Source organism: Hippopotamus amphibius, chromosome 9 (genome assembly GCF_030028045.1).
Source record: "Hippopotamus amphibius kiboko isolate mHipAmp2 chromosome 9, mHipAmp2.hap2, whole genome shotgun sequence".
Classification (NCBI taxonomy): Eukaryota; Metazoa; Chordata; class Mammalia; order Artiodactyla; family Hippopotamidae; genus Hippopotamus; species Hippopotamus amphibius.
In genome coordinates this window covers 36878781-36950869 of record NC_080194.1, presented here as the reverse complement: position 1 = coordinate 36950869, position 72089 = coordinate 36878781, and the positions used below count along the sequence as shown (strand labels likewise).

Here is a 72089-nt window from a genome sequence, read left to right as displayed (position 1 = left end):
CGTAAAGAAAAACAAAAACAAAAAACCAGCTATCTTATGAAAAGATAGTTTTATCTTTGAAGACAGCTTTCAAATTTCAATACGGTAGAAAAAAGATTATCTGAATAAAGGGAGAAGCATGCTTCCACGTTCTTGGATGAGATGACTCAAATTCAATCTACCTCCAGTCAAATTTCTAGCTGGATTTTTTGAGGAACACAATATATTTTTTTCCTAAAATTTATAGGGAAGGAAAAGAAGTCCATAAAGACTTAAGTAAACCAAGCAGGAAGACTTGTTTTACTAGATATCGACATACCACCAAACTACAATAGTAAAATTAGAACAAACAGACCAGCAGAACAGAATTGAGAACTCAGAGCCTAAGCAGTGTACTTGTTTATATATGAAAACTTATTAAAAATAAAGATGGCATTAAAAATCAAAAAAGAAAGAATGAATTATTTGTACTAGATGGTGCTGTGAAACTGATTAACTATATGAGAAAAAATAAAGCTGGATTCCAACTTGATATCTTATACAATGGGAACACTAGATGGATTAAACACAAATGCTAAAGGGAAAGTCATAGAGTTAGTAAAAGAAAATGTTGGGATTGAAAATCATTTACCATTGTTAAATGAATCCAAGAGCCAGTTCTTTGGGGAGGGGAAATAGTAACAGTAAAACAGATCAATCCTTGCCTAGCTATAAAAGAAAATCAACAGGAGTAGGCACAAACAGAAAAAAGTTAGAAATGAGATTAGTGAAAAAGCAACAGATAAAAATGTAATTTAATGTTAGGTGGGCATGTTCCACAATTCTTAAAACATAAATCTTCTTTGTTGTACAGAGGAAACTGGTACAACACTGTAAAGCAACTATATTCCAATAAAGAGCTGAAGAAAAAAAAAGAACATAAATCTGAAAGATATGAATGGGAAATGTATTTTTTCCTAGAAAACCACTCAATATGGCCCCAAGAAAAGGGAAAAATCATGAATAGATCAGATATTTTGAAAGAAACTGGTCAAGTTATCAAAGGAATATGACCTTCACATTAACAACACAAAAGTTTCCTCAAATGAATTTTCAAATTTTCAAAGAAAAGATTATTCAATTCTATTAAATTATTCCAGGGCATATGAAAGAATTATCAAACATTTTAAGAAACTCAGGAAAACAATGAGACAGCAAAAGTGAGAAAAGTACAGATCTATATTACTAAGAATACTGACAAACTTCAGAAATAAAGTAAAATATAAGGCCAATAAAATGCAGCATCATCTGTATTTATAATCTACTGCCACACAACTAGTTACAGCAAAATTTAGTGGCTTAAAAAATAATTATTATCTTTCATGGTTTCTCTGGGTCAGAAATTCAGGGGTGGCTTGGCTGGCAGATCTGGCTTGGACCTCTCATGAGACTGTTGCTGAGTTGTCAAGCTAGTGCTGCAGTCATATAAAGGCTTGATTGGGCTGGAGGATTCACTCCCAGGGTGGCTCACTCACATGGCTAGCAGATTGGTTGTGACTGTTGATGGAAGGGCTCAATTTCTTTCTACTTGGTCTTTTCCTGTGGCCTAGGCTACCTCTCAACATGGTGCCAAGTTTCTTGAGAGAGACCAGCAAGCAAAAGCTGCATCCTATTAATGACTTAGCCTGGGAAGTCACATAGCATCATTTCTGCTGTACTCCACTGGCTGAGGCAACTCCCCGCCCCTCCAAGCCAGATTTGCGAGGAGGGGACACAGATCCCACCTTTTGGTGGGAAGAGTGAAAGTCACGTTGTAAGAAGAACATGAAGGATAGGATAAATTATAGGTATGGCCATCTTTGGAAAATGTAATCTGCTACAATACCAAAGTATATTATAGCATGAGGAAACGGTGGCTCATTCCAAAAGGCAAAGCAAGGTTCATAAGATAAAATCTATGAACTATAAGCCATCACAATAATGTCAAATAAAAAAAGCCATATAATTATTTTAATCAATGCCAAAAAGATCTCTTAAAATTCAACATTGATCCTTCATTTAAAACTAAAAACAAAGCAAATTAGCAAAATAAAAATACACACATAGTTCAAATCCAAAGGTAAAACATTAAAGACATTCCCATGAAAATTGGAAACAACAAGGATACTACAAATTCACTATTTTAAAACTGTTAATATAAAAACACTTGTCTGTGCAAGCACACAAAATTATCTGTAGAAGGTACAACTGTTTTTCTGGGAAACTCAAGAAAATCAACTGAAAATTATGAGCAATTAAAAGGAAGTTCAACACCCCAGAAATTCCACTACTAGGTTTGTACCCTAGAGAAACTTACAAATGTACACCAGAAGATATGTACAAGAGCATTTAGAGTATAACTGGTATAATAGCAAAAAGCGAAATAATTCAAAAGGCCCAACAACACTAGGTTGGATAAATAAGCTGTTTTTAATACTGTGAAATAGTACACAGCTGTGAAAATAATCCACAGCTATCTGAATCAACATGGCTGCACTGTAAAAATCTAACATTATGCTAAAGTAGCCATTCACAGAATATATACAGTGATCCCATTTATCTAACGTTAAAAAATAGGCAAAACTAAACAATTTTGTTTAAAGATGGAGACATTAGTTAAAACTACACACACACACACAAAACTAAGGAATGCCAGACACAACATTTAAGATATGTGAGTTGCCTCTCCAGGAAAAGGAGGAATGAAGTTGTGGGCTTATCAGGGAGATTTTAAAAGTATTTGCTGGTCTATACGGTGGGTATCCATGTTATTATTGTACTTTAAATTGTACATATATGTTTTCACATATTTTTTTGTATTTTTTCTCACACCAAAATAAATACCTGATAGTTTTAAGATTTAAACTTTTAAAATACTTGAAACTGTAAAAAATAATTGAGGAAAATGAAATTATGTATTAGATTTGGGGATGAAGAACTTTCAAAGCATAAAACTATACATATAAATACAAGTAAGATTCAGTTTATGCAAATTCAAGTTAAATAAACAAAGAAGTTCTTAAAAGTAAAAGGCAAATGATAACCTAGAGAAATACTTACGGCATATAACAAATGGCTTCTATAATTTATATACAAAGAGTACCTTTTATCAAATGGAAACAAAAAATTCAGAAGGAAAAAAGGCAATGTGCATTGAGTCAATTTATCAAAGAAGAATTACAAATGACCAAAAAATATATGTTTAAAATGGTCAACCTTAATAAAGACTTAAAGGATGCAATTCAAGGCTAAATTTTAAAAATAATATTCAATGCTGCTAAAGGTTCAGCAACACAGGATCTTTCATCAAATGGTTGTAGTAGTTAGTTCACACAGAACTTCTAAAAATGAACTTGTTTTTCAAAAGCCTAAAATATGTTTATATTCTTTGACTCTATTATCCTATTTCCCAGAGCATATCTTGAGGAAATAGAAATACACTTAATAAATTATGAATAAGAATATTTATTAGATGTTGCTTATAATAGCAACATATGGGGAAATACTTAAGTTTTCCCCAATAAAAGAAATTTTAAATAAAGCATGGTATACACCTGGAATGGAAGACTATATAGCCATTAAAACTCATGCTACCAAACATACTTGGAAAAATGTCTAATTCATATGTTAAATGAAAAAATTAAACATATAGCAGCCATTCATATATTCAACAAATATTCACTGAGTGCTTACTATATGCCACCATAGTTCTATGTACTGGGAACATTCCCTGCCCTCATGGAGCCTATCTGTCAGGATTCAAATTTTTTTTATATACACTAATCTCTATATATATGTATGTTAAATTTATGTTTGTATATTTGTACCTATGTGTATGTGTATGTATGCATACATACTAGTATTTGTATGGATTAGTGAGTATGTATGTATATTAAGTATTAGATAAAAGACTGTAAATATTGATAGATACATCAAAATGTCAATAATGGCTGTCTCTGGTTGATGTGCTGTGGACTCCTGAGTTGGTGCACAAGAGTAAGTAATCAGTTAAACATTAAGAGCCCTCCACAGTATAGCCTTACCTTATACATTCACACTTATGTCTCTATTGCAACTAGCCCAGTTTCCTTATTTGTCCTCTCATATTCTGCCTGAGACTAAATGATGGTCTTTCTGTCTGGAATTATATCTTCCAATTAATAGTAATTATTCAAATCTGAGTTCCTGTTCCTGCCTTTTACTTAAAAGAGCCACTCATTCCAGCACTGTTTAATGCATGATAACTATAGAAACTCTTATTAACCCCATGTGGTTTATTTCCCTATGGTTAAGGAAAGACATTCTTATATTTATTCATCCCAGGTCATCAAAAACAGTATGAATTACATGGTAGGCTTGAATAACTGGCTGACTGAATGTGTAAATATTGGGAAAAGATACTGGGCTGAAAGCAGCGCCTTGCTGCATTGGACAAATGAGGAACATGTTCTATCAGTCTGGTCCATCCATCCCTGTGGCCACTTCCACTACTCCTGCTATCTATGGAGAAGTCAGGGACATTTTATAAGTGAGAAAAAACAATCCTACTCACCCGGGATCAGACTGTGAGGAAAACAGTGACCATTCCCTCCTCCTCTGTGCTCCTTTTCTGGAGAAGGGTGGAGTGTTGAGAAGGCTGAGCTGAGGGAGAAGAAAAGAGGAATGAACGACTGGGCGTGACTTGAAATTTCCGAACTCACTACAATCCCCACGTACTAACTGAGTGTGACTCCCAAATCTCCCAGAAAGAAGTCAGAAAGAGCCCAAGAACATTTCTATTCCCTTTCAAGGACCAGAAAGGAGAGCTGTACAAATTGGCACTCAGGACCTTATTTCTGACGATTTAGAAAAGTACAATTTCTAGTTTGGACATGAAACACAGAATTTGATCTCACAGTTTAGTCTCTCCAGGAATGTAGATGCTTTCTATGTAATTTAATCTCTCTGAGCCTCAAAATTTTCCTAGTTTATTGTTAACAAGAACAGTAAAAACAATTGGAACAACAGCAGCATGCTTAAATAGCTTCTTAAAGTTTTTTTTTTTTAATTTTCTTCAACAGTTAACTAGAAAGATAAATACTATCACCCTCCCCTACTTCTTACAACATAAATACTGGATTTACTATTAGATCAAAGTACAGAGTCTTAGCAAAAGATTCTAGATCTAGGGCTCCCAGGACGTGATCATAGTCTCAACTCTGTCGCCAACTACTTGTAGAACTTTGAAAAAGATCAAACTTCTAGACCTCCTAAGGGCCTCACTTTCCTCACCTGTAAAATGGGGGCATGAGTCTTTGCCACCCTGGTCCTCCTTTGCTGATCACAGGTCCCTGGGGAAAATGATAAACAGTTAAGAGCCCTCTTTCCCTAGAGAGAAAACTGATTCATGGTGTCCCAGGTGCAGGACAGGTTTGGGCGACCCCTACGCACCAATGGCCGCCAGAGTTTGTACATCTGAAGCTCCGGGTTGAGACATACAGAAGGTTCTCGCGGAGCTGGATCGCGCGGCCTTTGCTCCTGCCGCGGAGACGCGTGCGGCCTCCGTTCTGCATCCAGACCTTCGGCCCAGCACCTCCCAGTCCCGAGCACCCCGGCCCCAAGGCCCAAGCTGCCGCTGCCTCCTCTCTCCTTCCCCTCCTTCAGTTTTAACATGGGGAGGGCGGCAGTGAAGAACCCACCTACACTGGTGTCCGAGATTTCTAAGCCGGAGCGGCTTCTCGGCCCCTGGCCCTCCCTCTTCTGCCTCTCTTCCTGCCACTGGTCTCTCCCCGCCCTTGTCCGCTCCTGGCTCCGTGTTCCCGAGAGTCCGCGTCTCTTACGGAGCCTCTGCAGATGGACGGGGACCGGCCCAAATACTCCATGTAAATAAACAATGGCCGCAGCCTCGCTTGACCCAAACCGAAGCCCCAGGCCTGCGAGTACACACTTGGAGCGTTCCCATGGAGACGGGGGGCGGGGCGGGAAAGGAAAGCGCCGGAGGACGTGGCTCCTGACTGGCCAGAAAGATTCGGGCGCGGCCTTAGCCTTAAACCGCACGCGTGCTGGGGCGGGAGGACCGTGTACTGCGGGATACAGCGCAGGATGGGGGACGGGGCTGGGGATTAGTGGAAACAGCCTGAGGGGCGAGGGGTGGTAACGCCTGCTGTCCCGCCCAGTCGGCGGAATGGGCACCCCACTAGCTCTGGCTGTAGCGTCGTCCCTAACTTCGAGTCACACAGCGGAGAAGAGGGTTTTTCAAGTTTCGTTTTAGGTTGTCCGGGACCCACTTCTCTTCTGCTAACTCGCCGGTCGACTGGGGCGTTCCTCCCTCCTCTTTTCCTGCCAAGTCCTAGGCTTCTCAGCTTACCATCATTTCCTCTCACGTGGATTATTGTAATAGCCGCCTAAATGGTCGCTCGCTTTTGCCATTGCCACTCCAATCCCCTTCATGAGGATCTTGGATGATTCTCTCAAAACATAATTGTGATTATTCGCTTTACTCAGAACCCTCACTTGGCTCCCTAGCTTGTGCCTAGTGAAAGCCAAAGTTCTCACAGTGACCTATATGGCCCTACATGATCTATCTCCTCTTACCTTTGTCATCTAATTCCCTACCTATCTGACTCCGTATTTCATTATTGTGCTCCCTCTTGCCCTATTAGCCATTCTTGCCTAATTGTTGTTCTTTCAACTTCTCATGTTTGTTTCCACATCAGTCCCTTCTTACATTCATGAGGTGTGGATGGACTCATCCATGTTCTAGGTGCTGGGGATACACAATGAACTAAATGGATAAAAATCTTTATCCACTATGGAGCCATTCTATTTGGTGGGGTGAAGAGGGATGGGGAGAGAGCATCAATAGTCAATGCACAAAATTATCTGTTGAGTGAGGAATTCAAGACGCAAAAAACCAGAATAATATAATTCAAATTGTGTAACTCAGTGTATGTGTGTTTGTGTATATTATTATGAGTATAATTATACAAGCATGGAGAAAAAATGCAAAAGGATACATTCCAGATAGTTGATGTACTTCATGTGGTTCATTTATTTGGAGACATCAATGTGAGTAAAGAGGGGAAGAAAATTGAAGGCCTATAAATCTCTAAAACTCTTCATTAAAAAGGAATTTCATGACTTTTATTTTACCTCTGTGCTTGTGGGAGATAAGGGAAATGACAAGCTTTCTTATTTGACAAATCTTCAAGCATTTTACCTTCTAGTCACACAGAGATGACATAATATTATTATCAGAACAAGAACTACAATCACTCAGAACTCTTGTTAGATGTTAAAGGTTACTTTCACAAGCCATTGCAATACTTTCAAAAGTCCAGGTATAAGAGTACTCTGTACAAATAATACTTTCAAGTATAAACAGAAATAGAACAAGACGGTAGCATTATGAATATTTATGCAGGTCTCCTTATTGGACAGCAAAACAAGATGGATATTTTATTACTGATTTCCACTTTTCACCTTGTTAGGTTTGTTTTATGAAGAAGAATGGTGTCTCTCCTCCGAGTTGCAAGGGCTTGTGGAGACATCTATAAACTTTTTCAGAGGTGCCTTCTCCCTAGTTGTTGTTAATTAAGAAGACTTGCATTTCAATTTTATTTAGCTTTTTAAGGAAAGAAGGCATGGTGCTCGCTTCTGCAGCACATATACTTAAAAACAAAAAAAGAAAGAAGGCATAGAAAGTTAAATTTTACCAAAAGTAATAGCAAAAAGGCAAAACAGAATTTTTTTTAATAATAATGCAATAAAGGGAAAACGTTCTTCACAGGGTTTTTTTTTTAAGTAGGAGAGCTAAATCAAAAAGAAGCAAAAAAAAGATTGCACTAAAATGCATGATATTATAAAACAAGCTTTTATGTAAACTAAAATGTTGTATGTAAATTAAATAAAAATGAAAATGTCTCATTCATTTTTACTAAGGTATAGTTCTGGAACCCTCAGTTTCTAAAACTGTTTCTTTAACAGTCTCCTCAGTTTTTAATTTTTTCATGAAATAAATGTGTTCTATTTCACGGTTTTATGAGCATGTTAAAATGGCTTCAGAATGAAAACCTCTAACATTCATAGGTTCTCTTAAGATGTATGGACTTGTGAATATAATATTTAGCACATTACTTGAAAAGCTATTATATAGCCAATCCACATAGTAGGCTGGAGCCAAACCAAGAGAATGTACCTTGTTTTCTCTCACCCTCACATGTTGATTACCCTTTTGAACTAGCTTTTATATGAATCTTTACAATCTAGGGCTCTGTTTTCTGAGTGATTGAGGTTGTTGGATCCATCTTGCCAACTAGCATGCCTGAGCCCTTATTATTGGTTGCCTAGAGTGTACATTTACTTAACGGCAATGAATGCTGGCTCCTACTTTGCCAATAAGGTTTAAAGCTCTCCATAAAGAGTTCAGCTGGAAAAATACTACCTTATGGACAGCTCTAGAATCTCCCAAATCTTGCTGCTATGTCAACAGGAAATGGGTAATCCTGAGAAAAAGGAAGCCATACTAAAGGCACACACGTTTGCCCATTTGATCTGAGGTCTCTCATCCAAGAGTTAGACAATTCTAATTCCTGAAGTTGCTGGATTTATTAGGGTCGAAGCCAACTTTGAGGGGCCAAGGCCATAAATTCACACAACAGCAGTTCTAGTCATGTGATATTTGGATGAAATTGAACCATACATTCATCAACACAGAGTCACGGTGACCACGATGCTTGATTTGACTCACGTGTTCCTCATTTCTATCAGGCAGGCTCTTGCCTGAGGGCCTCTGCACTTGCTATTTTCTCTCGCTGGGAATGCTCCATCTCCAGGATATCTGCATGGCTCACGCTCTTTCTGCAAATGTCTCCCTAGCAGAGTGTCCTCCCTTTCCACCCTGAGAGAAATAGAACCCACCCCCTACCCCCCACCTCCCAGCACTAGGTCCCTTACCCCACTGTTTTTCTCCTTAGCAAAGATCACCACCTGATATATTACAGTTCATTATCTCTACTCCTTCAATAGAATGTAAACTCCACGGAAGGTGTGGGGGTCGGGGGAGGGAGCAAAACTTTGGATGTTTTGTTCCTTTTTAGAGAAGGCCCAGAAAACTGTCAGGCACGAAATAGATGCTCAACAATTACAGGGATTATTGGGTGGATGAATAAAGGGACAAAGTTTATTAGGAGTCAGCCAGTCTGGGAAAGTCATCCGAAGCTAGGACCCAACTCCCAGACTCTCGTCCCCACATGTTACTGGTTATCTGGAAAGGAAAAAGGCTGTGTGCGCCAAGGTGTGCTGCGAACAGAAGATCCTGTAATGAACAATGTATCTTCTCCTAGGAACAGTGCGTGGTAGAGCTGGTCTGAGCCAGGCCGTGCGCGGGAGCGTGGGAGCAGCCCCTTGCTGGGGGAACCAATGGGAAGACAGACTCTCTGGGCAGGGCGGTGAGGGTCCAACCACCCGCGGCGGCCCACGCAGCCTTCCGAGCGCGTTTGCTCTGCTAGCTGCGCAGGAGGGAGTTTAGCGTAAAAGGTCAAAGAGTGAGTTCCCTTTTCGCATCAAACAGCAGGTACCTCTTGAGCCCTTCCATTCTCTTTTTCCTTTCCCTCTTGGGTTCCTGGCTTTCAGCGCTGGACTCGAACCTTCGCCAGCAAAGCCCACCGTGTGATCCAAGGTATGGAATGACCCTCCTCTGCTCTGCGCGTGTTTTGCCTGCTCTAAAATGCAAAGTTAGATCCCTTGAGGGTCTTGCCAGTGCCCGCATTCTGTGTGGAAGACAAGGAGGGGCAGGCAGACGCCAGCCCGAGGCCCCAGAGGAGAGCTGCCAGGACCCCCCCGGATGGAGAACGCAGCCGGCTGGAGGGAGCGGGCGATGACCGGGCGGGAGAGGCCACTTCCCGGGTTCCAGTCCGCAGCACCTGGGGAGGCGGGGAGCCCGGGACCGGGGTGCGCACGTGGGTAAGGAGTCCAGTTTCGGTGAAGACCTACTGTGGCCTTTAGCTCGTGTGAAATGCCCGTTTCTTAACTCTCCTGATGTCAGGTGGTATGATTATCCCCACTACCACGAGTCCTGATGAATTGAGGCACGCCTCTCTCCTCTCTACCCCCAGCAGGTGTTTATCCTTCACTCCCAGGATCCTCCCTCCACCTGTGCTCGCCCGTTATTCCTCCACCTTGTGCCGCCTCTGACCCCCTCGACCGGCTAAAGACAAAAACCGCCAGCCTAAAACTTTGCAGTCTCTGTGCTCCTCGCTACCAATTTCTCTCTCTCCTCCTTTAACAAAGTTCTAAAAAGAATAGCGCATATTTGCGCCCTGCATCAGTCACCCTCTACCCATAGAAATGAGGCTTTATCACTCCCACTCCTTCTCGCCGAGCAGAGACGTAAATTTGTTCTCTTCACAGAGATTTCCATTGAGTTCCCACCCTCCAGATTCAAGTACAGTAGGCAGGTAGTCATCCTCTCTTTGAGATTTAACATTGATATTGCCTCTCTCACCTTTTTATTTTTCCATTTATTTAAGTAATGTATTCTGATTGAAGAAAGTTGTTGCAAATTGTCCTAAATCCAAAACACAACCGCGGTTAATACTTTGGTATATTTCGTCCGTTTTTTATGCAGAGGTTTCAATTCCTTAGTTGTATTCTTATGCTCCTACCATTTGCCTTTAACCATGCACGTGTTGCATATTGCTGTGTGAAGAGATCATTTTAATGACTAAAAAATCAAGTTGCCATATTTTATGCGTTTATTTCATTAATCATCATTAAATTTTAACTTGTTGACAATTATTTACTTTTCTATTATGCACAAAAATTTCTGTATTTGCAGTACTTTCCCTTGGATAATTTCCCAGAGAGAGGTTACTGATTGAAAAGTTATGCATGTTTTTTAAAGTTCTCCAGAGTTGTGAAAACTGCAGCTTTCCAGGAGTGTAGCAAATTAACATTTACACTAACAATATCTGCTCCATTCCATTCTCACCATCATATGGTATTGCTTTTTAAAGCTTATTTTTGCCATTTTAATAAGTGTGGCGTGATATCACCTGGTTTGTATAAGCTTTGGTATATGCTTAAGTTTGAACATTTTCTGAAATACTTGTTAGCCATTTTTCCCCTGTCTGAAAAGGTTATTTACAATTTTATTTCAGTGCTTTTCTAATATATTTGTATTATGTCTTTCTGGTGATATGAACCTTAAAAAGTTTCGCATCTTAGAGGGGACTATAACTCATGTAGAAGACTGCATTAAATGTAAAAGTGCATCTTAGTGAATGATAACCCAGAGCACCCATGTAAACCATCACCAGGTCAAGGAATAGAGTATTACCACTACTGCACTACACTATACTGTTTATTACCATTACTATAGAGTGCCCACAAGCCCAGGGGAACCTTCTGATTACAAATCCCTCCCTCCCTGCAGAGGTAACACTAAACCGACTTTTATGGTCGTTACTTCCTTACCCCAGCCCACTTTTAAAATATAGCTTTAACACTTATACATACTTCCATAAATAGTATACCAGTTTAGTTTTCTATTTTTCAGTTTTGATATTTTTATAAATGGAATTATATGGTATATAATCTTTTGGGGTTTGACTTCTTTCACTGATTATGTTTGTGTGATTCATTCTAGTGGCATGTAGCTACAGATCATATATTTTCACTGCTGTATAGGATTTCATTCTATGAAGTTACTACAATTTATTTGTTGGTTCTACTATAGGTTTGCTCTTGGATCTTTTCCAGTGCTTAGGAATTACAAACAATGCTGCTATGGGTATTTTTGTATGTCTCTTGGTATATACCTGCACACATATTTCTGTTAGGTATATTCTGAGGACTGTAATATTGAGCACATAGGGTATGCATAAATCCAATTTAAAAATAACCATTTTATTTTAGAATAGTTTTAGATTTACAGAAAAAAAGAGTTCTCGGCACCCATCACCCAATTTCCCCTATTTTTAACACCTTGTTTCACTGTAGTATGTTTGTAACAACGAAAGCAAATAATTAAAACTAATAATTCACACTTAGTTCAGATTTCACTATTTTTTCCCTAGTACTCTTTCTGCTCTTGAATCCTTTCTGGGATACCGTATCACATTTAGGCATCTTGTGTACTTAGTCCCTTCTGGTCTGTGACAGTTTCTCATCAGTCTTTTCTTGCTTTTAATGACCTTGATAGTTTTGAGAGGTACTGGCCAGGTATTTTGTAGCACTTCACTTAAGTTTGTATAATATTTTCCTCATGGTTAGACTGGGATTATGGATTTAAGGGAAGAATATCACAGTAGTTATGTGCCATTCTCATCAAATCATATCAGTGGTACATACTGTCAACAGTGATTTATGGCTGATGATGTTAACCTTGATTACCAGGCTAGGGTTTGTCAGGTTTCTCTACTTAGCAAATCACTAAGCATGGTCCACAGTCCTGGGTGGGAGTGGGCTGGGGTTAAGATTGACCTCCTGGAGAAGGGAGTAGTTACATAAAGTATTTGGAATTCTTCTGTAAGTAAGATTTGTCTCTTCCCCCATTAATTTATTCACTGAGTGATTTATCTATATCAGTATGGCTGTATGTACATTTGCTTTATACTTTAGGTTATAATCCAGTACTACATTATTTACTTTTGCCATTGGGAGCTCTTTTGAATTTGTTCTTGTGTCTTTTTGACGTACCTCATCCTTTTCTTTTCCTTACTTTCTGGCATAACAAGAAGCTCTAGACTCAGCTTATATACTCCCAGCCCCAGCTCTAGAATCAGCAATTTCTCCAAGGAGCCCTCATTCCTCTTATTAGAGAATGATATTAGAAACCAAGATCTGGGTTCTGGGTGCGTATCTCCAGTTTTACTAGTTAATGCCAATAGGTCTAAAGTGGTTTTTACTAATTTACACTTCAACTCTTTGTCAAATTTCCTATACACATTTGCTGTTTCGGTTTACCTTTTGTGTTTGAATTCCTATGGACAAGACGTTTTCATTTCAACATCGTTCACAATATATCTCCTGATATTCATTCTGATTCTTGATCATTTCCCATATCGTGCCCAAGCTGGTAAGTTCCTCCCTTCCTAAGGTGTAATGAACATGCTCTGCTTTTTACCCCGTCTTGCTTGAAGTATTAACGATGTACCGATTTATGTATCTGAGATTAATTCTGTGAGGAAACTAATTTTTGTCTGAATGGTTTACAAGTTGTCCTAATAATCTACACTGAATGCTTCTCTTCCCAATTATAATATTTTTACTATCATACGTTACAATCTCATGGGAATGCCTTTTTCTGAGCTATCTACTCTGTTTCTTTGATTTGTTATGGTAATGTCATAGAGAGGGCTGATGAGTTGTACTCACAGCAGTAGAGGGTAAGGCTTTGGAATTGGTTTCAACTGAGGCGGCTTGCTGCCCTGGGGACATCTGGCAATGTCTGAAGACATTGTGTTTATCACAACTGTGGGAGATTGAGGGTTCTAACAGCATGTAGTGGGTAGAGGCCAGGAAAGCTGTTGAACATCATACAGTGTACTTACAGTGTCCCCCAAATAAAGAATTATCTGGCAAAAAAATGTTCATAGTGGTGAGGCTGAGAAATACTATCGGGGATTCCAGTGGCCCAAGAAAGGAAATCAGACAGGAAGGTATGAAAATGGTGGGAATATCCTGTTTCCTAGATAAAATGTAACTTCTTCAAGACCTTCTCATCTCTACCACCTATGGAAAAGAATCCCTCTTTCCTTTGTGTTCTCCTGGAATTGCTAGAGCTCAGAAGATTGCCATTATATATTTAGAGGTCTTCCCTTTCCCCTAGCCTGGTGTTCAGCACCGGGTCAGGTATCAGAGCATATTTCGTTAAATCTGAATTCCCAGTGCCTGGGAGAAGAAAGTGAAATGAAAAAGCAAATGGTACCTAGTAGAAAGAGAATGAACTTTGTAGTCTAATAAGGTCATTGTCAACGCTGTAACCTGGGCAAGCTTCTTAATTACTGAGTCCCTGTTTCTGTAAAATGTGGATAAAACCAAACTTTCGGGACTAGAGAAAATTTTTATAAGGAACTTATCACAGTAGATCCTCAACAAATATGGTAATTACTAATATGTGCTGAATGAATAATTTATTTGGAACAAATATCCTTTAATTATTATAGGTGGTAAAATTTTACATCAATAAATTTGCAAACTGAAATAAGTCCTCTTGGACCATGGCTTCCCATTTTTGTCCAGGACATTTTGGAATTTATGAATGCCTTTGCATAAGAGGAGCCACACCAGACAACATCTGTTTTCCTCTTTCCAAAAATATAAGCAAAGGAAGACCACAGAACAAAACAAAAAACCAAATTCCTTTAGGAACAGCATAAAACCTTTGCGAAGGAAGCCAAAATATATTGTACTCTCTATCAGAGTTGTAGATATCATATAGTAAAATCCGAGTAGGATTCAGAACTTAGAGATCTTGGCTCAACGTTTCACCTAGAAAGGCAGGAAGAAAATGAAGGAAGTATGGGATATTACTAGAGCCATGCTCATATCAACAATTAAGGCACTGTTAAAATAGTAGTATTATATGTATGGCATCCTGTAAATTACATGTATGTATTATCTTCTAATCCTTGAAGAGGTGGCTACTGTTATTTTTCCAGCTTACAGATATAAAAATTGAATCCCCAAAATGCCGACCTATTGGGTTTTACAACAGGGTGGTAATTGGTATGAGTTATCTCAGTGGAATTGTGGTATCAAAAAGTTAGACTGCAGGGGACTGAGGAGGTATAGTAGTAGGTAAAGTATAGAAGACTGAGGACATTTGACTGCAGATGAAGGGGATGTGGAGTAAAGGGAACATTTGTGAAAGACTCAAGTGGACTTGGGCATGTTTAAATGCTAATGAGAAGGACTCAGAGGACAGGGAGAAGTTGAGGCTAGAGAAGAGAAGAGAAATTTCTGGTGGATTAAGCCTCTTAATAATTCCTGACTCTGAGATTCAGAGGTGAAGGAATGAGGTATAGAAAAGGAGCTAGAGCCCCTTCCTTTGTTACAGGAAAGAAGAAAGAAAAGATAGGCCCTCATGCAGTGATAATTATACATTTTTAGGTGGGAAGTTGAGGGTGTTGTGTTCTACATCACATTTCCCCTCACCTATCATATTTTGTATGTTCTGGAGAAATTTCAGTGTTCCTTTGAAGTTTCCTCAAATTTACTCCTTTTTGTGTCTTGTAAAAAAAAAAAAAAAATTACTATGGAACCTGCTTTGGTCAGGTCCTAATCTATAATCTAGACTATTTCTGCAGTGCAGTTCAAACAAACAATCAAAACCAACCCCAAACAGCTGGTAATTACTTGCCAATTACTGTGTGAGGAAGCCCTGATTTACTTTGTAATTTTGAGATAATTCACCTTCAGTATAAGAATTAAAACCTCCCTTCTGTACATTTTTACTTACCCCATCCGTCTTTTCCAATCCCGTTGGCAAGAGTAGGGGGTGACATTATGGATGGCTGGAAAGGAGAGGGGCTTGGAGAAAGATCTAGATCAAGTTCCAGCTGTACCACTTACTAGCTCTGTATCTTTAGGCAAATCACTGAAGAGGAGATGAGGAACTTGAAGATATGGTTTAAATGATTAACGGGAATGCCCATGCTAAATAAATTGAATAGGGTTCTTCAGACGGCTGATAAATAAAAGGAAAAAACAGGGCTCAAAAGACTAGGATTTGATAGCATTTGAAGAACTGTCACCATGGGAGTGAGGGCATGAAATGGCTCAATTAACTGGAAGGTATTAGTTAAAGAATTTAACTAATTTAAGGGACTCTGCAGAGTTTGGGTAGCTGTTGCTGATAAAATCTGAGTGAGAGGGTCAGAGTGAAATGCTGGAATAGAATAAGGTCATGGGAGTCGAGGTCAGGAATGGGCAAGAATGCTCTTCGAGAAGGGCTTTAACTTTGAACTCACCCAGAGTAGTTGTGGTCTTGGGGAGTTCATGCAAAAGGAGCTTGTGAGCTAGGAACACGGATCTTCAGTGACTGGGATGGATTTGTGACCAGAGATGACGTGATAAGAAGAGGTAAATAGTAACACATGCCAGTGGTGTCAAATGTGCTTCAAGAGTAACGATGGGGGTACAATAACAGCCTCTTATAGGCTGAGATGTATGTTGGGTGTTGGTGGAGGATAGAGGGAGTGGAGGATAGAGGGAGTGAAGAAATTTGCCAATACTTAGTAGGAGCCAGTGCTGAGCCAGGTGATACATGAACTCTACCTCATTTAATTCATACCACAGTCCTTTGAGGTTGGTTCTAGCTTTGCAGAAGAGTAATGAGAGATGGATTGCCTTTCTTTATTTCTTACAGCTCATTAGTGTGGGACTGAGAGTAACTCTTGGGAAGGTGGAAGAAACATAGATTGCTCTATAGTAGAGGAATGGTTTTATGATAAAAAATGTATTACAGTGGACAGGAGGTCAATGCTGAACCTAATAACAGTGAGCTTCAACACAGGTGTGTTGAATTAATCTATGTTTTTAGAGGTTTTCATTGTCTAATCATACTTTTCCACAGGTCCCATTTATTCCATGTTCTTTTGATTATTTTTCCCCACTGAAGCTTGAATATTGATCCTTGGACAAGATGACAGATGTGTCGTCTTCCTCCTTCTTTTCCGATTTTGGGCTGCTACTGTATTTGGAGGAGCTAAACAAAGAAGAGTTAAGTAGATTCAAATCACTCCTAAAGAATGAGACCATGGAACCTGGGTCCTGCAGGATACCCTGGTCTGAAGTGAAGAAGGCCAAGCGGGAGGATTTGGCTAACTTGATGAACAAATATTATCCAGGAGAGCAAGCCTGGGAGGTGGCTCTCAAAATCTTTGGCAAGATGAACCTGAAGGATCTGTGTGAGAGAGCAAAAGCAGAGATCAACTGTGAGTGATGCTGGAGACACACCTGGGGATGGAGAGAAGGAAGTGCTTCCTGGAGCCCATTGATTCTGTGGGAGGGACTTGGGGATTAAAGCATTCTGTGGGACACAAGCTCCATGGTGGTCAAGTACATTGGGAGCTTGTTGGGTTATTTAAGGAATACTAAACAGGCCAGAGGGTTTTGAGCACTGTTATTCAGCCTGGCTCCTTACTTGGGGGTAATTCATCCATCTTGTACCCATTAGAATGATTAAAGGAATTAAGCGAAAAGAATTGCCCCATCTACTGTTCTTTTGCCTAAACTACAGATAAAGTCATGGGATAGCCTAAATTTTAAGGACACTCAAATATGACCTTAAATCTTTGCTGAAATATGAGGAATGGGCAAAAAATCATTAAGGGACATGAGGTAAAACAGTGTTTTTAGTCATTCCCAGGTGTGAAATTCTGTAGACATCTAAAATTCCTTACTCGTATACAAGGTTTTACAGCTCCAAAATATATATCCAGTATTTCTTTTGAGCCTCACCATATCCCTGTGAGGCAGGTACAGACAAGGAGACTTAGGCTTAGACTAGACCAGATGCCTTAGAGTTACAGGGTTGAAGCCATGGCAAGAGGTGTCTGGCTTCAGTGTTGTTCACACCACATCACTTTTCCGTCAGCTAAGCTGGTGGGGTCTGATGCTCTGTTGGCTCTAGTTTCTTAAAGCCAGATGATCATAGAATTGGACCACTGAAGAAAATTCTGGCCCCTTTTCTGGCCATCACAAAATTTTTTTGTTTTTGGTAAAACTCATGATCTTTTTGGAACTTGTTGCAGGGACAGCCCAGACCATGAGACCAGAGGACACCAGGGTCAGAGAGGTTCAAGGTGATCATGAAGCAGTGCTGGGTAAGCAGATGGACTTTTTGTCAGATTTGGGAGGTCTGAGCTTTTGAAGCATGATGGGGTAAGGTTATCTCCCAGGGCACCTTTGTTAACTTTGTTAACTTCTTGCAATATCCTACCTGTTCTGTGATTATCATTCAAAAGGAGTTGACAAAAAACTGGCTCTCTGGACAGAGTCAGAAACAGAACCATGTTAATTCAAAAGAGTAGTATTTGGAAATGGCCAGTCAAAAGTTGATCGTTTGATAACAAAGGTATCTTGATATCTTGTTTTATGGACTGAAGGGTCTCTGAGTCTGGAGGGATTATTTGGTTTGTTGCCTTTCTTCTCTTTTGTTAGAAAAGATGCTGTAATTGAGTTCCAAGATGGTGACAACTAGTCTACGTGAAGTGTAATTTCTAGGACCAGGTTTTCTCAGTCTTAGTTTGATACCATTTCCAGTCCCCCTACTTTGTTTTGAATCCTATATAGCTGAATTCCAGTTTATGTAAATTGAATTATAATACAAAGAAAACTCAGCTATGCTGCTTTCTAATGGGCCACATTATTTCATTCAAGAAATAATTGAGAACGTGCTTCGTTCCAAGCACTAATAAATAAAAATTCCTTATTGTATTAAATGATTTTGAAGATAAGTTCCTGCTTGGACCTTAATTTCTGATACAATATAAGGAAGTTTATTTTTGTGGTATAACTGGCCATAAATTTAGGAAACCAAGGTTCTACCTCCATAGAAATTTACTTTGGAAAACTTGGAAAATAGATAAAAGTATAACAAAGTAAAGATCATCCTTATAATCCCAATTTTTAAAAAGTACAACAATGAACTAGATATTATACCATAAAAAGAAAGAGAATCTGACTTCAAATACCACAACTCAGAGGGAGAACTAAGCATAATTTAGTGGGATGTGAACTTTGTTAGATGTTTGCACTGAATGCCCTAGTAGAACAAAGAAAAGAATTATATACTTTAAAAATTGAAGTAATTCCAGCTTGAGATATGTGCTATGAATGAAAAATATACTGTGTTCTGAGAATGTACAAAAAAGAGAACTGTCTATCTTTGGGATGCAGAGACGTCTTCCGTGAGATAATGACATTTAAATTGAGATCTAAAGAAGGAATCAGACTGAACTAGGTAAAGATGAAACTATTTTCATTCTACTTGGACAAGGGGATTTTTTAATTTTCTTTAAAATAATCTTCAGGCTATGCTTCAATGTTCATTTCTTTCCTTCCTTTTTTTAAATTTTATTTTGTACCTCTTAATCTCACTTACCTATTACTCAATTCCTCCCATCTCCCACCCCTCTGGCAACCACCTGTTTGTTCTCTGTATCTATGACCCTGTTTCTGTTTCATTACATTTGTTCATTTATTTTGTTTTTTAGATCCCACATATAAGTGAACTCATACAGTATTTGTCTTTCTCTGTCTGACTTACTTCACTTAGCATAACACCCTCTAGGTCCACCCATGTTGTCACAAATTGCAAGATTTCATTTCATTCCTTTTTATGACTGAGTAACTTTCCATTGTATATATATACCACAATTTCTCTATCTGTTCATCTGTTGTTGGGCACTTAGGTTGCTTCCATATCTTGGCTATTGTAAATAATGCTACAGTAGACACAAGGGTGCATATATCTTTTTGAATTAGTGTTTTCATTTTCTTTGGATAAATATCCAGGAGTGGAATTACTGTATCATATGGTAGTTCTGTTTTCAATTTTTTGAGGAACCTCCTTACAGTTTTCCATACTGGCTATACCAACTTACATTCCCACCAACAGTGCCCAAGGGTTCCATTTTCTTCACAGCCTAGCCAATACCTGTTATTTGTTGTCTTTTTGATAACAGCCATTGTGACAGATGTGGGGTGATATCTAATTGTGATTTTGATTTGTATTTTTCTAATGATTAGTGATTTTGAACATCTTTTCATGTACCTGTTGGCCATCTGAATGTCATCTTTGCAAAAATGTCTATTCAGTTCCTCTGCCCATTTTTCGATAGGGTTTTTTTTTTTTTTAACGTTGAGTCATATGAGCTCTTTGTATAGTTTGGATATTAACCCATTAATGGATATTATTTGCAAATGTCTTCTCCCATTCAGTAACATTTAAATTGAGACTTTAAATGTTTTGTTGATAGTTTCACTGTGCAAAAGCTTTTTATTTTATTTTATTTATTTATTTATTTACTGAAGTATAGTTGATGTACAATAGTATATGTCACAGGTGTACTATATAATGATTCACGATTTTTAAAATAATTCTCCATTTATGGTTATAAAATATTGGCTATATTCCCTGTGTTGTACAGTATATCCTTGTAGCTTATTTTATACATAATAGTCTGTACCTTTTAATTCCCTACCCCTATATTGCCCCCCCTCCCCCGGTAGCCACTAGTTTGTTCTCTTTATCTGTGAGTCTGTTTCTTTTTTATTATATTCATTAGTTTGTTGCATTTTTTAGATTCCACATGTGATATATCTTTCTCTGTCTAACTTAATTTCACTTAGCATACTACTCTCAAATGCAAAAGCTTTTTAGTTTGATGTAGTTCTATTTGCTCGCTTTTGCTTTTGTTTCCCTTGCCTGAGGAGACATATCCAAAATAATCTTGCTAAGACCAGTGTCAGAGAGCATACAGCTTATGTTTTCTTCTAGAAGTTTTATGGTTTCAGGTCTTACATTTGAGTCTTTTAAAATAAATTTTTATTGGAGTATAGTTGATTTAAAATATTGTGTTCGTTTCTACCGTATAGCAAAGTGATTCAGTTATACATATATCCACTCTTTTTTAGATTCTTTTCCCATATAGGTCATTATAGGGTATTGAGTAGAGTTCCCTGTGCTATAGAGTAGGTTCTTATTAGTTATCTGTTTTATATATAGTAGTGTGTATATGTCAGTCTCAATCTCCCAATTTATCCCTTCTCCCCTTTCCCCCCGGTAACCATAAGTTTGTTTCTATATCTGTGACTCTATTTTATAAATAAGTTCATTTTTACCATTTTTTTTACATTCCACATATAAGCAATATCATATGATATTTGTTTTTCTGTACCTGACTTATTTCGCTCAGTATGACAGTCTCTAGGTCCATCCACATTGCTGCAAATGACATTGTTTCATTCTTTTTTATAGCTGAATAATATTCCATTGTATATATGTACCACATCTTCTTTATCATTTCCTTTGTTGATGGACATTTAGGTTGCTTCCATTACATTTAAGTCTTTAATCCATTATGAATTTATTTTTGTATATGGTGTGAGAAAGTAGTCTTTTGTATGTCAGCTATCCAATTTTCTCAACACCATTTATTGAATAGGCACTCTTTTCTCAATTATATATTCATATCTCCTTTGTCATAGGGTAATTGACCATATGTATATGGGTTCATTTCTAGGCTCTCTATTCTGTTCCATTGTTCTGTGTGTCTGTTTTTGTGTCAGTACCATACTGTTTTGATTACTATAGCTTTGTAGTATAGTCTAAAGTCAGGGATTGTGATACGTCCAGCTTTGCTCTCTTTTTCAAGATTGTTTTTGCTATTTGGGGTCTTTTGTGTTTCCATACAAATATTAGATTGTTCTGGTTCAGTGAAAAATGCCATTGGTATTTTGATTGGGATTGCATTGAATCTGTAGGTTGCCTTGGGTAGTATGGTCATCTCTGCTTTCTGGAGAGTTTTTATCCTAAATGGATGTGAATTTTGTCAGAAGATTTTTGCCATCTATTGAAGTGATCTTATGATTTTTATTATTTAATTTGTTAATGTGGTTTATCACACTGATTGATTTGCAGATACTGAACTCTTATTGGGGATAAATCCCACTTGATCGTGGTGTATGATCCTTTTAATGTATTGTTGAATTTGGATTGCTAATGTTTTGTTGAGGATTTTTGCGTCTATGTTCATCAGTGATATCGGCCTGTGATTTTCTTTTTTTTTGTGATATCTTTGTGTGGTTTTGGTAAGAGGGTGATGGTGGCCTCATAGAATGACTTTGTGAGTATTCCTTCCTCTGCAATTTTTTGGAAGAGTTTGAGAAGGATAGGCGTTAACTCTTCTCTAAATGTTTGATAGAATTCTTCTGTGAAGCTATCTGGTCCTGAACTTTTGTTTGTTGGGAGATTTTTAATAACAGTTTCAATTTCCGTACTTGTGATTGGTCTCTTTATATTTTCTATTTATTCCTGATTCAGTCTTGGGAGATTGTATCTTTCTAAGAATTTATCCATTTCTTCCAGGTTGTCCATTTTATTGGCATATAGTTGCTTGTAGTAGTCTCTTACGATGCTTTGTATTTCTGCGGTATCCATTGTAACTTCTCCTTTTTCATTTCTAATTTTATTGATTTGGGCCCTCTGTGCTTTTTTCTTGATGAGTCTGGCTAAAGGTTTATCAATTTTGTTTACCTTTTCAAAGAACCAGCTTTTAGTTTCATTAATCTTTTGTTTTCTTCATTTTTATTTCATTTATTTCTGCTCTGATTTTATGATTTCTTCTACTAACTGGGTTTTGTTTGTTCTTTCTCTAGTTGCTTTAGGTGTAAAGTTAGGTGTTTATTTGTGATTTTTCTTATCTCCTGAGGTAAGATTGTATTACTATAAACTTCCCTCTTAGAACTGCTTTTGCTGTGTCCTGTAGGTTTTGGATCATGGTGGTTTCATTTTCATTTGTCTCTAGGTTATTTTTTGATTTCCTCTTTGATTTCTTCAGTGACCCACTGGTTGTTTAGTAGCATATTGTTAAGCCTCCATGTGTTTGTGTTTTTTACATTTTTTTCTTGTAGTTGTCTCTCTATTTCTATGTACTAGGTGGGTCAATTGTGCTTCCTAATCTTGGGAAAGTCGCCTTATTTAGGAGATGTCCTATGAGGACAGCAGCACACTTCACTCTGGTCAAGAGAGCTATATGCTCTGGTGGTGACCACACGTGGGCTGTGTGGGCCCTGCTGTTGTGGCAGGGCCGGCTACTGTGGACACACTGGTAGACATGGCTGGCCCCTGACCTGGTTGGTTGCTAGGCCCTGCCTAGTGCAGAGGCTGCTGGCTGCTGATGGAGCTGGTCCTGGAGCAGCTGGCTGCACAATCTGGGGAGTCCCTGTCCTGGTGCTGTCCCACTGTTGAGTGGGGCTGGGTCATGGGTGGCTGGCTTCAGGCCCAGGGTTCCCAGAGCTGGTGTTGACCTGCTGTTGGGTGGGGTTGGGTTCTGGGGCCTGGTGTGACTGTCTGCACAGTCTGTGAGGACCTGTCGGTGGGTGGGGCCAGATCACAAGGTGGCTGGTTTTGGGAGCACAGGGGTGCCAGGACTGGGCTGGTCTGTTATTGGTGGAGCCAAGTCCAGAGGTGACTGGCTGTGGTGCTCAGGGGATGGGAGAAGTGGTTCCAGGGCTAGTGCTGATCCACTGATGGGCAGAGCCAGGTCTGGGGTGGCTGGCTGTGGCCTAGCGGTCCTAGAGCTGGTAGATGAGGCCAGGTTCCAGGGCCAGTGCTGGCCCCCTGGTGGTTGGGGCTGGATTCCAGGGATGCTGGCTGAAAGGCCTAAGATATCTTGGAGCTAGTGTCCACCTGCTGGTACACTGGGTGCAGGCCCTGGGGGTCCAGGGACTGGTGTCTGCCCACTGGTGGGGGGGCTGTGTCCTGAGCCGGCTGGGGTGCTCAGGGGTGCCTACGGCTCCTATCTGCTTGCTGGAGGGTGAAGCTGTGTCCCCACATGGTTAGCCATTTGGCCTGGGGGGCCCCAGGACTGGTGCCAACCAGCTGATGGGCAGGACTGGGTCCTGGTGCCAGTGAACTAGCGGAAGGATTCCAAAATAGCTCTTACCAGCACCAGTGTCCTCGTAGTAGAATCAGCTCCCCAAAGCAGCTGCCGTCAGTGCCTGTGTCCCAAGGGTGAGTCCCAGTTGCCTCCTGCCTCTCTGGGAGGCTCTCCAAGATCAGATACTAGGTCTTACCCAAGCTCCTTTCAAATTACTGCTTCTACCCTGGGTCTCAGCCTATGAGGTTCTGTGTGTGCCCTTTAAGAGCACAGTCTGTGTTTCCCACAGCCCTCTGGCTCTCCTGAAAGTAAGCCCTGCTGCCTTTAAAGCCAAACGTTCTGTGGGCTCATCGTCCCAGTGCGAGACCCCAAGGGTGGGAAGCGCAGTGTGGGGCTCAGCCCTCTTGTTCCTTAGGGCGAACATCTGCAGCTGTTCATGTCCATTAATGTTTTATCTGTATAAAGTGGATGATTGTGATTCAGATCTGTCTTCAGATCCTCTCTGGGTATTATTGTTAATTGTTGCCTGTGTTCTCTTTTTATCTGGACGATGGCTCTGTTCTCCACACGTACCCTTCTTTTACTCTGTATAATAGAAGTACAGAAAAGATTTTAAAAAATTTATATAACAAATCTAATTTTTATTTTCCATCATAAATTTCTGCATTGTGAGTTCTGTTTTTTACAGTTTATATTATGGGTTTTAAACCTACAGGAATATTTTTGTTTTATTTACATTCTTCTCTCATCCAAAGCAGCTGTACTTTGATTTCAGCTTGTGTCACTTCTCAGTCCTACTCTAAGTCCAATATTCTTAACATTGAAAATCATAGAATTAATTCTGATCACGTGTATCTTTTTCTTTTTTTCACGGCTCCCTTCTAACTGATTTAGGTGATGGAGCAAAATACAGAATTCAAATAAGGGAAAAATTTTGCATGATGTTAGATAAGAACCGTTTGCTTGGAGAATCTGAAAATTTCTGTAATGAAATTGCTCAGGAAGGCCGAGAACTGTTGGAACGTTTGTTTGATGAGGATGTCAGAACTGGTGAGCGGCCACAGACAGTGGTCCTTCAAGGGGCTGCTGGAGTCGGGAAGACAACCTTGGTGAGAATGATGATGTTAGACTGGGCACAGGGCAACCTCTACCAGCAGAAATTTACCTATGTTTTTTATCTCAATGCAAGAGAAATAAACCAGTTGAGAGAGAGAAGCTTTGCTCAAATGATATCAAAGGACTGGCCCAGCACAGAAGGACCCATTGAAAGGATTATGTCCCAGCCAAGTAATCTCCTTTTTATTATTGATAGTTTTGATGAACTGAACTTTGCCTTTGAGGAACCTGAGTTTGTTCTGTGTGCAGACTGGACCCAGATACACCCCGTGTCCTTCCTCATGAGTAGTTTGCTGAGAAAAGTGATGCTCCCTGAGTCGTCCTTATTGGTAACGACAAAACTCACAGCTTGTAAGAAACTAAAGCCTTTGCTGAAGAGTCAGCATTCTATACAGCTACTAGGTATGTCTGAGGATGCAAGAGAGGCGTATATTTACCAGTTTTTTGAAGATGAGAGGTGGGCCTTGCAAGTGTTCAGATCCCTAAGAAACAATGCAATGCTTTTTAGCATGTGCAAAGTCCCCGTGGTGTGCTGGGTCACTTGTAATTGTCTGGAGCAGCAAATGGAGAGGGGTGGTGATGTCACACTGACCTGCAAGACAACCACATCTCTGTTTACCTGCTGTATCTCTAGCTTGTTGACACAGGTAGATGGACACTTTCCTAGTCTACCCAGCCAAACCCAACTGAGGAGCCTGTGCCACTTGGCTGCCAAAGGAGTATGGACTATGACATATGTGTTTTACAAGGAAAATCTAAGAAGGTATGGGTTAATGAAATCTGATGTCTCAATTTTCCTGGATATGAATATTCTTCAAAAGGACAGAGAGTATGAAAACTGCTATCTGTTCACCCACCTACATATTCAGGAGTTTTTTGCAGCAATGTTTTATATGTTGCAAGGCAATTGGGGCACCAGGGACAATTCCTTTCAGGCTTTTGAAGACTTGGAGTTGGTACTTGAAAGCAGCAGTTATAAAGACCCCCATTTGCTGCAAATGAAATGCTTTTTGTTTGGCCTTTTGAATGAAGATCGAGTGAAACAACTGGAGGAAACTTTTAACTGTAAAATGTCACCAGAGATAAAATGGAAGATACTTCAGTGGATGGAAACACTAGGAAACAGTGAACATTTTCCATCACATCTGGTTTTTCTGGAGTTGTTTTACCACCTGTATGAGACTCAAGATGAAGTATTTATAAGCCAGGCAATGAGATATTTCCAAGAAGTTGTCATTAATATTTGTGAGGAAATCCATTTGCTTGTGTCTTCATTCTGCCTGAAGCATTGCCAGTGTTTACGGACCATTAAACTGACTGTAACTGCGATATTTGAGAAGAAGATGTTAAACTCAAGCTTCCCAGCTGAAACTTGGTAAGTGTGTTAGGTCAGTTCCCTGGAAGTGCCCTGAGAGGGAGTGAAGGAAGTAGATGTTGTCAGAGGGAGTGGCAGGGTTGTTTAACTGAGCTCGCAGAGCCAGGATAAGCTTTCAGAATTGTCCCACCTTGAGACAAGGAGGCCAGGCATTGAAACTCCCTATAGACCAGTCACAGCTACTGGTGAGGAATGGACAAAAATGTGCCTGAAGTGGCTTTCTTGGCCTGAGGGCAATCCCAAGAGAAGGAGTTGGCAGAGAGCTGTCAGCTGTCAACACTCCCAGCAACTAGGGAATGAGTGCTTCAGTCCTCAAGGAGGGAGGCGGCATAGGGCTAACTTCCATCCACTATAGTATGATTCTTAACTTTTTAAAATAATGCTCTCTGAAAGAATAGGGACCAGGAATTTCTTGGTGAACCCAAGGTACATAGGTCATCTATCTGGGATGTTTCACTGTACCCTACTGACCTCACTCACCTTCCCCATTACCTAAACGTAGTTGGGCCTTTGTATGAAAGGTCTCAGCTGTGTAACACCTAAATGGAGAGAGTCAGATGTGGGTAAGAAATAGTAGGTGCTGAAGGAATGTTTTGAAAGAATAAATGAACCTTCAGCATTTTGTGCATATTATTTTACCCTCTCTCCTTCCTCGAGTTGCCTTTTCTGACTCTACCCATCTAAGTCTGGAGGAAGAATTGAACTATATGGTATCAGTTCCAGATTTAATTGAGGGCTTACTATATGGTATACAGTTATATAATATAATACACAGAATAGTTAACATGTTATCCAATTTAATTCTGGTCAAAACCACATCTCAACTTCTTTAGATTCAGAGAAGTTCAACCCAGAAAGTAAGGGTACAGTTATTGATTCAAGCACATATCAAATAATAACTAATATTGGATTAACACATACTTGACAGCCTTCTAAGTCCCAGCTCATTTAGTCTCCCAACAATCCTAGGTAGATGCTATTATTTCCATTTTACTTACAAAAAACTGAGGTTCCAAGAAGGTATATCACTTGACTGAGGTCACACGTCTGATTATAAGTCCTTAGTTTTCCAACTTTACCCAAGTTGTCTCATTGCCATTACATACAATTGTATTCCTCTTATAAGAACATGCATTTCATTTCTCTCTGAACTGTGGGAGTAGGAATTATAGGCTGGGATGCTATGACCTTTACTATCCTTGGGGAGTTGTGAGTAATCACGTGCAGTCAGTTTTCTTAATTCTGACTTCATAGTTCTACTTAGGGAAGATGTGATTGAACCCAGGGCATTAGAATATATTTTATGCTTAATACTAAGTATTGGGAAGGCATTCAGCCAACTATATTGCCAGTCTTCATGCTGCCTTCCCCTCACCTGTGTTGTAGTGTTATCTAATCCTAGAGTTGTCATTGTTGTGAAAATAAGAGACCGAGAACCTAGTGTTGTAAAAGGGATGTTATAGATGACCTCAGCCTTTTCTATGACATAACTACATTGTAAACTTAATGAGAGCAGGATCTCTGTCTTGTTCACCATTTTATCCATAGTGTTTGTGCATAGTAAGCACTTGAATGTCTAAAGGAATGATTTATTACCTTGTTTTCTCAAGTTTAAGACCCCCAGGTGATGTAGAGACCACCCCTCTGCAATGTCATTCATCCCAATTTAAGCAAAGCAAGAGGGAACTAATATTTATTGAGTAGTGAAGTGGATCACTATATGCCACTTCAAAATATGCAGCATTTACATAAGAAGTATTTTCAACTGAAGGCATTTGAGTTCCTGAAATCCCTTATTTGCCTAAAAGCAGAACCTCCCAAAAGAACTCAGCTGTCATAAATCCCTGCCTGGAGCAACTCTATTCTTGTTTCTTGGAGACAGCAGTTGGCAGCACACTCAGACATTATTATCACCATCATACTTCCCATCTATTTTCCTAGGGGCCCATTTATCTTTCCAAAAATTCAATTGTTTTCCTATAAGTGCCTTTTCTCCCCCTGCCTTTCCCCTGGTAATTTAGGTATATAGACCCCAAATTCTAGCCACTCCTTTGAGTTACTCATAACCGAATAACTGAGTTTCTCCCATGTGTGTCTGCAACGCACGTGTAGTGACTTTTGTCAGTCTAATTTACAGGGCTCCATTCACAGAAACTAGGAGGGCAGAAGGAAAAGGGTATTTTTTCCCTCCCCTACAGTAGCTATTTTATATATATATATATATAAATACATAAGGCAGCATGCTAGACTTTATATATTTTAATATAAATAACAGCAGATATCAATTGTTAGGAGCATTTGTAAAGTGAAACATTTGCTAGGCATTTTCTATAGATTGTCTTACTGAATCTTCACAGTAATCCTAAGAAATAGATACTATTATCTTCATTTTTTAATGATAATGAAGCCGAGGCTCACATAGATTAGTAACGTGGCCAGAATCACCCAGTTTAGTGAATGGCAGAGTTGGAAATCAGGACTTTTCCATTCTAGAGCTTATGCTTATTATCACTAAGCTATATTGCCCTTATATGTTTAAATGAGTCTATTGATAATATGCCTAATAACTAGATTATACAGCATTTTAAAATTTACAAAGTGATTTTGTGTACTCACTGAAATTGACTGTTAGATCCTCACAACCCTGTGAAGCGAGATCGAATTTGCATTTTATAGATGAAGAAAACTTGGAGCTCAGAACTGATGGGACTTAAAGTAGTACAGCTAGTAAATGGTAGAACTGGAGGTCAAAGCCTGTGCTTCTTAATCTATACCACAGCCTCCTGATGTCTACACACTATTCCTAATCTTACTTTTTGTAGTCTTGATATTTTTTGATATTTTATATTTTTTGGTATTTTATACTTTTGACATTTTGATATTTTTAGTCTTTGATATCTTTGATGTTTTTAGTCTTTGATATTTTTCTTCTTGATATTGAGATATGTGGAGATTTCTCTCCTGTCCTTCCTGAGTCTCTTCCTTTAAAGTGAAGTCTCTCTAGTTATTCTGTGTGCGATGAGTGAGTGTGTTGGGGGGATAGAGGAGCTGCTGGGGAAATAAAACCCCTGAGTGCCAAGTGGAAGACAGCCCAGGGGAATGCACTCAAGCCAGAGCTGCACTGAGCACTCCTGCCATTTCCAGAGTACACTTGCTGTCACCCAATACCATCTTCTGAAAATTGCCTGGGCTGAAACAGATTTACTGGTCTTTTTCTAATCATTTAGGCAAAGGGCTGGTGGTCGCGTTATTCATTGGTGGCAAGATCTCTGTTCTGTGCTTCATATGAATGAACATTTGAGAGAAGTGGACCTGTGTCATAGCAACCTTGATGAATTAGCAATGAAGACTTTTAATCAAGAACTAAGGCACCCAAACTGTAAAGTACAAAAACTACTGTAAGTCTGGCATGAGAAGAATGTAATGGAGTTATTCTACTTTCTTTATTTCATCTCCCACTCCTAGTTATTAGGGAGAACCAATAGTAAACAGATAATTAAAATCTTCTGTGTAAAATACTCCAAGAACATGAACTATGAAAACCTCTGGGGATGTGGGAGCATAACTAACTTGTCCTGGGAAAGACTGAAGAGCATAGTGGAAGCTGACCTGGGTTTTTGAGGCTTGATTAGAAGTTTCTAGATAAAGAAGAGCACAGAGCTGAGGAATTCTAGGCAGATCAAGAAAGCATTTTCAAAGACAAGTACCAGAACATACTATCTTTTTTTTCCACATTCAATACAATGCACAGACATTAAGTATTCAGTTTGTTAGGTTTTGACAATTGCATACACCTATGTAACCTATACCCGGAACAAGGTAGAAGGTAATTCCCTCACCTCGTAGTTTCCCCATACTCCTTTCTATTCACTGTTCTCAACCTGTCTTGTCCCAAAGAACCACTTTCTAACCTCTACCACTGTAGATTAGTTTTGTCTGTTCTTGGAAATCATTTAGATTGATTCATACAGTATGTATTTCTTGTGTCCATCTTCTTTTGCTCAACAAACTGTTTTTTAAAATTTATTCATGTTACTGCATGTTTCAATAGTTTGTTTCTTTTAATTGCTGATTAGCAGTCCCTGGCATGATATACTACAACTTGCTTACTGTTTCTCTTGTTAATAGACCCCTGGACTGTTTCCAATTTGTGGCTTTCTATGAATATTATTGTACAAATATTTTTTGTGTGTGATATAAGTTTTCATCTCTTGGGCTAATATCTAGGCATGGAGTTTTTGCTCATAAATACATGTTTCACTTTTTAAGAAATTGCCAAGCAGTTCTTCACAGTGGTGTTACCATTCTATAGTCCCACCTGCAACGTGTGACAGTTCCAGGCGCTCCTCATCCTTGCCAACGTTTGCCATTTCCTTTTTAAGATTTTTTATTATATTTTCATTTGACTCTACATATCCTACCGCTTTCTTACATTGCTCATTCACATGTCTCTCTCTTCTCTATTGGCTCTACTAGGAGCTGGAACTGATCCTGTTTTTTTCAGTATTCAGTGCCCATCAATGTGCCCAAGGCCTAATTGGTGCTCAGTAATATGTACTGAATGCTGAACAAACAATAAATACTTGTCTCCATTAGCACTGAAGATCAATGTTCTTTTTGGGGGGAACGGGCTTCCACCTAAATATTTCCCTTAGAATCTCACTTTTTTTAGTGAGATCTGACCTTAGATGTCAAGTAACTAGATGAGATCTGGTCTTGCATGTGGATGTGGTAGACAGTTGCACATACGTGATGATGGACTTCCAGTCCTTTTCCCTTACCCCCATTCATCCCCCCACAGTGTCCCTTCACTGGATGCCACCAACCCAAATCCTAGCAATAGCTAATGCCTTCTGTGGGGTTAAATGGCTTCCTCTTTTATAATGTAAGGGTCTCTGGGGGAATGACACCATGAAGGCAGCTCTCACTCTTTCTCACAGTAGTGTAGCCTTACTTCCTCAAGTCCCTTTTCCCTAACAAGACAATTGTACTTTCAGTTTATATTTAGTGAGTACATTAGGCGCCTTTACAAGCTGATGGTGGCTACCACTCTAAATGTATAAAAGCTTTGTTCTCTTGATGTGCTTGGCTGCATGGGGGGTGAGGGTGAAGGGTAAGTGATCTGCAGAAGTGAGGGGAGGTGATATCACAAAGGGAGGTTTTTGAACAGTTAGTGAGCAGTGTGACCACACTGGGCATTTGGGACCAGCAGAGGCACTAGGGAAGACTCGGCTTTAACTGACAGTGACTAAATGAGGAGATGGAAAATAGAAAAATTGGCAGATTTAACTTACTTCATATTTTGCTTTGAGCTGTCCCTGTACACCTAACAAAGCCCACGAGATGACGGAGTATTTTGCAATAATTTGTTTTGCTAACGATGTACATCAAATAGTTATTAACTGTGAACTCATGTTGGGTTATTTAAAGGATTAATATTGTGAATTAATGTTTTAGTTGTATTTGGAATAGCCCCAACAATATTTGGTCATCATTCCTGGGACTAAGAGTTCAAAAACTCCTCTTCTGCTTTTCCTGATGTTACACCTTCTTTTCCTTCAAGGTCAAAAAAAAAAAATTGAGAGTATCAGTTGTCAGGATATAATGGAGATCTAAGTTGTAATCCAGTTTTTTTCTAGGCAACATCCTGAAGTTTGAATTTATGACCTTGACCCAGAATATAAGAAACCCAGTGTAAGATAAAAGATGGCAGGAATATTTAGGTAGTATCTAAGAGTTGGGCTTGAAAAGAAAGGAATGTTGTAACCAGGGACAGAGATGATGTTGTAATCCCTCCTCTGTATTTCTCTTCTGAAGGTTGAGATTTCTTTCTTTCCCTGATGGTTGTTGGGGTATCTCTAGTTCTTTGATTCATAATCAGAATCTGATGCATCTTGACCTGAAAGGGAGTGATATTGGGGATAATGGAGTAAAGTCATTATGTGAAGCCTTGAAACACCCAGACTGTAAACTACGGAATCTGAGGTAAGTTATGAGGTGTTATTTATGTACATTTGTGTGTGTTTATAATTGAGACTTTTGTCTGTCCAAATAGACTCTCACAGCCTGCACTTGCTGTTCTCAGGGCTAGCTTAAATCTACTTTCCTGATACGGAGTAGCAGGGATTAGTAGATTCAGGCATATTTCTTCCTGATAGGACTTCTAACTCCTCCAATTCCCCTACTGAAGACCCCCTCATTGTATAGTTCTCTGTCTCCACCTCTTTAATCTGGGAAAAAATGGGAGCAGACCCAGAATTTATACATTTTTCATATTTAAATGCAGGAACAGGATATTCATTGTCTTTGAACTCTCACAGAAAAGAATGCACTAATAGTAGCTGGGGGCAGTGCTGAGGCAGACTCAGTTTTACTTAATTTTTGATAATGCATCCCCCTCACCTTATAATTACAACTCAGTGACCAGTGCAGAGTGTTGAGGAAGAACACTGCAGCAGCTGTCAGGGTGCTCTCTCGCTATCACACACTACTGATGGACCTGATTCTCTTTTTCTACAAAACTGAGCTTAGCAACCATACTTCGTCTCCACATTCTATGATAGGTTTCAAGAAAGATCTTATTTTCCAATGAAAAGAATTTAAATGTTTATGACAAAATAAAAACAACCAAAAAAAGAAAACCAAAAAAATCATTATAGTAAGTTTTACCTTAGAAGTTTTTGTAATCCCTAGACTCAGTTTGGGGCATAAGACTGAACCCCAATGCATGAAGGGCCAAGGTAGTTCTGTATTTGTGGGAAGCAAATTGTATTCTATGTGTGGAAAGAAAACAAGTAAAATCTGAAACAACCTTCTTTTTGACAATAGATAGATGAATTCTGTTACCATTGGGATTTTTTTTTTTAAGTTTCACCAGTTTTTATAGGATAAAACTCACAGAATGTCTGGGAAGTTGTTGGATAATTCTTGACCATGTGTTGTCAGCAGGCCAGGTTGGGGTATTGGTTTTACCAGCTGTGAAGTAATTTTAGGGCATTCTAAGGAATTTTCTGTAACCTGCAGCCTCTGGTCTGGAACCCAGGGGAGAAGTAGGTCATTGGTTCCTCTATCCAATCATAAAAACATTTTAGCGGCAATGAGCTTACAGATGGAAGGAAAGATGTTTTCTTGCAATAGGAGCCATGGATCCAAGAAAAATGTTTTCGCACTTGACAGATAAGCAGGACTTGATAAGATCCCTTTCATCAGTTGAGATTTGAACAATGCATTCCACTGATGAACCTTGATGTAGACCCAGTTATTAGGTTTTCAAGTAGGAAACCATTTCTCTGAATCAACTAGTATAGGGCTCTTGCACCAGTGCATAGAATGTTTTGGAGGCAGAAGTCATCAGAGCTTTGTAATCATCTAACACTGCATTATGTAGGACCGCATGTTCTCCCAGTGTGGGTGTCCACTGGGGAGTAATCAGTAATCTCGTAAACCTTCTAGGAACATTTTATATGGGAAAAGCTCCAGTTCTATGTTTGCTTTCGACCTCCTGTCATGAGAGCTATGGACAGCTTGAGTGGCCACATTCATCTGGTTTGGGCATAGATCATGCTGAGCTTGACATTTTAGAATTGCATTCTGATGTTTTATTCTCCCTGCTGATTGTAGATGAGATAAATTAGTGGGTCTTTGCCAGTCTGCTTTACAAAATAAGATCCCCAATTACTGTAGGGACTTAGAAAATTTAGAAATAAAGTATTTTAAAAAGCTTAAAAATTTTAAAGCTTTTGAAGACTCAGATCAGCCCTTGTACATGAGCATATTGAAGGGTACACACAATCACTAATTTTCATGTGAAAGTTTCATGGTGATATTTATAAAAGGTTTCCCTCAAAAAGAGGAGAAATATCTAGTCTCCTTGTCTTGCACATCCTGGGCCTGATAATAGGGTAGCTCTTAAAATATGTTGAGCAGATCGGGGGAAAAACATCTTGGGCATGCTAACACTGCCTAACTGTGCCCAGAATCCTGTCTTAGTTTGTGTGTGCTGTGTCATCGTGGGTTATAAGCAAGGTGAGGGAGCGATCGTTGGTTCCACCAAACTGCCACCTGAAGAATGTCAAAATGGTATAAATGCCAAGCACTCCCTAGATCTTCAAAGGTTTTGAGTTAGAGGACTAACATTCCAGAAAGGGAGCATCTAAAATAGTTGCCAGAAGAAACTGAGAAGAGGAAGGTACTTGAGAATGACAAATATCCACAGCCTTGGCGCCATTACTAACTAGAATAAAATACTTTATAACAGGTAGAGAGCATACGGTCCAGTAGAAATGTTTTTTCCCAGGAGTAAGGAACCCTGTGGTTTATTACAATTTTTTTTACAATCATTAAGTGCTCAAAGTGTAGTGAATCGTAATAAATATGCACAGCCTTTGGAAAAGTGAGAGTATACACTTTGAAACCAGAAGTTGTACCACCTGCACAAATGATCCAGCACGCAGAGACTGGACTTGAAAACTGAACTGCCAATCCTCTCTTCTCTCTTACAAAACTCTCATTCATCAGCTTTAATAAACCTTGATTTGTATGGAGCTACAGCTTCGTAATCATCCCAAACAAGGTTTCAATGAAATATCATTTAAATGTTTAAGCCCTAACTTTTTAAACATAAATAACATGGGTATAAGACAATACACAATTTATTTTCTCTGTCTTTGAAGTTTAATTTCTTTAGATGTCTTTAGATAAAAACAAATTACTAATTTTTAAAGTATTACATTACTCCAGGGTTCGAAAATCAATTAGTAAGTTAATAGAAACTATCTTTAACATTAAGGACAATATAATTACTATGAGTAACTAAGAATTTAGCAAAACAGTATTATATCTCAAAGCTTGACCCAGATGGCATAATGTTTGTAATATTTTCTGATTCCAAGATTTATAAGATTCTAATTTATAAAGATGTTGGTTATTTATTTAACTCATTTAAATTATACACCGAGATTTATATTTATATTCTTTTTAACATTAACATAAGTAATAATTATTTGACCTGTAAGGGAACTGTAAGAGATTTAGGAAATTCTTTAATTTAGACTTATTGTTAAAGAGTTGCAAAGCCTTATGTGATCTAAAAAAAGTGCATTTTTATTTCTCACTTTAGTAAAATCAGGGAGAAGTGCCATAGCCATTTTAAGTCTCAAATTTTAGATCAAATTAATTTATCTAATGTATTCAGCCCATACATGGGAAGCAGACAGTGTCTACAGCCATACTGCTTTAGCAACAACTCCATTCTGTCATATCTCAATTTCTAGTTCATATCAGAAAAATAATCTCACACTCAACAGCAACAACAAGAAATTCTTGGGCAACCTGAAAATTAAATAGCAGGCATTTTTAGAAAAGAAGAATATATTCAGACAGCTGTTCTGAGCTCCCGGAGAGCTCATCTTCCAAGGCAGCATTTCTGCCTTCATTGAGGAATGGCAGCTTTCTTGGGTGATGCCTTCCAAGCGGCAGTTTTCTGATCCTGATCTGCTAGCTGCACAGGAGAGCTTACTCCACTGGGCCTCAACTCACGAAGAAAGCTGCGGCACCTCCCATCAGATAATATTCCATCCTGACCACCTCTTTAACTGAGGTGCTTACTCTGGGAACATGGATTCCTTCCTCTGAGTCAGTTGTGTAGAGGACCACTTTATGGACCAATGACAGCTCATCTGAGCCTGAGACAGCAATCACTAAGAACAACAAAAAAAATAAAAATTATAATGTGCCTGCTTTGAAAGGGCTTTGGAAATTTTCAGCCAAAGGCCTCATTTTAGTGGCGATATTAAGAGATCGTAGGCTGGTTCCCCAGCAGGACGCAAAAGTTAATGTTTCTCCTCTGTTTTGCTTGTTCATATTTAGGGATAAGTCTGGAGCCACAGACCTCAGCTCCCAGCTTTCCTTTTGACTGAGTCACTGGTGATTGATGTTACATATTAATATAAACAAGACAGGACCTCCAAACTCTAGAAAAAGAAGAGTTAGATGTATTTTTTATTATGTTAATGCATGTGAGAGGAGAGGAGAGTACTGATGATGCTTTTTTTCTGATTCAACAAAATTCTTTCAATATTTGTAACATTTAGGAATTCCAAAATATTAATATGAATATTGCAAGGGAGACACATTATTATATAAGACAATCAAAATTACAGACTTAAGTGCACTTAGGGGTTGTTTGCACAAGATATAGCAACAATTTCTAAGGTCCAGGCATCTTATAAGATTCCCTTGTTATGATAAAACAAAATACAGGGTTCTTACAAAATATTTTCTGACTTCTAATACCATCTGCTTTTCTTTGCAGATGCAAGGGAAAGAGGGAACATTGTCTTTTTATGAGGCTGAGATTTCATTCATCAAGCATTAGGAAGTCCATAGCTGAAATTCTGTTAATTGGCACGAAGAAAAGAAGAAAGCTTGAGAAACTCAAACTTATAATATGGAAAGGATAAGAGCAAAATAGATTATGAGCAAAGGGACTATGGGACATGTACTGTTTATATCTCTAGTTAGAAGCATTTTTAAATGTTTTCAGTATCACTTCCATTTCTTGATTCACAAATGAGCTACATTTTGTTTCATTTTTGTTTTGTGTCCAGGTATAACTGGACATTTGCAAGTTATATTGCCTGTTTTTAATTGGTGATTTATTAGTTATTACTCTCCAGGGTTCCCCCTCCCCAAATATATGCTTGATCAAATTTAAAAGGATTACAGCATTTAAAATACCCTTATGTAAGGCAATACATTTAGTATACCTCTATCATACAAATTCCAGTATGTTCATTTAATCTTGGATTACAAGGGCTAGATATTTTACCCTTTGAACTCTTTCAGAACTTTTCTGACTTTTTATCATGGCAACACATGTGAATACAATTATTTAGACTTAATTCTGTGTGCTTAATTTTTAATCAATGTATACTGCAAGTTTTTTGGTTTTGTTTTCTTCAACTCATCTTTCCCACTGTATAAAATCTTAATTTTGATTCATTGCATCATTGGCTGGTACAATTTTAAACTAATGTTTTCATGCAGTGTGTGTGAATGATACATTTTACAACTTTCTTTATATCCTTTTGATTGCCTTCATAGATGAATGACAACATGTCTGGGTCTTAGGCTTCCACTCTGTTCTTCACACTTTGATTTTGCTACATTACTCTTTTCTATTGTTCTAAATAGAAGTCTGAGGATAACCTGACACTTCAACGCCTTCACTCCTTCCCTCCCACCTTCCCAGACTTTCTCACTAGTGTTCTCAGAATTTTTTTAAATTACTTTTACATTTTATTATTTCTGATCTGCTGGAAACCATTTCCCCCCCTCAGAAATGATTTCTTTAAATTGGTTTTTTAAAATGGCTTCAGGGCTCGCTCTCTTGCATGTGCTGACTGTGTCTCTTTTTTAAGAGCATCTAATAGTCATTGGTTGTAGCTCTGCTCCTATATAACTCTTACTTATTTTTTGTCCTGTTAATTTTTTCCCCCCTTCCTTCTTGGGGAGTTTCTCAGATTTATTTATATTGGTTTTGCTCTTTATTGCTTCAAATGCAGATTTCAATTGTCTATTTTGTTTTGTTTTGTTTTCCCTTTTTTTTTTTTTGTTTTTTTTGTTGTTGTTTTGGCTGCATCTCGAGGCAAGTGGGATCTTAGCTCCCCAACCAGGGATCGAATCAGTGCCCCTTGCAGTAGAAGGACGGAGTCCTAACCAGTGGACCTACAGGGAATTCCCCTGATCTCCACTTCTGATGTGCTATTCATGTTTCAGAGTCTGCATCTTCCTATACATTTAAAACGTAAAGGAAGCCTTTCTAAACACTTCCTTCTGTTTCCTAGTTTTCTGGGTGTTATACATGTGCTTATTTTCTGTCCCTTAGTGTAATGTTTTCTTTCTGTTAAACTTTAGTATTTTATCCACAGGTCCCATAATATTGGAATCTCTTTTCTATCTAGAAGAGCTATATCCAAACATAGTATATAAGATTTCCCTTGTTTCCCTAATTTCCTGCCTGGCTGCTGATATAATACCCTTTTGTATTAATCTGCTTCCATAACAAAATACCCCAAATAGCACAGACTGGGTAGTTTAAACAAATTTATTTCTCACAGTTCTGGAAGCTGGAAGGGGTTGGTTTCTGGTGAGGCCTCCCTCTCTGGCTTGTAGATGGCCGCCTTCTCGTTGTGTCTTCACATGTCCTTTTTGTGTGTGTGCTCACTCCTGGTGTCTCTTCCTCTTATGAGCACACCAGTCCTACTGGATTAGAGGTCCACTCTTACAACCTCATTAATCTTAATTACCTCCTTAGAGGCCCTGTCTCTAAATACCGTCACATTGGGCAGGGCTTCATCATACAAACTTGGGGAACACAATTTAGTCCATAACAGCTTTTCAGGGCAAGCTGGGATTTTCAGCCTTGGGCCATGTTCTAGGTCATCCACTGAGGTCTAATTCTGGACTGAGGAGGGAGCTTCTCCTGTTCTTACCTCTCTATACCCTGATTTTGAGGTAGAGAACCAGCTCTCAAGGGACTCAAGTTGATAAGTCCTTGATTAAAGGGAGTAAACCGAACAAGTGCAAGTTCCTGGAATGCCTGACTCTTCTTACAAAAAGCTGATATTACTCCCAGCCATGTTCAAAGCCCAAGTTGTCTCTAAATATGAATCTCTAAAAATAGCGGCTCTGCAGGCACTTTCTTCTTCTGTTTCCCTTCCTCTTTTACTTTATTTTTAGAAACCGTTTTATTTTTGATTTACTTCTTGTTTTCACTGTTAAGGACAGGGTTCCTCAGAAAACATCAGTTGGCTCCCATGAATAAATGAGCTCTTGGCAGACAGTTTTGTGGTCGTCACAGCTTTTACCTCTGATTTCCTGCCCGTCTCTGTTCTGTTTCAGAAGTCAAAGAATGCAAGGATACAGCCATCCTTCAGTCTACCTTCTCCCAAGTTGTAGTTAAAGGAAATTTCTCCCAGATTAAACAAATATTATCATTTAAAAATATTTTTTAAATGCTTTCATATATATTTCATGGGGGAAGTGGGGAAGGAAGAGACAAGCTTCCTACCCTCCCCTTCCAAACTATCAGAGACCTGTGCTTTAGTTAAATCACTCTCATTCTATGTAGGGAGGCTGGATTTTTAGAACAAGTCCCAAAGACTGGGAAACCACATCCTCTGGCAGGGTGAGTGGGGGTTATAATTATTCTCTGAGGAGTGGTCATTTCTATTTTTCTGTATTGTTTTCCAGCTTGGAATCCTGCGACCTAACTACGGTTTGTTGTCTAAATATCTCTAAGGCTCTCGTCAGAAGCCGGAGCCTGTTATCTCTGAATCTATCAGCTAATAATCTCTTGGATGATGGAGTGAAGCTGCTGTGCGAGGCCTTAATGCATCCAAAGTGTAACCTAGAGAAACTATCGTGAGTCTTTCTGTACTGTTTGCTATAGAGTCAGTCTTGTGTAGCTTAATCATGATCTGAATGGGGAAACTGCTTGAATCTTGACATTAATTGGCTCATTTGTCAATCTTGCATGACCTCCTTCTTTTCTTCTATCTCCCTTCCTCTTTCACTTGACTTTTAGACATTTCTTTATGATAGACATCTTATTTTCATTCTTTTCCAGGCTTATCCTCTCTCCTTCTGTGTTTTGTTTCATCATACCTTGTCCATAGCTGCAGTGGAATTCATAATTTAAGTAGGTTTGATGAGGTTGCTTGTATAGTAGAGATGCAGGGGTGGTAAGTACCAGCTAACTTCCCTGTGAAGGAGAAGAGAAGGATGTACTTTGGGAATTGACTGATCCCTCCCCATCTGTGTTTCTCCTTCAGCCTAGAAAGCTGTGGCCTCACGGTAGCTGGTTGTGAGGATCTCTCTTTGGCTCTCATCAGCAATAAAAGGCTGACACATTTATGTTTGGCGGACAATGTCTTGGGAGATGGTGGAGTAAAGCTTATGAGTGATGCCTTGAAACATCCACAGTGCGCTCTACAGAGCCTTGTGTAAGTGTCTGCTGGTTTTCATCTTTCCAATATAATACACATTTTGAAATATATTTAAACTTGGAAAATATTATGGGTATATTATATCCCTTGCTTTCTCCCTATTGTCTTTAATGATAATGCAGATGATCATATTAATAACTGCCATTTATTGTGTGTGTCCTTACTCTGTGCTGGGCCCTGTGCAAAATTTGTTTAACCTGCACAGAAGTACCTGTTGGTGTCACATTGGCCACTTGAGTTCTAAGTGTCTCACTGAACAGGTGAGGAATGTGAGGCTTAGAAAGATTATGCAACTTTCATAATGCTTACAAGAAAATGATGGATTTAGGACTAAACTCCACCCATCCAACTCTATATTCTGGGCTCCAAACAGATAAATATATATCAATACCATTAAACAAAAACCATTAAACACATTACGTGGTATGACTGGATCAAGGCGTGATCATACTGCTCACTGCTGTTAGGTAACTTCCTAGACATGGAATTGATGAGTCAGAATTTTTATTTTGTCAGATATGGTTAAACTGCCTCCAGATAGATTGTGTACATTCCCTCAGCAGTTTAGGGGCCTGCATTTTTAATATCTTCACTTTGTATCTATAACCTTCTTTATCAATATTAATTAGATAGTAGAAAATAACTTTAAAAATGATGTTTGTTGATCATCTTTTTGAGTGTTTTGGCCTCTAGTATTCAAGGAAGTGCCTCTTAATCTCAGTTTTCTCCTGGATATTTTCTGTTATATGTGTTATGGTTATTAATATCACATACACATTGTTACTATTATTTTTTATATATTATAAATAACTTACCTAGCATGTTGCTGTATTTCTAACTTTCTTTATGGTCGTTTTTAGGATATAGATGTTTAAAGCTTTTGTGAAGTCAAACTGTGACTCCTCATGATGTCTAGGAGATTTTTCATAATTGGAAATACCATTTAAAAAAACCCCACTTATGTCATCTTTTTCATACTCTTTATGACTTAATTTTTAACATTTAAATTTTAAATTATTCCAAATTTATTGTGTTATAAGGCTTAAACTTACTTCCCCCATAGATTAGGTCTGTTGTCCCCAAATCGTTTATGGCACAGTGTATCCTTTCCCTTTGATTGGAGATGCCACTTTTATTGTGTACAAAAAGCCTTTGTTTACTTACGATTACTCCCATTCTATTCCATTTGCCTGCTCCTCTGCTCCACAGAGCTACTTCTGCAATAGGAGACTATATTTATGTACCATGTAGGGAAGTTAACATGTTACTTATAGTAAGAAAAATTCTGAAGAACAAGAATCCAGTTTGTAGCCCAATTTGGCGCAAACCTAAGGATCCCAAGTGAGACAGCCAAAGAGGCAATGCAGGAAGAGGGCATTTCATCTGAGATGGAGTGTTGGCAAGTAAATATGGGATTGTAACACGAAACCTTTTCAAAGATATACATCTCTGGGCAGTGGAGCAGTGATTCCATCTTTCCTCACATTGTCCTTCCCACAGGTTGAGACGTTGCCATTTCACTTCACTCAGCAGTGAATCTCTCTCAACCTCCCTCCTATGCAACAAGAGCCTGACGCATCTGGATCTGGGGTCAAACTGCCTACAAGATGATGGAGTAAAGCTTCTGTGTGATGTCTTTCGGCATCCAAGCTGCAATCTTCAGGACCTGGAGTAGGTGTTCTGTGACCTTACTTTTGTGTAGCTTTAAGTACTGTGAGGGCAGGGGAGATATGGAAAGAAAGGCTGGGAGCAGAGCTTCTGTGAGAGGAAAGAATACACGGCTGATTCCCTCTCTCTCATCCTGCTTGAGTCAAGCTGGGGAAATCTGTTCATCAGATTTTTCTTCAACAGTTACAATAGTAATTACAGTCAACTTCCCTCATTCCCTTAGGTAAGGAGGACCAGAGACATCAGGCTGACAGTAGCCATTTCATTTTTTCCTTGGTTGTGCTCCAAGGAGTCTACTCTGTGTCTTCTACTTTACATCCATGAAGCTGAATAAAGCTGAAAAAAGTCAACTTCGAAAGAAACTGGAAATGAAATTTTTAAAAATATCCAACAATCCAATCACTCTTAAACAGCAGCCATGTTTATTCCTGTTACGTTCTCTCTTATTCTGGGAGTGGGCACACAGACGTGTGCATGTTATGTGTACATGTAATCGTGATCACTGTGTAGACATGACTTTGAGGTTTCCTTTTCACATGATAGTGTTTCAGAAACAGATTTAAATACTTAACATACAATTATCTGATTGATCATTTTAATGGCTACATGATGTTTAATATTTCATCAGGTAAACACTGTGACTCATATATGAAGCAAGATAGAGGTGTCACATAGAAATCTCACTTTCCCACTAGGGCCTCCCATGGGACTAGTAGTCTGGTGAGTCATTACAGGGCTCAGGCTAACACTGTTTTTCTAGAACTATAAACTGAAGATCAATGGTATACCCAGAAGTGTTTGGCCTGACTGGACTGACTCATGATAACCAAATCTCCAAATGAGTTTAATAGTTGATTGTCACATCTGTAAACACTAAGGTGTGACTGAGCTCTTGGATCCAATAAGCACCTGTACTTCTGAGAAAATGTATATGATGTGGGTTACTATATGATTCTCTGGTTTCCTTGATTATTATTCAATTAGAAGACAAAATTTTACTTAATGGAGTTTATCATTAAATCCAGTGCCTTGGGACTTCCCTGGTGGTCCAGTGGCTAGGGCTCCACACACCCAATGCAGGGGGCCTGGGTTCGATCCCCGGTCAGGGAACTAGATCCTATATGCATGCTGCAACTAAGAGTTTGCGTGCTGCAATGAAGATCCCGTGTGCTACAGCTGTGACCCAACACAGTCAAATAAGTTTTAAAAAATAAAAAAATAAAAAAAGATCATGCTGTGTATTTAAAAAGTAAATTAATAAATCCAGTGCCTTCAATTCAGCTATAGAGATATAATTTCTAAGTGACCTATGCACACAAGTTGTTTGTTTAGCCTGCTTTTTCTCCTTAGCATTGCTGTAAACACATAGACAAATTTGTGCTTTCTTAGCTACTTTTATAGCCTCTGCAGGCATGCCAGTTCTCTCAACCAATACTTACAACAAATATGAGCTAGATGCTAAGGGGGCTAAAGGTTATCTCTGAGGTTATGCTCTTGTCCTAAGGTAACTCACAAAGTGCAGATGGCAGGGAAATAAATATAAAGCCAACTATAATAGAGTCCATATATTGTTATAAGGATATGGCAAAAGTCCAAAGGGGCAAGGAATGTGACAGGAAATTGAGTTACTTTAGGCTTGAAAGATAAAGAAGATATTTGTTATGTGCAGATATTCTAGGCAGAAGGAAAGAAGAGAGAAAAGAAGGGGAATGCAGATGGATGTGATATATTTGGGGGGGGGGGAATGGATGTGTATGGTTGGCAAATAGTCTGGGGACAAATTATGGAAAGAGAACACAAGGCCAAGTTGTGAATGTTCTTGAATGCCCTACAAAGGACTTGAAGGAAATACCTTTTTGTATGTAGCTTGCTTCTTTCTTCTTTGGAAATACGACTTTTAGATTCCTGGATAGCATTTTTATTTCAAAAATATATTAGAAACTGAGGGTTTAGAGATCTGTGGGTTCCTAGGGAAAGTTATATCCATATCCATTTTTTTTTTTGGTATTGGTAGAAATAAGTGTTTATACTCTTGATATGGGAAGCTTACTACAAAGCAACCTATTTGTGGGAGAAAGCAGTTTTTACCTGCTGGGTTTTTTCCTGCTCATTAAGAAATCTCATCTGTTTTTACTGGTAATGTTAGACCTTCTTATGTGCATCCTATAGATAGAAAAAGGCTCATAAAAAAGGCTCAAATACCTGGACATCTCTCCTAGGAATAATCTAATAAAGCCTCACAACGGAAGATCTCACTTCTTTTTTTTATCTCTCACAGATTGATGGGCTGTGTTCTCACTAGTGCATGTTGTCTGGATCTGGCCTCTGCTATTTTGAACAACCCAAACCTGCAGAGCCTGGATCTTGGGAACAATGACTTGCAGGATGATGGAGTAAAAATTCTGTTTGAGGCTTTGAGACATCCAAACTGCAATATTCAGAGGCTCGGGTGAGTTCAGTTCTCCATTAGGAAAATGATACCTATTTGGTGGCTTGTACAGCTAGAAGAAGTTTAGTATATGGAGAGTGGATGAAAAATAAATGGGGCTAGAAGGTTAGCTATTCTCAGAAATGAGAATCTGAATTTCATATATACAGATCAGTGTATTACATGTTATTAGCATAGAAGCCATATTTCATATTTCTTTATGTCCTCCTTAGTGCTTTGGACAGGGTATGTATTGGGTTGGCCATAAAGTTCGGTTGGGTTTTTCCATAAGATGTTACAGAAAAACCCAAACGAACTTTATGGCCAACCCAATATTAAGTAAATAGTACTTGATTTAGGTTTTCTATGTTCTGTCATCCCTCAGATATTCCATCTGTCCTTGAATTAATTTTTCTTAGTAAATCAAAGGTTTTACCAATAATTTCCTATCTGGAAAAATGCTGTCTGTGGTCTCAAGGAACTTACAATCTAATAAAATCTCGTCCTATGTTCTAAGTACTTTTTATATTCAATAAGGTATTGTTTAGATTTTTATTTTCTTTTTAAATCTTGAACTGATTGATATTGGCTAGTACATTTTTACTTATACAGCATGAATTATTGCCCTTTGGGTCAAGAATTTTGTTCTACATGTGGGAAGCCTAGACACTATGATACGTCTTCTGGCTCTTCCATGAAAGTGCTGCTTTTCCTATGTTTCCATTGTCAATTTATATATACATATATATATATATATACACACACATATATATGTATATATATATTCACAACATTTATAATGTAACTTTGGGGTCTGAATTTTAATTTTCTTCTGCTTGTACCCTAATAAGCTGGCCTGTTCTATTCAGTGGATGCTGGCAGGAGACGTAGAATCCTATTAGAGACAGAGGACTTTATTACTCAGAGTATAGGCACATAAGCACTGGGCATGTTTGTGTCAGTTTCCCGTGTGCCCCAGGTTCCACAGGGTCGATGTGGAGGACTTGGATGGATGCCTGAACATGCAGTGGGTTGCATTCCAGGAGAGGAACATTGAGTTTGGGGAACTCACCATTTTATAGCAAGCATTGAGCAAGCCTGCCCTTTGTCCTGGAGGGAGACATTTCTTCATCCCTCAAGGTTGCTCACTGCACACGCATCCAAGGAAACAGCCAGGTAAAGTGCTGTCAGGGCCTTGTATTTTTGTCGGTAGAACATGTAGAAGAGTGAAATACCCATGGGAAAATGTCTCCCAAAAATGTCTAACACTTTTTCTACACAATACAGTCTTGGCTTCTGGTGAATTTTCACATGGACAAGCCACTCCTCTGGCCACTGATTAGTTTGACCAGCAGAAGCTGGGACCAAATTTGTTCAGTTTGTCTTGTATGCAGTTTAATTAAGGCCACTCTCAACAGGACTCCAAGCACAGGATGAGGCCAAATTGCAGTATTGATTTAAACCATGCCACAGGATCCCGGGCTCAGCCGGCTGAGTAGGAGGAACAACGGGTCTGGTTTTCCATTACAACTCACGAAAGGGAGTTTAGAATATCCTGCTGCTCTTGGTGTCATTGGCAGTAAATAAAGGAGGCAAAAGATGGGCCAAAAGCAACCCGTTCCCCATTAAAGAGCCATTCAGTGGTCTACACTTCCCCACATGCACACATACAACCTGAGGGTGTGCAGGTAGCTCCAGTGTGGGGTTTGTTGTTATATTTGATCTGGGTCACCATTACCTTGATTTGGTTATATCAGGTGGGCAGTGCCACTGAGTAGTTACAACTGCTTTGTTTGCCATATGTGACACAACCCACAGTTATCCCGGCATCAAGAGAATCTTACAAATTTGTATAGACTGAAACAAAGTGGCACTGTGTCCGTACATGTATGAGAGGGGTCCACATTTGGGGATCTGCCATTGATGGTGTCAGGCACAACAGAATAGTTCAGGGCCTGCCATGTCCATGTGAGATTTTCTGTTTTCATAGCATATGGACAGCATGACAACTGGACAGTGGGTCAGGCTGCCAACTGCAGCTGCTGCTTGACTCAAGCAGACCACGTAATTGTTTTGCTGGCAGCAGTGTTGGATCTAGGGTGAAAAAGAGAGCCTTAGTTGTTCTCCCCACTCCCTGAACCTCTCAGGTTCTAAGGTGTTCTGTCCCCAGGGATTAGCGTTGCTGGTCTCCCCCCCAGTCATGAAGTCAGGTGTGTCCCATCCCAGTGTCTATAACTTCACTCTTTCTCTAATCATCCCCCATTGGCACCCAGGCCTTCAGTCCAGAGGGATCAGTGGGAGAGGGGCAAAAGCAGTTTTACAGTATTTACAGAAACCCATTCTATCCCACATCTGGGCTCGTAGGGGGAGTGGTCCAGCATTGTACTCAACCAAATGGTCATTATCCTTATGACCTAGGGCCTTGTCAATCCAAAAGAGAATCCAGGTATCGGATCTGAATTAAGTTTGAATCCCAAAGGTCTGTTTTCGCTGGCCTGCCACCTGGAGGGTGTACCAATCAGGGTGGCCTGTCGTTGCTGTTAGGAAAAGAAAAGCATCCTGCCCAGGGATGGTCGGGATATAGTCCTGAAACTTCCAAGTAGTTTTTTATAGCACCTTCTATCCCTTTCATCCTAATCATTACCCAGGAGGTGGCCGAAAAGAGATGAGCCATTTCAGGAGATAGCCACGTTTAGTAGCCAAACTGCCCCACTAACGAATGTAGACCAGGAGTTGGTGAGGAAGATGACTCAGTAATCTTTTTAATTTAATTTTGAGGGGCTAATTCAGAGATTTTTTGCGTATCTGAAAATGTCTTAGTTTTCTATGAACTTGAATGACAGTTTGGTTGTGTTCATAATATTTTGGTTATCTTCTCAGAGTTTTGCATAGTCCACTGCCTGCTAGCATTGAATCTAGTTGCAGAAAAGTCTGAAACCAGCTGATTCTTCCCCTTCAATGCCCTTACTAGTTAAAAAAAAAATTTTTTTTTTTTGTTTTTTGGCCTGTATGTACTTAGAATTTCTCCTTTGGCCCAATAATTTATCTTGTGTTGAATTTTCTTTATTAATATTTTTATGGGGAAATGATGTGCCAGTTTGTAGAGTATGCTTATTTTTTGTAGGGCTTCCTATCTTTAGTTTCTGCTTATCTATTTGTCTCATTTTCTTTCAGGGTCACTAATTATGCTTATGTTGGATCTCGTTTTTCTGTATTCCTTATCCATAATTTTCTTTACGCTTGATCTTAGCCAAAAGGCTGAGAAGCGATCATAATTTCCTTTAATCTTTTAAAACTCTCTTGCTGGATTTTTCTAACTCAATCTACATATTCCTAAGTGTATTTTTAGCAGTTGTGACTTTTTTTAATTAATTAATTTATTTATTGGCTGTGTTGGGTCTTTGTTGCTGCACGCGGGCTTTCTCTACTTGCACCAAATGGGGGCTACTCTTCATTGTGGTGCATGGGCTTCTCATTGCAGTGCCTTCTGTTGTTGCAGAGCATGGGCTCTAGGGCGCGCAGGCTTCAGTAGTTGTGGCACATGGGCTCAATAGTTGTAGCTCACCGGCTCTAGAGTACAGGCTCAGTAATTGTGGCACATGGGCTTAGTTGCTCCACAGCATGTGGGATCTTCTTGGACCAGGGATGGAACCCATGTCCCCTGTATTGGCAGCTGGGTTCTTAACCACTTCGCCACCAGGGAAGTCCCAGTGGTGACTTCTTTTTGCTTCTTTTAATGTGACCTTCATTCTATAATTTTTATTTTTCTCTTCTGTTACTTTTAAGCTCTGCCAAATCATATTTCAAACATTTTTTTATAAACTAGAAAATACAGAAAAATAAATAAAACTAATATTAAAAAAAGAAGTGTATATAATCACACTCAAGTTAGGAAATCGAATTTTCCCAGTCAACTAAATTCCCCTCAATCATTCCTCCCAAATCACAGCTTCTCTCCCCTTCAAGAAGTAAACATTATTTTGACTTTTACAGCAGTAATTTAGGTTTTCCTCTACAGTGAACCATAATGTATGTAATTATAAACAATATACTTGAATTTTGCTTGATTTTGAACTTTATATACAGGAATCATACTTCAAGTATTCTTTTGTGTTTTGGTTTTTTTTGTTGTTTTTTTGTTTTGTTTTTTGCTTAATGTTATGATTGTAAGAGTCATCTGGTTGTTTTATGTGGCTGTTTTTATTCATTTTTATTGCTGTAAAAGATTCCAATGAATGACCATTCCACCAACTATTGCTAACCTGAAACAAACAGACTGCCAGATATTTCTCTGGCAACATGGGTTTATTTGGGATGAGCAGAGAATTGTAATTTGGGATCTGAAAGCAAGATGAGCCACGTGCAAGTCTCCACATGGTGAGGAAAGGAGAATGCATTTACAGAAAGGAAAAGGAAGGCGGAAGGGCTACAGTCCATGGCTTTTCACTGGCTGAGCCCTTGCCGGAAAAGACGTCCTTCTTCCCGTTGGGCTCTGCTATCTTTGCAGGGTGTGAGAGCTCCCTCTTCTGGTCTCCTAGCTCTATTTAACTGAGAGGTTGCTGTTTACTAGTTTTCTAGTGTTGATGGACTTTTGGGTTGTTTTCATTTCTTTTCTTTAATGATCAGTGCTGCTATGAGAGTTTTAATACATGAATTGTGAGATATGTGTACACATTTTTCTAGCATAAATAATTAGGAGTGGAATTGTTATATCATGGGGAAAATCCCCAAGGATTATACCAATTTATTCTACCACTGGCAGTGTGTTAAGTGTTCCTGTTGCCCTCTATTCTTGTCGATTTTGTCAGACTTAATTTTTTAAATTTTAGCCATTCGGGTGTGATTTTAGCACATGGTTGTGTAGGACTGGAATTATTTCTTCCTTGAACTTTGTAGACATTTCTGGTGAAGCTATATATGATCTGGACTTCCCTTTCTGTGGAGAGTTTTTTGACTTCTCACTCAATTTTTAAATAATTATATATTTATGTAGGTTTTCTCTTACTGAGTAATTTTTGGTAAGTGATATTATCCCCGTGATTTTATCCATTTCATCTGAATTTTAAAACTTACTGGCAAATGTCTAATATTATTATATTATTATCTGCTTAATTTCTAAATCATCTCTAGTGTTTAGATAACTAGTCATGTTTCATTAATTACTATTTTATTTCTTCTACTTTTGTTGAGTTTATTTTACCATTATTTTTCTAAATTCTTGAGTTGGATGATTATTTCATAAATATTTCCTTCTTTCCAACAGACTTCAGGTTATGATTTTCCTTCAAATCACTGCATTAACGTCACCTGACAAGTTTTGATATTATCGGTAGTGTTTTTGTTATTGAGTCTAAGAATATTTAATTTCCTTTATTTTTTTTATTCAGCCCATGGGTTATTCTAAAGTGTACTCCTTAATTTTCAAACATCAGAGGGGTTTCTTATTATCTTTTGATATGTAACCTCTGGTGCTGTAGTTTGAGAGTATACTATGCATGATTTCAGTTTTCAAAAACTTGTTGACGTTTGTTTCATGACCCACATGCAGTCAGTTTTTATATGTTCCACAGTGTACTTGGGTTTTGTATCAGTTAAGATTGTTAATACTGTTATTCAAAACATCTTGTATTTTTAGTGATTTTCCAGATAATTTGATTATTATGAAAAATATGCTAAAAATCTGTTATAATTACAGATTATGTATTTCACTTTGTAATTCTGTTTTTTATTTTCTATATTTTGAGACTTATTAGTGACTGCAAATTTAGAATGATTGTTTCCTGATGAATTTTTAATAACCTTTTATGTCTTATAATGCCTTTAACCCTAAGGTTTATTTTGTGTGATATTTATGTACCCTGTGTCATAATTAGTAATATTGTTGCTCCCCCACATTAATGCGTTCCATGTGGGCAGTAACCGAAAAGTATGTTTATATACTCAGCACCTATATAGGCACTCAGATGTTGAATGGCTAGATAAACAAAGAGTGAAAATTAAAATTAGTTGGGGGGGATCATCAGATCCAAATGGTTGAGTTTAAATACTTCATCAGTTCATGGTATTATATATATAAATATATATAAATATATATATTTAATTTTATTTTTTTATTGAAGTATGGTTGATTTGCAGTGTTGTGTTAGTTTCTGTAGTACAGCAAAATGACTCGGTTATACACATATATGCATTCCTTTTTATATTCTTTCCCATTATAGTTTATCCCAGGATATTGAATATAGTTCCCTGTGCTGTACAGTAGGACCTTGTTGTTTATCCATTCTATATGTAATAGTTTGCATCCACTAACCCCGAAATCCCACTCAGTCTTTCCCCCACCCTCTCCCCTCCTTGGCAACCACAAGTCTGTTCTCTATGTCTGTGAGTCTGTTTCTGTTTTGTAGATAGGTTAATTTGTGCCATATTTTAGATTCCACATGTAAGTGATATCATGTAGTACTTGTCTTTCTCTGTCTGACTTACTTCACTTACTATGACAGTCTTTAGGTTCATCCATGTTGCTGCAAATGGCATTATTTCATTCTCTTTTATGGCTGAGTAGTATTCCATTGTGTATATATACCACATTTCTTTATCACTTCATCTGTCAATGGACGTTTAGGTTGCTTCCATGTCTTGGCTATTGTAAATAGTGCTGAACATAGGGGTGCATGTATCTTTTCGAATTATACTTTTGTCTGGATATATGCCCAGGAGTGAGATTGCGAGATCATATGGTAATTCTAAATTTAGTTTTCTTAGGACCCTCTGTACTGTTTTCCATAGTAGCTGCACCAATTTACACTTCCACCTACAGTGTAGGAGGGTTCTCTTTTCTTCATACTCTCTCCAGCATTTGTTATTTGTAGAGTTTTTAATGATGGCCATTCTGACCAGTGTAAGGTGGTACCTCATTGTCATTTTGATTTACATTTCTCTAATAATTAGCCATGTTAAGCATCTTTTCATGTGCCTATTCGCCATCTGTATGTCTTCTTTGGAGAAATGTCTGTTTAGGTCTTCTGCCCATTTTTTGATTGGGTTGTTTATTTTTTTGTTGTTGTATGAACTGTTTGTATATTTTGGAAATTAAGCCCTTGTCAGTCACATCATTTGCAAATATTTTCTCCCATTCTGTAGGCTGTCTTTTCATTTTTTTATGGTTTCCTTTGGTGTGCAAGAGCTTGTAAGTTTAAGTCCCATTTGTTTATTTTTGTTTTTATTTCTATTGCCTTGGGAGACTGACCTAAGAAAACATTGACACGATTTATGTCAGAGAATGTTTCTAGGAGTTTTATGGTGTCTTGTCTTATTTATATTTAAGTCTTTAAGCTATTTCGAGTTTATCTTTGTGCGTGGTGTGAGGGTATGTTCTAACTTCATTGATTTATATATAGCTGTCCAACTTTCCCAGCACCACTTGCTGAAGAGATTTTTTCTCATTTTATATTCTTGCCTCCTTTGTCAAAAACTAATTGACTGTAGGTGTGTGGGTTTATTTCTAGGCTCTCTATTCTGTTCCATTGATCCAGTTCATGGTATTATATTATCTTTGGTTTATGCAAGGGCCTTCTATCGACTATTGGTTGGTTGATTAGTTGGTTAATTTATATCCATTAATCACGTCTCCTTGTTGCCTATAGGCAACTTATCTAAAGTGTTTGAAATATGCCATAGAACTATATGTACCTAATAAAGGATGCAGTGTTGTTTTTAGGTATATGAATTTTTTACATAAATGGCATGGTGCCATTTATATACCTTATCTTTTTTTCCCTTAATTTCTTTAAAATAAACATGACATTAAAAAAAATTTTTTTTAAATTATTTTTCATATTCTTTTTTATTGTGGTTTATCACAGGATATTGAATATAGTTCCCTGTGCAATACAGTAGGACCTTGTTGTTTATCCATCCTATATATAATAGCTTGCATCTGCTAATCCCAAACTCCCAATCCAACCCTCCCCCGCCTCCCCCTCCCCCTTGGCAACCACAAGTCTGTTCTCTATGTCTGTGAGTCTGTTTCTGTTTTATAGATAAGTTCATTTTGTTGTATTTTAGATTCCATATATAAGTGATATCATATGGTATTTGTCTTCCTGACTTACTTCACTTAGTATGATAATCTCTAGGTCCATCCATGTTGCTGCAAATGGCATTATTTCATTCATTTTTATGGCTGAATAATATTCCATTATATATATGTACCACACCTTTATCCATTCCTCTATCGATGGACATTTAGGTTGTTTCCATGTCTTGGCTATTATATATCCTGCCTTTTAACACTCAGTATTATATTTCTAAAATCTACTTACCTTGCTATATTTTTAATCCTGTCCAAGGATTCAGTTGCCACAGTTTTCCTTGGTGTGCTTCCACTTCTTATTTATTCCCTGGACCATAATTACGAATTTGTAATTCATGATATAGGAAGGGATATATTCAACCCATAAATATCTAGAAATAATGGATATTTTACTTATATTCCTTGACTTTACCTTATTTGTGCTCATTTTTAAGCTTCTGGAGTTATCCTACACTCCCAGCTCACAGATCTTTTGTGTGCATATTCTCTGTCATGGGATAAAGTTCATTTTATCTTTAGTCTCTCTGCCCTGCAGGTTGGAACACTGTGGTTTGACCTCTCTCTGTTGTCAGGATCTCTCCTCTACTCTTAGCAGCAACCAAAGACTGACAAAAATAAGCCTGACCCTGAATAACTTAGAGCGTGAAGGAATTATGAAGTTATGTGAAGTCTTGAGGTCTCCTGAATGTAAACTACAGGTCCTAGGGTAAGTCTTCAGTGGCTTCTCAGGGAAGAAGTTTCCTGGAATGAGGCATTTGGGGAGCAGATCATTAATGGCAAGCCTCAGCATCAACCTGATTGTGGATCCTTGGGTATTTTCCGGGCCCTTGTTTGTTTTTCTCCCATAGAACACTGAATTTCAGGAGATGTAATGTAGCATAGTACTTAAGAGCCAAGAACTCTAGAGCCGGATTACCTGCATTTGAACTCTTGCCCTGCCACTTACTAGATATTTGAACTTGCACTGGTCCCCAATCTCCCTGTTTCAGTAGCTAGCATATAATAAACAATGAAAAAAAAAAAGTGGAGGGGTGGGTCTAATTCCCTGGAAATCCAGTGGTTAGGACTCTGTGCTTCCACTGCAGAGGGCCCAGGTTCAATCCTGCAAGATGCACAGTGAGGCCAAAAAAACCCCAAAAAACAAAACAACAACAACAACAAAACAATGTATGCATTGGCTGTTTTCATAATCATGATGAGTAATCGTAGAACTACTTTGCTTGAATAGGAAAAGGCTCTTGGTGGATCTTTTACAATTATAATCTATTTTTTCTTTCTCTTTTATACTCCATTTTCCTTCAACTGCTGTATTTCCCTCAGTGTATCCCTGTTTCCTTTCCCTCTACCCAGCCATGTTAATATTCTCTCTCTACTAACAGGTTTTGTCCCTCCTGCAAATAAAGGGCTGTGGGAAAGTTGAGAGGTGTTTCTGTGGCAAGAAGAGGTGTTCCCTTGTCTTCTCAGGTTGTGCAAAGAGGCATTTGATGAGGAAGCTCGGAAGCTGCTGGAAGCTGTGGGGAGTAGCAATCCGCGTCTAGTCATTAAGCAGGACCGTAATGGTCATGAAGAAGAAGATGCTTCCTGGTGGCAGTGTTTCTGATTTGAAGAACCCGATGTTCTTTAACAAAGTAAAATAAAGACCTCGAAGTGACAAGGCTGCGGGCTCTTAGCTTTAGATACTCCGTGCCCAGACGTACTGCATGTGATGTCTGTCAGGTGTGGGTTAGTCACTTCTCTGTAAAATGTCTGTTCTACTTCACACGGGAGTTAAGAGGGTAAAATAAAATGGAAAACATAAAGCTTTGTGAAAAGTGTAACATGTTGTTAATTGAATGCAGAGTTTAAGAATTCAGATGTGAGAAGCTTAGACATGAGACTGGAGAATGGGACCAGGGAAGATTATGTGAAAGCACCTTGTTTTCCTTTCTTTCCATTCCTGCCGCCATGGCGCTCTCCACAGCCTTGCCATCTGTGGCACGTTTTACTGAATGCTTCTCCGTGTGTGTTCTTGGGACTCCTCAGGTGAAAATCACCCCTCAGGTCAAAATTTCTTAAAATGCAGATTCCTGAGCCGCATACCAGACTTACTGGTTCAGAATATCTGGGTGAGGGCCCCAGAAACTGGCATTTTTAATAATTTCCCAGGCAATTCTTTGATACATTAATATTTAAGAATCACTAGTCTCAATAGAAATGGGAATCTACTTCTGCAGTGCACATTTTCTGTAGCCTATTGTGAAGATAAAAGGAGATATAAAGATTATTGGAGTTAGAGCTAAAACAGATTCCTCCCTTTGGCCGAAACTCGGCACAATAAAATTTTCTGTGCAAGAATGTTTTGGTTACTTATTGCCATGTAACAAACCATCCCCAGACACAGTCGCTTAAAACAATAACCACTTTGTTATATCTCATGACTGGATGCATTAGAATCCAGCATTTCTTATGCTCCACATGACACCACCTGGAGTCCCTTGGTGGTATTCAGCTGACAGCCAGGTTGTTCTAGAAGCCTGAAGAGAACTTCAGTCACATGCCTGGTGCCTTGGAGAGGATGGCTGGCTGGCAGGCTGGGTTGGTCTGGGCCCCTCTTCTGTCCAGTCTTAAGGGCCTCTCCAACAGGGAAGATGGGGTACTTTGATGGAGGTTCAGGGTTTGAAGAGGTCAAGTGGAAGTTGCCAATTCTCTTAAAAGGTAGGCCCAGAACTGGTATAGAGTCACTTCTCTCTTACTCCCTTGATCACAGCAGTCCAGGCCAGCCCAGATTCAAGGGCAATCACTTGTTGATGGGAATAGTGTCAAAGAATGTGTGGCATTCTTTAGTCCACCACAAACTTTTACTCATTTTTTTTCTCCCTGTCTGTAGGAGATAAGAAAACCTCTTAGCTGGTGTAATAGCTCCTGAGTCAGTGTAGCAGGGCTGGAGACAAGAGTGAACCATGGCAGTTAGAAGGGGGCAGACGGCAATCAGGTGAGAATTTACAAGTAATATTACTGGAGCTGATATCCACATGGAACAGTGATATGGCTGACATGTGGCAGAGATGATACCTAGAGAAGGGTCAGTATGAGGTTAACTCCCAGTGATGACAGTCGTGCTGACTAGAGAAAGCTAGCCTCGGGCTGTTGTAACAAGCACGGAAAGAAAGTATGCATCAGAGAAGTGGCATTCCTTTCACAGGGCAGCCCGGAGCTGCAGTGAGCCTCTTATCCTTCATAAACAACAGGATTTCCAAGCTGCCCAAGTAAAACTCCAACCAAGGAGTTGATAAATGCTTCTTTTTTTTTCTCCTTTTGGCTGCGCAGGCAGCTTGTGAGATCTTAGTTCCCGACCAGGGATTGAGGGATTGAACCCAGGCCCATCTCAGTAAGTCCTGACCACTGGACTGCCAGGGAATTCCCAATAAATGTTTCTTACCAAGGTGATTTCTAACAAACTTTCACATAAAGGAAAATTATGTTTTTTTAAACCAAATTTCAGAGCATTACAGAGGAAGATAACTTTCCCATTTCATTTTATAAAATTAGAAAAACTTTGATAATAGAACTTACAAAGATAAATTACAATTGAATGTCACTTATGAATATATATGCAGAGAACAAATATACTTGAAAATTAATTCTAACAATTAAAATATACCATGACTATTATGATTTATAACAAGTACAAAAGAGGACAAGTATTAGGAATTTTAATTTCAGACATTAGTTGACTGATGGAGAAAGACCAAATAATCACCTTAATGTATATTGAAAAGGCATTTAATAAAATTTAGACTTTTTGGTCAGGTACTTCCATAACATAAGGACTGTTTACCCTGAGCTAACAATATACTAGAAGCAATGCCACTTACATTTTGAAAACATGCCTGGTATCAGGGCTACCCATGGGCCAGGATTAGGGTGAGGCAAGTGAGGCGTTTATTCTCAGGATTGTGCCAGTTCAGGATCAGACACTGTCTTTATTTAAATTTTTAATATTTGGTTATCATGGACTTTTTCACTAATTTTTATTTTTAAAAATATTCCACTAAAATATTATTTATCTTGATTATTGAATTTTTTTGGCATCTCAAGTTATGTGCATCAAGCAAACCACTCCCCTCATCCTAAGCAGCGCTCTGTGTTAGGGATGGTCTGCAGTTTTATCAATAAATAGTGTAGTTAAGGAGTCAAATAGGATAGTCAAAGAATCAAATAGGGTGGTCAAAACAAATATTAGGTTTGTTGATTCTTTACATTCTGTCTGCTTTTTATAAATTTATTTTGTAAATTCTTTTATCATTTCTGTTATCTTTGAATTCGTTTTGTCAGTATGCTAACTTAAGTTAGATTCTTATTGATTTCCAACCTTCTCTTTTATTATAAGCATTAAGACTATAAATTTCCTTCTATTTACATTTTAGCTGAATTCCCATGCTTGACCATGAAGTCTTTTTTGTTTATTGAAGTATAGTTGATTTACAGCATTATATGTTTCAAGTGTGCAACATAGTGATTCACCATTTTTAAAGCATATACTTTATAGTTATAAAATGTTGGCTATATTGTTGTACAATATAGTCTTGTAGCTTATTTATACATAGTAGTTTGTACCTCTTAATCCCCTGCCCCTATATTGCCCCTCCCCTCATTTCTTTCGCCACTGGTAACCACTAGTTTGTTCTCTATATCTGTGAGTCTCCTTTTTGTTTTATTCACTAGTTTTATTTTTTAGGTACCACATATAAGTGATATTGTACAGTATTTGTCTTTCTCTGTCTGACTTTTTTCATTAAGCATAATACCCTCCAAGTCCATCCAGTGTATGGAATATTTTCATTAGTATTCATGTCCAAATATTTTTATTTACATGAATGTGTTTTTTCTGTGGCCTGAATGTCACATAGAAGTGTGCTTGGTAAACTTCCAAACTTAGGCATTTTTAAAATTACCGTTTTTTATTGTTTTTAACCTAATAATGTGAAAATATTTTTTGAAATTAAGATATAATTCATGGCCTAGTATATAATCCTAGTAATAATATAAGTGTATATTCTGTGTGTGCTTGAAAAGAATATATATTTTCCCATGACTGAGTGTGTGTGTGTGTGTATATCCATTAAATCAAGCTTTTCAGTTTTGCAGTTCAAGTCATCTTGTACTGATTTTTAGTGCTCAATTTATAAATTATTGAGAACATTTTCTTTAAATCTTTTAATATGGAAGTTTTTTCTTTTTTTTCTTATAGTTCTAAAATTTTCCTTTAAATATTTTGAGGCTATGGTATTAGGTAAATGTGGTAGAAGTATGTCACAGGCAGCTTTGAGTTCACATGCTTTCAGCTTAGCAACCAAAGAGAAAAGATCTCTTTTATTCCCCTGCTTTGGTTTAAAATGTCTTCCAAAGACTCTGATTGGTCCATTGCAGATCCAGTGATGCAGCAAAATAATTTTCGAGGATTTTTAAATCATGGCTCTTTTTATATAAATGCAAGATGAACTCTTTGGTTATACAAATGCAAGATGGTTATACAAATGCAAGATGAACTCTTGTCAAGGGATATTATCAATTCATTAGTAAGGGAACCAGTGAGATGCTGGTTTACAAAGCATTTGAGTTATATGTATACATATATCTATTAATTTTTCTGATTCTTTTCCCATATAGATTATTACAGAGTATTGAGTGGAGTTTCCTATGGTCCTTGTTGATTATCTGTTTTATATATAGTAGTGTGTATTTTAATCCTAACCTCCTAATTTATCCCTCCCCTCTACTCTTCCCTTTTCCCCATAAGTTTGTTTTTGAAGTCTGTGAGTCTGTTTCTGTTTTGTAAATAAGTTCACTTGTATCATTTTTAGATTCCACATGTAAGTGATATCATATGATATTTGTCTTTGACTGACTTCACTTAGTATGATAATCGCTAAGTCCACCATGTTGCTGAAAATGGCATTATTTCATTCTTTTTTATGGCTGAGTAATATTCCATTGTATATATGTACCACATCTTTATTCATTCATCTGTTGATGGACATTTAGGTTGCTTCCATGTCTTGGCTATTGTGAATAGTGCTGCAATGAACATTGGGGTACAAGTGTCTTTTCAAAGTATAGTTTTCTCTGGATATAGGCCCAGGAGTGAGATTGCAGGATCATATGGTAACTCCATTTTTATTTTTTTAAGGAACCTCCATAATGTTCTCCATAGTGGCTGCGCCAATTTATACCCCCACCAAGAGTGTAGGAAGGTTCCCTTTTCTCCACACTCTCTCCATTTATTGTTTGTAGAATGAAAGGCATTTTTTAAAAAGTTAGAATAACATTGTAAGGTAAATACAAAACATTAACGTCCTACAAGGCAATAAATGATAACCTTTGGGATTATCTTTTCCATCACAGAGAAAATTTGTACTGATTGAGGACAAGAATTATTTGCATTGCTATCAGGTCTCTACAAGAAAATCTTTACCCTTATAAAGTTGTGAATCTTCTGATCAATAGAACTGAGGGTCAAAGAATTGTTAAAACATAAGCTGAGCCAAATCAAAATTTTTAAGAGTTTATTTAAACAAAAAACCACTTAAATAGGGCTGTCCCAAACCAGAAATGGTTAGGAGCACTCCAACGGACAGGAGCTAAGGGAAAGGTTTTTATAGAGAAGATGCAGAAGCAAAAACAAGAAAATTATTTGATTGGCTAAAGCTTAAGCCTTTTCCTTATTTGGAAAAGCCAAGTTGGCTGTGATTGTTGTCTTTAGGTTTTTATTTCTTAACCTTGAGGCATGTATAGCTTTATGTTTTGGTTTGCTTAGTAGGCTGCTAAGGTATAAGAACCCCTTAAGTCTAATGGCCTCTTTGTTTAACTAATTTGACATAAAGATACACACCCCTAGAAAATCAGATAATCCCCAGTCTGACAATGCCTAGAACTACAGTGAAAGGACACTCAGTAATACCAGTAACACTTTTTACCTATATTTAAGTTTTTGATAATTTTAACAATGCTCACCTCACAGAGCAGTGGATCTCAACTCTGGTTGGTGATTTGGCCACCAAGGGGACAGTTTTGGTTGTCACAAGTGAGGTTGCGAGTGGCATCAAGTTGTGTTCCACACATCAAGTGAATCTGGAATCAGAGGATTTGGGATTTAGTCCTGTTACTATCAGTTACAAGTTCTGTGATGTTAGCAGATATTTAGTATTTTCATACTTCAATTGAGTTATTTATAAAATGGAGGCTAAAAAAATATTTATGTCTCACTAACATTCTTGATTCTTAGCTGGGGAGAAACTGAGCTTTGGGTTGAAGGAGGAGGGAGAAGTTCTGAAGGACAACCATCTATACCCTACTGTGATATTGTGACTTGTAATAAAATAAATTTTCGTCTTCTTCCACAGTTCCTGGCTCACAGCTCCCCAAACCCTTAGAATTTCCTCATTGATAAGAGCAATGGGAGCATCTTTTGTTCCAATATTTCATCTTTTGTTCTCAGTTTCTGAAATAACTTCAGAGCCACACAGGTGAAATGGGTAATCCATAACCCCTTCAGCCACATCTCAGTTTGTTTCTGAGGTAACAGTTGGAAATCCCTTAAGGATGGTGGAGCTGGTTGCCAGGGGAACCAACCAATTAAAGACTTGGAAGCTTCAGTCACACATTGTAATCAGGGATGATGGGGTGGGTGTGGAGGTTGAGTCAATTACCAATTGCCCGTAATTTAATCAATCATGCCTATATAATGGAGCCTCCATAAAAACCCAAAAGGGAGGGGTCTGGAGAACTTCCAGGATGGCAACCAGAATGCATCCACCAGCCAGGCCGCAAACTCCTTGGGGACAGAAGCTCTTGCTGTTCAGGACCTAACCCTATGTATCTCTTTATCTGGCTGTTCAGTCCTTTCCTTTACTGTCATTTGTAATAATCCAGTAATCTAGTAAGTAAACTACTCTCCTGAATTCTGTGAGCCACTCTAACAAATTAACTGAACCTCAGGAAGGGGTCTTGAGGACCCTGGGTTTATAGCCAGTTGGTCAAACACACAGGTAACAACTTGGACTTATGACTGGCATCTGAAGTGGGGGCAGTCTTGCGGGCCTGAGCCTTTAACCTATTGGATCTGATGCTATCTCCAGGTACACAGTATCAGAATTGAGTTAAATTTGTGGGACACCATGTCACTGTCTGAGGAGAATGGAGTTAATTGCTTCGTGGTGTGGGAAAAAAAAACACATATACCTTTTGTCATCAATGCACTTTAAGGTGAAAGAGAAAATTATAATGGAAAACTAGGTTGAAAAGATTTCTTCTTTCAAGTCTCCTGCTGCAGCTTCTTTAAGGTCATTATTTCCTGTCTGGTCTCCTGGCTTCTCACACTGCATTCTGCTCTATGCTGTCTATGCTGCTTTCAATGTAGTTTTCTTTAAAAACAAAACAGAAAAAACATATTAAAGTTTCTTTCCCCCCTCCTTCCACCTGTAATGCTTATTCAGCCTCATCTTTTGACCCCAAAACACAATGTAGACTTTTGACAACATTGCTTTCAAACAGAGTAACACTCTAAACATTTAGTTTATCATTTTGTGTTTTCCTTTGCATGTATTGTTCCTTCTAATATTTTTCTCTTCCTTCTTTAGTCTTCATCCCTTTATTTTGTAGATCATCACAGAACCTCTACCAGGAAATAAATATCCTTCTTTAAGAGCAGAGGAAAGGGTGAAAATGAACAGGTTCCTTTATAGCAACAGAGGGGAGAAAGACTATTAATACTTTTGTCTTTCAGATGTAATTCGTTTTTTAATTCAACAGCCCCTTTACTATTTGTCATCACCTAAGAATCTCCTTCACCTAGTACAATGCCTGCCTTATATCAGATATCCAGGAAATATTCTCTGAATGAAAGAGTAAGTGAATGATATTAGAGCTGGACCAAATTCTTATTCAAAAGGCTGCATAAAAAAAAAAAAGCTGCATAATTTGGTTCAGCTTCCCAATATGTCACTCTCCTCTCTCACCAAACAACATAATTTCTTCCCAATTCCTTGAGTGCTCCAAGTTTTTCACCACTGGTCCTTTGTGTAGGTGATGCTGCTCTCTGACGACTATGTTCTTCCATTCCTCACAGAGCTGGCCCTGGACCATCCTTTAAATATTACCTCCTCCCGGAGATTGAGCACTCTATCTTAAGTACCACCACCCTCTCCCCTCTTCCTAACAAGGCATCAGTGTTTCTTTCCTACCACTGACACAAAGATTTCCTTATTTTATTTCTTTTTGTCTATCTCCCTCACCATAAGGTAGTTTCACTAAGGGCGGGAGCCATGGCTCTTTGGTTTTCTGTTGTCTTTCTAGCCTACAGCACTGTCTTGCATATCGCGGGTTCTCAGTAAATGAATGAAAGCAAAAATGCCCTATTCCTTCTAAGAACTTAACTTCTCAACTTCCCAGCAAGTAGGTGATCAGTGAAGTAGGTGATCTTAGCAGCAAGGGAAAACCCGCTGACTGCCAGTTTGGGAGCACACTACCCCAGGAAAGCCCCGCACGCCTGAAGCTTCTGGAATTACAGCCTCCGCCTCCAGCGGGAGTCCCTGGTTTCTATTCCTTGGGTGAGCCCCCTGCTTTCTAGTTGGCTTTTGAGAATTATTACTCTGAGGCTAATCGGCTCCCAAGTCCCCTGAGGAAGCCTGAAAGAGAGGCGGGGTGGGGAGGGTCGTTCGGGGCACCTGTGGTTCCGGCGCAGTGGGAGCGGGGAAGCGAGCTCAGCAGCCTCCTCCCCCGAAGAAGGTGGTGGGGCGCCGCTCGCAGACCTAGGTTTTGGGGGACCCGGGGCTTGCGGAGAGCAGGGGTTCGCCGGTCCAGGAGCTCAGCGATGCCGGTCGTCTTTGTCCCTGATGCAGGCGCGGTCACAACTGGGCACGGGGTGCCTGGTAGAGGCGTGCCTGGAAAGGAGGCGACCCCAACCCTGGTCTCCATACCAGAGAAAGAACCTCAGCGCCTTGAAGCAGCGACCACTTGCATGACACCTTTTAGTTCCCACGTCTTTGCCTGCTTGGTCGATTTCACCACGCATAATAAACGCTGAGGTCCCAACCTGTGAGGCCATTTTCCTAAAGACGGGCAGACTTGTTATCGTTCATTGAAATAATATAAATATCTGTGAATCAAGGGGGAACGTTAAAAGACTCCCCCCAAAAATATTTTCATTCATATTACTGTTTGACTAAATGAGGGGGTACAGGTAATCAGATTCTTAGAGACAGGAAGTACAAGGTGGGTTGCCAGGGGTTAAAAGGTATGGAGAGTTGTTTATTGGATAGTTTCAGTTTCGCAATTTGAAAAAAGTTCTGGAGATTGGTTTCACAAAAATGTGAACGTACCTAACCCTACTGTAAAGAGAAACTCTCTTCATTTACATTACATACAATACTCTGAATACTATAACACTACTTTGACACTTCTGGTCACCAAATGTGTATGTGGTTTTCCACACGTCAAGCAATTCTGGTACACCAGCTGGGTATCCTACAATTTAGCTTAATTCCGACACTATTTACCTGGAGATAGCATCAGATCCCACAGGTTAAGAGCTCAGTCCTACAAGACACTCTCCTCACTACCCCCTTCAGATGCCAACACGTGTTCAGGTTGTCACCTGTGCTTCTGACTCACCAACTATAAATCCCAGGTTCCCAAGGCCCCCGCCTCAGTTTCGTTCATTTGTTAGAACAGCTCACAGAACTGAGGAAAACATTTTACTTACTAGATCACCAGTTTGTTTATAACATGCTTAGCACAAGGTCTGGGGAAAGGGGAACCAAGCTTCCATGCTCTCTGGTAGTGAACAGGCCACTCTCCCAGCACCTCCATGTGTTCACCAACCCTAAAGCTCTTGGAACTCTGTCCTTTTGAGGCTTTATGGAGGCTTCATTACATAGACATGGTTGATTAAATAACTGGCCATTGGTGATTTAATTAAGTCTCCAGCTCTGCTCCTCTCCCCTCCCCGGAGGTTGGGGTGGGTAGCACTGGAAGTTCCAACCCTCTAATCACTTGGTTGGTTCCCCTGGCAACCAGCCACCATCCTTTAGGTACTGTCCAAAAGTCTCCTTATTAACATAAACCCAAGTGTGGTAGAAAGGGGCTTGTTCTGAATAACAAGACGTGCCTTTCATCTTTATGGCTCTGGAGCTATGTCAGGAACCCATGACAAAGACCAAATATTAAAACAAAAGATGCTCCCATTGCTTAGGAAATTCCAAGGGTTGTAGGAGCTGTGAGCCAGGAACCATGGACCAAGACCAAAATATATATTTATTATAAATCATAATATCACAACTACTGAACTGTGCATCTAAAAATGTTTAAGGTGGTAAGTTCCATGTTGTGTATTTTCCCACAATTTTAAAAATTAAGAAAAAAAGAGAGGGTGCCCAGGCTGCAGACTAACTGGGAAGCTCCCTCCTCACTGTCGAGGAGCTTGTGGCATGGTATAGAGTTGTGAGATCACTCTGTGTCTGGATGGTTGAATAAGAACTCAGTCTCTGAAAATACTGGGGACGGATTCAGGGGCCCAGGCTACAGGCACTGGTGCTGCTTCCAGAGAAATCCCCTGACCTTCCTAGTAGGAAGGATGGGGATCTCATTTAATTGATTTAGGGATTTCTACCCTGAGGAGATAGGGACCTTCAAGATGATTCTTCGATTCCTTGTGTTTTGCAACTCATCCCTGTCAGGGCATAGCCCTTTGCAGAGATTTTTTTTTTTTTTTTTTAATTTAAGAGTGAGGAGTGTTATTTATTTTTCTTGACCTGTCATCTCTATTCCCTAATGGTAATACATTTCTTCATCTTGGAGCTCCTCTGCCCCCTAGATCTTCATCTAGGGTACCCTGGCCCAGTTAGTCTCTTGGAGGATACTGGTGCCAATGTAGCCAGTGAGAGACTCCATAGGGAATGCCCCACCCCTCTGCCTGGTTCTAGCTCCTTTGGTGGACCCTTCCTTGTTCACTGGTATTCATGCCTTCATTTATCATTCAGATCTACTACAGTTTGCTGCCAGTAGTTGTAAAAGAATTGAAAAATAGTATGAGACATTGTTTTTCATGGGCACATGGGGGACAGTGGGTAAACACAAAATAGTCATCTGTTTAATGCCTTTTTGTAATTTCAGGTATTATAATTATTACTTTAAAATATTTCAAAATGAGTGGCCCAGACCATAAGTGTAGAATTTACAAAGACCATGTATGTCAGAACCTCTTCATTGTAGTTGGCCTGTAGTTGGCTAGGCAGAAATTTGGGGACCCCATTTGCTGCTGGCATCTGAAGTGAGAGCAGTTTTGTTAGAACTGAGGCCTTAAGCTGTGCAGTCTCTGCTGACTCTAGGTACTTAGTGTCAGAAATGAGTTGAATTACAGGACACCCAGTTGGTGTCAGAGAATTGAGGACTATTGTTGGAAAATGATATGCCATCTCTCCTTGATCATCACAATAGCGTCCAGGCCAACCACAAATTTGGGGATTCCCACAACCCCCCTCAAGTTCTATAATTCACTAGTATAACTCACAGAACGAAGGAAAGTGCTATACTTATGATTACAGTTTATTGCAAAGGATACAAATGAACAGCCAGATGAAGAGGTACATAGAGCAAGTTCAGGGTGGGGACAAGTGGATTCACAGAGCTTCCATTCCCCTTCCAGAGCATGATCCTCCCAGTACATTCATGTATTCACCAACCCACATGTTCCCTGAACTCTGTTGTTTAGGGTTTTCATTTGGGGTTTCATTATATAGGCAGGATTGATTAAATCATTTGCCATTAGTGATTGAACATAATCTTCAGCCCCCTTCCCAGAGGTCTAACCCTCTAATCTCATGGTTGGTTCCTCTGGTGAGCAGTCCCCATCCTGAAGCTCTCTAGGGGCCCCACTAGGAGTTACCTCATTAGCATAAACTCAGGTCTGGTGGAAAGGGTCTCATTACAGACAATAAAAGACACTCCTATCAGGAAACTGCAAGGGTTTTAGACAAAGACCAAATAAATGTTTTTCTCGTACCATAGACCACCCCGTCTTTGACAATGGATCCCTTATAGCAAAAGCATCACATCTGTCTCACCATTAACAGACACACCAACATTTGGAAAAGTCAGTGTAGAATAGAAATGGGAGGCTTTTAACTCAATTTCCAAGTACATTTGGTTATCAGTATCAGTACTGTCATTTTTCCAACGATGTAGTGTAAGACCGTATTGCATTATGGTAGATGTAACCTGGAAAATGAAAGTCAGAAGAGACTGGCACATTCTGTGAGTCACTTTCAGTCCAGTCCATCTTCATATTGTATGAAAGATCTCCCAGGATAAGGCCACCCAGGTTTGTAGGCTTCCATTTGATACTGGCAGGTTCCAAAAGCAGGAGTGGCCTCCATACTGTATGGCTCCATTCTTTTAGGCATATGGTCTCATTGAGCTAAGAGATATCATCATCTCTTTCTCTGAGCCACTTTTAGAGTGTTGATGTAATTTTGGGTGTTCCCCTTCATATAACCCATTTATTCATTTCTTCACCCTCCCTCTCTCCTTTTATACCCAAACTTTTCTACTTTTGGAAGGGAGTGTGGCACCCAGCTGTGTTGCTCTAGGTTGCGGACAGCAGTACTCATGTAGAAAGTGCCTCCCATTCATTTAGAGTAGGGTTACGTAGACACAGAACTAGTGGGCTATTTTTAACCATTAGGCAATATAGCTGCATTCACTGTTAATCACAGTTTTGCCAAGTAGGGTAAAGGGCTAGTCCACTCCATCAGGTCCTTGGGAATTCTGACATAAAAATTTACAGTTTCCTGCTTGGGTATCATCCCTGCTTCTGGGACTTGTCGTTGCAGCCCTGATCCTGTAACCATTATGTAAGAAAAAGAAAGGTGAGGTGAGGTGGAAAAGAAAGAAAAAGTTAGTCATCAGTCATCTTCCATGTGGGAAGAACTGCATAGTCTTCCTAGCATCCTCCTCCACCCCAGATCCACCAGCGGGGGCAGGGGCGGGGGAGAGGACTACTGACTGAGGACGTTCCCTTAGCCCCGCTCATGTTGAGTGTGAGCACACACTCATGAAGGTGTGTAAGCCAGCGCCTCATGTCTATATCTACCCCCCTTTTAGACAACGGATGCTTTAATTCCCTATTCCAATTCTCTCTATTACTCTGGCCAGTATATCTCTCTGTCCATCTCTTTACATTATGGGCTGTAAAGTATGTACCTTGGTCTGAAGAAACGTCACCTGGTGATCCAAATTGGTGTAACATTTTCTGTTACTGTTCTTTTCTAGTACTCTGAGCATTTGCATCTATCACTGAGTAAGCAGAGTCTATGCCAGAGTCAGGATCTATTCTTGTCAAGACCCACTGGATATCAGCATCTGACTTACTTGCCGCTGTGTTCAGTCTTTCCCCCTCCAGGGTATCTGCAGCATATCCATCTGCAGGCTCTGTCTCTTTTGCTGGCAAGCACAACAGTTCTTAGTGCCAGTTTGTGCTTCAGAGGTGCAAAAGGAGTATGTCTAGACTGAGTCCATCTCTGTATTGCTGTAGTCCCTTAGTGTCCACTCATTTTATGCCCCCAGGTGGTCTCCTCAACCAAGCACACAGGATATCCACTGGTCAGTTCCAACCACCTTGTGAACCTGCTAGTTGGTTCTTCCTATGGGTATCACCATGTCCTACTGTAATGCATCCCTCAGATTCTCATAGTGATTTCAATACGGCCGTGCCTCACAGGGGAATCCCTTTAATAGGCTAGTTTTCCATTCTGTTATGGCCAGGCCATTGGACACCACCCATGAGTCGGTAAAAGCTCAAACATAGGGGCTTTTTATCATTGTTCATTTCTTCAGTCATTACTAGGAAAACAGAATATAATTCAGCTCACTGAACTGATTGGGTTTTTTTTTTTTTTTTCATTATTACATTGGACTCCTACTCAAAAGGAGGACCAAAAAGTCCTGCTGAACTAATTGGCTTTTACCTTCTTCAAAAACAATGGTGACTTTCCAAACAGGATGCTGTCCGTTCACCTTGGAACTGCCATCCATAAATGAAGCAGTTTTTTCTTGATCAGTTGAAAAGCTGTTTACAGGGCACTATCCATCCATCTGGCAGTGCCTCGTGTGTTTCCAAAGTCAGTCCTGGGAGAAAAGAGTCCACCCGCTTGTGAATCCACTGAATAACTCTATGCATTCCTCTGATAGCATATTCCTATACAACCATTTCCACTTTAGTATGGGACTCAACTGGGCCCTGCCCTCCCCATCAGCACATTTCTCTGACCTCACCCAAGACAACACTGATCCTTCAAGTTTTAAGATTATTATTATTTACTATTAACATTAGTTGTGGTTAAATACACATAACATGAAGTTTACCATCTTAACTATTCTTAAATGTATAGTTCAGTAGTGTTAAGTATATTCACATTGTTGTGCCACAAATCTCTAGAACTTTTTCATCTCGCAGAACTGAAATTCTGTACCAGTTAAACAATAGCTCCTCACTTCTCCCTCCCTCCAGCCCCTGGCAACCGCTGCTCCACTTTGTGTTTCTATGAACTTGACTATTCTAGGATACCTTTTATAAGTGAAATCATCATACAGTATTTGTCTTTTTTGTGACTGGCTTATTTTAAATACTTAGCATAATATCCATATTGTAGCAGGTGTCAGCATTTCCTTCCCTTTTAAGTCTGAATAATATTACACTGTACATATATACTACATTTTGTCTATCCATTCATCTGGCAATGGACACTTGAGTTGCTTCCACCTCTTGGCTATTATGAATAATGTTGCTATGAACATGGGTATAAAATATCTGAGACTCTGGTTTCAATTCTTTTTTATATATACCTAGAAGTAGACTGCCAGATCATATGGTAATTCTACTTTTATTTTTTTGAAAAACCACCACACTGTTTCCCATAGTGGCTGCACCATTTTACATTCCTACCAATAGGGCACAAGTGTTCCAATTCCTGTACATCCTCCCCAACATTTGTTATTTTCTGTTTTTTTTTCTTTTTTTGGATAGTAACCACACTAACAGGTGTGAGGTGATAAGATTTTTTTTTTGTCCTTCAGTCATAGGGACAGTTTCAATTAATGTCCAATAGCAAGCCAGTAATTGCCCCTCAAATGGAAATTCTCTAGTCCAAGTCCCAGTAGTCATTACTGTTGAGTGTTCACAGGCTTTTGCTGTAAGCCTGTTTACACTCCATATAGGTCTATGGTACAGAGAATTCACTCATATAAGCACCCAAGGTTTTATTCTATACTGTGTAGACTCAGACAATCATTTGTTAAATAAATTTTTAATTGAAGTATAGTTGATTTACAATGTTGTGTTAGTTTCAGGTATACAGCAAAGTGAATCAGAGATATATATATATGAATCATATATATAAATCATAATAATATATATATTCTTTTCCAGATTCTTTTCCATTATAGGTTATTACAAGATATTAATAGTTCCCTTTGCTGCACAGTAGATCCTTGTTTATCTATTTTATATAGAGCAGTGTCTGTTAATCCAAGACTCCTAATTTATCCCTCCCCCTTTTCCCATTTGGTAACCATAAGTTTGTTTCTACGTCTGTGAGTCTGTTTCTATTTTGTGAATAAGTTCGTTTGTATAATTTTTTTTTTAGATTCCACATATAAGTGATGTCACATGATATTTGTCTTTCTCTCTGATTTACTTCACTTAGTATGATAATCCCTAGGTCCATCCATGTTTCTGCAAATGGTATTATTTCATTCTTTTTATGGCTGAGTAATATTCCAATGTGTGTGTGTGTGTGTGTATGAAGATATGCCACATCCGTTCATCTGTCAGTGGACGTTTAGGTTGCTTCCATGTCTTGGTTACTGTATATAGTGCTGCAGTGAACACTGGGGTGCATGTATCTTTTTGAATTATTAGAGTTTTCTCTGGATATATGCCAAAGAATGGGATAGCTGTATCATATAACTCTATTTTTAGTTTTTTAAGGAACCTCCATACTGTTTTACATAGTGGCTGCACCAATTTACATTTCCACCATCAATGTAGGAGAGTACCCTTTTCTCCTCACCCTCTCCAGCATTTATTATTTGCACTTTTTGAAGATGGCCATTCATCTGGTGTGAGGTGGTACCTCACTGTAGTTTTGATTTACATTTCTCTAATAATTAGGGATCTTGAGCATCTTTTCATGTGCCTGTTGGCCATCTGTATGTCTTCTTTGAAGAAATGTCTATTTAGCTCTTCTGTCCATTTTTTGATTTGGTTGTTTATTTTTGTTTGATATTAATCTGTATGAGCTGTTTGTATATTTTGGAAATTAATCCCTTTTTGGTCACATCGTTTGGGTTCAGGTAATCTTGTTTGTTCCCATTTAACATTTCCTATTAATGCTCCTTAAAGAGCAATTTACATGTCTTGTGTTTTACAATACTAGGTAGGGGAAACATTCCTCAGTCAGATACAATATCCATCCACATAATACATTCAGGTAAAAGAGACAAAGAGACCCAATTATTTCATGTAAAGCCTGTTTAAACATTCCAATTCTCATCCAAACCTCCATTTAAATTCTATTAACCCTTACATTTTTATATTCTCTCAATCTAATTGCAGCTCTGGTTACGGATCACCAACGGGTTTTGATACTTGACAAGGGACATGAGGCTCCTTTGTCAAGGAGTCCCAGATTCTTGGGACCATTGACCATTTTACCCACTCATAAGACTTTGTGTCCCCAGCAAGTGTCCAGCCAAGAGGCATAGGCAGTTTGTATGAAGGTGATAGCAGTGCAGAAATAGTTAAGTGAATCGATTCTGGATGTCTTGTGGTGTCTGTGACTGATTATATAGGGAGAGGGCATTGTGGGAACTGGAGGAAATACGGATCACTCCCCAAGAAGCTCCTATGTCCATAAACAAATGGAAAAAAAATATTGTGTTATAGTTACACAATGACTTAAAAAACAAATGAAAAAAAAACAAAAAAAAAAACCCACAAAAAGTGCAGACAATTACTTGTGTGTACAACACATGGATGAATCCCAAAAGTATACTGAGTGCCATAAGCCAGGCACAGAAGAGTTCATTCTATATGATTCCATTTATATAAAGTCTAAGAACAAGCAAAACTAAATCATGGTTGATGTAAGTCAAAAATGTGGTTATCTCTGAGAAGGTATTGTTTTGAAAGGGGCATGAGGGAACCATTACGGGTGATGGAAATGTTATAGATCTTGATGTGGGTCAAAATTAAGCAGTAAATTTAAGATTTTATAAGTAAACTTGTAAATTTTGTGTTTATAAGTTAGCCCTCAATAAAAACATTAAAGGTAATCAAAGAACAGAAATAGAAGACATGACTTCTTCCATATTGTTAGAGGAAAAAGAAAGGAATAAAGTCAATTATGTTGATACATGAGATGGCAGGAAACATGGAAAGAAGTGGCAAGAAAGGCATGGTTAACAGCACACAATAAGCTGGCAGGAAAAAAATCTGAAAAATATTGAGCTGCATAAGTATCAGATAAAACAAATTAAGGTAAAAAATATTACAAATAATGAGGATCATTACATAATAAAATCATTCACTATAAACACATGCCCATTCTCAATCTACATGCATTTAACAATATAATCTTAAATTACATGAGGCAAAAATGGACATAAAAATAAAGAGTAATAAATCCACAATTATGGGAATTTAAAACAGTTCTCAGTGACGACAACTCTCTCAAATAAAAAATAAGTTAGGACAAGGAAGACCTGAACATCACTATATAAGGAAAGAATTCTACCCCAATATTTAGAGAATATTCTTTCTTCTCAAGCATACATGGCCTATTAGACACACAACATACACACACAAGCACACACACACTTCAGGTCATAAAGCAAGTTTCAGCAAATACCAATGTATATCATATAGAGCATGTTTTAAAAAAAAAACCCAAATATCCATATGTTTGAAAATTTTAAAAAGCATAGCTCTTTATAATTCATGAGTCAAGTAATAATGAAAATGAGAAAATGTTAGGAACTGAACAACAATGAAAACATGTATCACAGCTCAGGGCATGCTGTTAACTAGTATATGGAGAGTAAAATTTAAACTTAGATACAACAATTAGAAGAAATGTTTTTTTTAAACTCTTAATGCACTAAGTGTCTTACCTAGACAAAACCTAGAATGAAAATAATACAAATTGTAAATCCAAGGAATATGGAAAGAAGGAAGAAACAAAACAGCAGCATATAAAAATCAAAACAGAGGATCAGCAAAGAAAAAGGCTAGTTCTTTGAAAAGATAAACTTCTGGCAAGACTGGTCACAGAAAAGGGAGAAAGCAAAGCAGGACATGGCTACTGACAAAATAAATTATCAAATTAAACAAAAATGGACAACTTTTAGAAAAAAATATATCTTAAAAAAACCAAGTCAAGAAGAAATTTTTAAAAATCCGAATGACTGAAAACTAAAAGAAATTTGGGCAAAAATCTAACTAGGTATGGGAAAGAAAATTATTGGCTAAAACCCTTTATGCCCAGAAATGTAAAATTTCTAAGTATGAGCAAACAAAATTCGTTAATATTTAAAAATGAATACTTTCCAACAGGTAAGTTTACCTTAGAAATATAATAATCATTTAATAATAAAAATGTCTTACTGCAATTCCTCACATGAACTGATGGTGATGCCTTTAAGCTTTAGCTTCCATTTATGCATGCTAAAAAAACCCCCTCAAAACCTTAAGTGTCCTTGAAAATCAGAAACATCATAA

At 38.7% G+C, this 72089-nt stretch overlaps 2 protein-coding genes across 4 annotated transcripts in view; one reads left to right on the top strand and one right to left on the bottom strand.

The window, feature by feature from the left end:
• ZNF214 (zinc finger protein 214) overlaps positions 1-5884 on the bottom strand; it is a 22400-nt gene extending 16516 nt beyond the window's left edge. Inside the window, exons 1-3 of one of the 3 annotated variants that reach the window (XM_057695241.1) lie at positions 5428-5884; positions 5269-5327; positions 4550-4638 (exon numbers count right to left, since the gene is read on the bottom strand). In XM_057695241.1, the coding sequence (XP_057551224.1) occupies positions 4550-4638; positions 5269-5327; positions 5428-5649 (370 nt within the window). In that variant the 5' untranslated portion in view covers positions 5650-5884. The remainder of the gene's footprint in view (positions 1-4549; positions 4639-5268; positions 5328-5427) is intronic. The other 2 variants (XM_057695242.1, XM_057695243.1) reach the window with 2 other exon arrangements.
• A 10740-nt stretch (positions 5885-16624) lies between these two features.
• Positions 16625-53876, top strand: NLRP14 (NLR family pyrin domain containing 14). Its single transcript, XM_057747325.1, has 11 exons — positions 16625-16916; positions 17736-17807; positions 24483-26079; positions 29313-29477; positions 31897-32064; positions 39334-39504; positions 39915-40085; positions 41589-41759; positions 44035-44205; positions 52812-52982; positions 53741-53876. The coding sequence occupies exons 1-11, from the start codon at positions 16625-16627 to the stop codon at positions 53874-53876; spliced, it is 3285 nt and encodes a 1094-aa protein (XP_057603308.1).
• The last annotated feature ends 18213 nt before the right edge of the window (positions 53877-72089 follow it).

Bases quoted from the DNA above. Each gene is read 5' to 3' on its own strand.
- NLRP14 (XM_057747325.1), top strand. From the start codon at position 16,625: ATGACAGATGTGTCGTCTTCCTCCTTCTTTTCCGATTTTGGGCTGCTA. The intron at 26,080-29,312 runs GTAAGTGTGTTA...ATTTAGGCAAAG, and splicing joins AGCTTCCCAGCTGAAACTTG to GGCTGGTGGTCGCGTTATTC. The intron at 40,086-41,588 runs GTAAGTGTCTGC...TCCTTCCCACAG, and splicing joins TGCGCTCTACAGAGCCTTGT to GTTGAGACGTTGCCATTTCA.